The sequence below is a fragment of the Lotus japonicus genome, chromosome 2 (assembly GCF_012489685.1).
Source record: "Lotus japonicus ecotype B-129 chromosome 2, LjGifu_v1.2".
Classification (NCBI taxonomy): domain Eukaryota; kingdom Viridiplantae; phylum Streptophyta; class Magnoliopsida; order Fabales; family Fabaceae; genus Lotus; species Lotus japonicus.
In genome coordinates, this window is record NC_080042.1 from 44,062,560 (window position 1) to 44,134,648 (window position 72,089).

The following is a 72,089-nucleotide window of genomic DNA, read 5'->3' on the forward strand; positions in this document are numbered from 1 at the left end:
TAGGCTCAACCGGATTGCTTCTGCAGAAACATTCACCACCCGATAAGTGTTGCAATTCCGGATGAACTTCTCCATATGAGCATGAGGATCTTCCGTGGAACCTCCACCATATTGGCTTTGGCTCACCATGTTGATGAATGCAGGTCTTAATTCAAAGTTCCCCACTCCTTCGGGAATGACAATACTTCCGGGATAGTCAAAGCTCATGGACCCCGAAGTTAGTTCCCGAAGAGTTCGGTTGGCATTCTCAGCTTCTTGTTCACGCAAGCGGAGGGTGATACCCTCTTGGATCCTTGCCTCAATGTGGGCTCGCATCTCCTCCTCTGTCATGCGGCCACCCATGGTGGTGCCTCTCTTGAAAGCAACCTGCGTATGACACTCACAGAGAAAGATTAGTAGCACCAATTCTAGACAAGTTAAAACTTAAAACTTAAACCAAAAATCGCAAAACAATTCCCCGGAAACGGCGCCAAAAACTTGTTGGTCAATTCGCAAGTGTACGAATACCTCCGGGTTTTAAATTATCGAACCACAGGGAATTAGATTGCAAATTCAGTTTAAGATTCAAGTTCAAAGTTGAAAAGCAAGTAAAATTCAGTTTTATAAGCTGGTTGTTTCTTGAGTTTGTAAAAGACAAGTAATCACGTAATAAGGCGATTTAAAAAAACAGAGATGAAATTGCCTTGGGTTCTTGTTCAACTAATTCAGTTTTAGCAAACCTTTCTATTCAATCAATCCGGAGTCTCTCCTTGATGTTCTAGCCTAGATAGTCATCTATCGATGCCTCGTAAAGAAAACCCTTCCTAACCAATAGATAGGTTCAATTCCTTGATAACCTAAACAATTGCTAGGAGCACTAAGCATACAAATCAGGCCAACAAACCCCAACCCTTCCTCTATCCCTAGCAGCAAGTATAGAAGGAGTAATCTCACCACAAGTCCCAATTCTATAACAAACTATCGTTATGTTTATAGAAAAGTAAGAAGCTAGCATGCATTCAAGCTTGAAAGATAAAGCATAGAAGTGAGATTCAAGGGTTTACTCAGAACATCATGAATAGAAATGGATTGAAAGCTAAAACATCCAAAGTCTTACAAAGAACCCAAAGCAAAAGGGTTTTAGCCAAACATGGCTATGGAATCCATGCTAGAAAGTAAAGATAAAACCTGGATCATAAGGCCTAGGGAAAGCTCCCAAAGCTTCAGAACTCAAGCTCCCTCTTCTAACTTATGTAAAAAGTTGATAAAAATGACAAAAGGTACAAAAGAAATGGCAAAAAGCCTATTTAAAGGCTAACAGGTCGAGTCTGGGCGCTCAGGCGCCAATTCAGAGTGCCTGAGCGCCAATTGCACTTAAAAAACATGCTCTCTGGACCAATTGGCGCCTAGGCGCCCATCCCCCAGCGCCTAGGCGCTTGAGCTCGCTTGAAAAGGGCTTTTTGGCTTCTGAAACTCCTCTTTTCAATCCTCATTAAGTTTTCCATCAATTCCATGCTTATTGGCCTTCTTCCTTCTTCAGTTCCTGATCTGAAACTTAACCAACAAGCCAAGGAAAATTCTAGAAGCTCAAAGAGCTTATTAGCACATGAGATCCTTCAATTAACACACAAAACCATGCAAGTCCTAAAATTTACCTAAAATGCAAGAAAACTCCCTATAAAACTACTGAATTACCAAAACAAAATAAAGACTAAAGAAAAGATAAAAATGCATGAGAATGCATGAAACACTACATGAGACTCAATAAAAAGACTCAAAACTAACAAAGAAATGACCCTAAAAACACTACTAAAATAGGGTCATCAGGTTTCATTCAACATCTTCTTCCAATTTGACTCACATTTCGATTTTGCAAGATGTCCACTCCAATGGTTCCCTAAAAACTGGTATCTATTCATTTTACTATGATTTAAATGATTAATGATTGACAATGAATGTTATAGTTTGAAATGATTTTATGTTCAATATGTGCAGCTGAAGACATTATTATAACCCAGCAGAGTGCAGCTGCAAGGTTAAGGAGATTACAACATGTCAAAATCAAAAGAAGCTGCTTGGTCATGGACAAAGAAAATTTTCCACAACGTGATTCCAACACAGGTATGTCGTCCCGAATTGCTAATGATTAATTTATTTTCTTCATAGTTAATAACATGTGTAAATGTTGTTAAGTAGGAACACGTTATTCCCCCAGACTGAAGGTCAAGAAAAGAAATATTGGTAAAAGACCGAATATAGCACAGCCTAGAGAAAGTTCCTCAAAGAGTTCTGTTGTTAAGACTAAGCCTGGGGAAGGTGTATCTCTGTGTCGGCAACTGGTTTCTGAGTTCAATGCAGCTGCTAATTCTCCACTTAATGTTCCAAACATATACGACGATGCTGAGTTAATAGGTAATTGTTTAGTTTTTGTTATCTGATAGAGGTTCCATGCGTAACTTCAACCGGGCTGTAATGTAACGTTTCATTTGTGTGTTTACAGACGAGGTAGACCTTGGAGATGCATCTTTTCTGTGCAGAATTTGCCATGCTCAGATGTGGTATGAAGAACGAATAGACAAAAGTAAGCAGTCTAATAATCCCGAATTCTCTCGGTATTGTGGTCTTACCATTTATATCTAAGCCGCCACTGTTGTTGTATAATTTTCTTCATGGTATAGATTCCTGATCAAAACACTTTAAGGATAATATTAGAGCATTTAATAGTATGTTCGCCTTTACTTCAATTGGTGGGAAGGTTGAATCCTCTTTGAACAATGGTGGAGGCCCCCCTCAATTTGTGTTGAGTGGCCAAAATTATCACAGAATTGGTACTCTATTACCTCAAGCCGGTCAATCACCGAAATTTGCTCAACTTTATATCTATGACACACAGAATGAAAATTCCAATAGAATGAAGCCGTTTAAGTAAGTTTTTTTATTCTATATAGTAATTTATCTTTTTTATCATTTTTACATGTAATATGTTGGCATGAAATTTAACAAGTGTTTTGGCCCATGTGCAGTTCAATGAACACAGCGGAAAATTTGGATATATCATTAGTTGAGGATCTAAAGCAAATGATTGACGAGAACAATGTTTTTGCAAAATCATTTCGCAAAGTGCGAGATTATATCAATGAGAAAGAATCTTTGTCATTTTCTTTGAGACTTTTTCGGAAGCGAGGTAAGAACCCCCGAACATATAACCTTCCTACGTTTGACGAGATTGCAGCACTTATTGTAGGAGATTTTGATACAGTTGAAGTTGGTCGTGATATTATTGTAAAAAAAGATGGTGTCCTTTCTAGGATTCACGAAACTCATACTTCGTTTATTCCTTTACAATATCCTTTGATATTTCCTTATGGCGAAGATGGTTGGCAAGAAGATATTCCTTATCTGGTATTTCTGCTACTACTAGCTCTCGATTGAAACCTCGCGTCACATTGAGAGAATTCATAACATTCATAATTCAAGAAAGGAATAATGAGTATGGGAATGTGGTTTTATGCATAAGGCTTTTTCAACAATTTGTGGTTGATTGCTTTACCATGATTGAATCACAAAGGCTTTCATTTATTAGAAATAATCAAAAACTGATTCGAGCAGATTTGTGCTCCCAGCATCCTTTATTGGTGGAAAACGCTATATGTTTGATTGTTGTCAGGATGCAATGGCTATATGCAAGCGTTATGGTTATCCTGACCTTTTCATTACTGTCACCTGCAATTCTGCATGGAAAGAAATTGATAGATTTGTGCGACCATGAAATGTTCGTGCTGACGAACGCCCTAATGTTTGTTGTCGAGTGTTTAGAAATCAAACTTGACCATTTAATAGCAACCTTGAAGAGTGGCATCATCTTCAGACCTCTGGATGCAGGTATGTTCCATTTATTTACTATTTTCAAATTATAACTTATTGTATATATAGTTATTTGTATGTTTTTTTTCAGGCATGTATACAATTGAATTCCAAAAAAGAGGATTACCCTATGCTCATATTTTGTTATGGCTTTCTAAAGAGAACAAATTAGTAACAACGTCTGACATTTATAAATGCATTTCTGCTGAGATTCCTAACACAATATTATATCCTAAATTAAACAAAGTTGTGTCAACTTACATGTTGCATGGGCCTTGTGGTTCGGGACATTACAAATCTCTTTGCATGACTGATGGAAAGTGCAGTAAATTTTTTCCGAAAAAATTCCAAGAAAGCACTATAATTGATGATGATGGTTGTTCTATCCTAAGAACATTGAATGGGGGTAGAGTACCCAAAGTGTGAGGAAATTGATAAGAGTGTTTTAGAGAGAGAATTTCTAAGCGCTAGAGAGAGAGAATAACTGAATTTCAATCCGAATATTTCTCAAATGAGCCAAGAGTCCTTTACAATTGGTAACCGTCCCCTATTTATAGGTGTGGCGTTGGGCTTGACGCCTCTATTGTACCTTAATGGGCCAGTTGGGCTTTGGGGAGAGAGGCCCAAACCCCTGGCGCGCTCCCTGCCTAAGGCCGATGCCCCTGGGCGAGGCACCCTGGGGTCTCGCCCAATCCACAAGACACCAAGCTCGAAGCATGAGAGCTAACTGTGTCTTTAAGCAAAAAGACTTAAGGCGAAAGCCACAAGAGACTAATCAATGCTAAAACCTAGGGCGTTTAACAAAATGAGCAACAGTAGCCAACATGACCTGGTGAGTAAAGCTTTTAAAATCTATATTTTAGACTTTTTGCTGCGTTCCCCCTTTCCCGGGCAAGCAGAGTCCACAAGCAGTCTTGTGTCAATGGCATTTGGTCCGCTCACCCCATCACTGCTACGCACGTGCTTTGAATCGTGACACTTTTGACATGCGTCGAGCCTTGGCCACGCGTCGCGCCTTGAAGTAGCGCTAAGGTCAGCAAATCCATCGAATCCCCACTGCTATCTCTGAGACATCCCTTCAAATCGTGGTAAAGCCTGACAATTTGAATTCAAACCAATCAACCTCAACTGTTGTAACTTTTCATTTAATGCACTGCCCTCGTTTCCCGAAAATCGCTCCACACTTCCTCGAGTAATCATTCCACCTTTGTCATGATGAGGCACGATTCCCCAACCGTTTCTTATATCAATTTTTAAATTCCTCTTTCTTCTCTCATTCACCGCTTCTGGAACTCTAACAGTTTGTTGACAACTTTGCATCCTCTACCCTTTCGTCCTTAACCTTCTTTGTTAGCGAAAAATGACCCCCCAACGTCGCACCAAAGGATCTTCACGACCCCGCAACGCCGCTCAAGCGTCCCCTGCTACGGTCATCCTTCCCCCCGCCGGGGGGTTTTCCCTTAATGAAAATGAGAAAAACGCTTTCTGGCACCAAATCTTCTCCACCTTCCCCCGTCTACCACTCGGGAACCCACTCAAGGGGCCATCTGTCAACCCTCTGAGTTGTCCACTGACAAGTCCATCGCCGAGTTGGCCCGCCAGGCCGAAGGGTTCTGCCACGAGAAGTCCCTTGAGGATGCCCTCATCACCGGCCGGGGCTTGGTCATCCGCCGTCCCTAGAAGTGTCGTGCAATCGAGCAAGGCGCGGAACAACCCCACTTCTTCTATGTTTATGAGTATTTCTTCCTTGATCTGGGAATCAAACTACCCTTCTCTTCCTTCCTCTGCCAGGTTATGAGGGAGATCAACGTAGCCCCGTGCCAACTTCATTTGAATGCCTGGGCCTTCATTCGATGCTTCGAGATTTTCTGTAACGCCATTGGTCTTGAAGCGAAAACCTACTATTTCTTCTATTTCTACGGCGTGGAGCCGCAATCCTTGAAGACCGAAAATCCTGAGTGGATTTCTCTGAAATCTCGTACGGGCCGACAGCGCCTCCATCCTTTCAAGAGTAATGTCAAGAGGGGGCCTGGGCGCCGATACTTTCGCATTAATCGTGCACCCCACCTATCCTGAAGCTTTCACCCGCCGAGACGGGACTGCTCTGTTCCCTTTCGACTGGACTGAGAGTCCTCGCGACGTTCCACCGCCGTTAGATGCGTCACTGAGCAACGAAGACAAAGCCATCCTTGGCTTTTTTGTCGGGTTCCCCATCCTTTAATGCTCACAGTTGCTTGAGGCTGCCTGCGAGAACACCCTCCGCTCATTCCTAGAAGAAATAAACTTTACTGAAGCCGCGTTTCAGCGCACCCTGGCTTCTGATTCACCTGAGTTCCCTCCTGTTTTTAATACCAAGGTGATCAAGAGGAAACGCGCTGTCGCTGATCCTGAGTCCGAGGATGTCGTTCCTCCATTGAAGAAGGTCATAGGATCCTCTTTGACTGACCCCGCCTCAGACGCCACTAGGTCTGGAGAAGCTATACCGGGCCCAGCCCCACCGCCAGCAACTGATGATCTGGTTCCCAGATCCAACGATAATACCACTCAGCCTTCTCCCTCAAAAAAGTCCCGGAAATCCAAAAAGGTTGATCCTGGCCCAGATGGAAAGTCTGGGGCCGAGACTTCCTCGCCTCAGAAGTTGAAGAAGAAAAAGAAGAAAACCAAGAGGCCCAAGGTTGGTGAAGCATCTGCCCTTCGCCAAGACCTGGGGGGCAAAGAAGAAACGGTCCCCATGGGCGACGCGGGGCCCTCGCCTCGTCTCAAGGGAGTTCTCGCTGATCAACAGGCTTCTGATGGCATGCCCCTAGTGATCCTTTCTTCTGACCGCTCAAGTCCTCAGATCGAGGCGAGCCCACCTCGGGTCTCCCTCGTTCATCCAGTGAGTCCTAACAGTGGAGGTCCAATTCTCAGCGCCTCGCCCACTCCTCACCACTCTTCTCCTGACGCTAATCATCCCATTGCCGATGGTCAGATGGGTTGTGCTCCAAACCAGCAGCCTTCTCCTATCGACTTCATGCTAACCGAATCTTTCCTCGAAAGTGTGAGGAGGTTTGAGAATCCTGACCTCGACGATGTGGCGCAGGAAGCCATCCGCAACCTTCTGCGCGCGGGGTGTCTCTTTGCCAAGCTATCCCAGGATTCCGCCTCGCCTGCGGAGGTGGAAGAGCTTCATCAGAAGGCTGGCGGTTATCGCGTGGCCACGCAGAAAGCGTACGACGAGTGCGACAAGGTTCTGACCCAAGTTGTGACTTAAACGGCAAAGCTGAACAACTTGGGTATTGAGATGAGCCAGCGCGAGGATGACTTCTCTGCTTGCAAAGAAAGAACATAGGAAATGGAGATGGAGCGGGACGAGCTGCAACAGGAGGTGAAGGCGAAGACGGAGGTGATCAACGCGAACAGAGCCGCTTGTATTGTCAAGGACAGGGAAATCGCGTTCCTTCGCAGCGAATTGGGGGTGAAGAATGAGTCTCTCGCCGACGTGAGGTCATATCTCGCATCAATGGCCCAGGCCCTTGCGGATATGGACTCCAGAATCAGGACCTCTCAGGCAAGGTTGGTGGCTGGAGTTGCTGCCGAGGTTGTGGAAGAACGTGGCTGCGGCTTCTTTCTCGCCAAGGCTTAGGTTCAACATCTCTACAAGGGAATTAACCTCGACGGAATGGGAGCTTTCAAGAGGGTTACTCCACATGGGCTTGTTGGCCTTGACGATCCCCCAGGCTTCACTGCTGAGCGTTTTGCTGCTGCTGAAATTGAAAGAGAAAAGATGTCAATGTAATATAATTAGTTTGCACTGATTGTCCTTTTCCCTTTTTGTAATTGAATATTGTTCCCATTTTTTGTTTAGTTTAATTTACGCATGGTTTCGTTGTAAATTTCCGCCTTGTGATCGCCTCCTCGCCTTTTAGGCCTCGTTTAAATTTTCCTCCGCCGTTTAGGCTTTGTTTATACTTTTGCGCTTGTGTAGCGATTTTGAAGGTGTGCCAAAGAAACTAGGACTTTCGCTCAGTTTTGAACTGAGGCTCTTCTCCACACCAATATTTCCCGTAAGAGCAGGTGCGGCCTTGGCGGTTTTGTCCTGTCAAGGACTTACATTGCTAGGGGCCCAATGGCCATATGGGTTTACCCAGACTTACGCCTAATTTGTGTTCTCGCCCATATTTCGGGGAAGCCTCGTATTCCCAGATTTCGGGGGGACTAAGGGGATAAGAGACCCACCCCATTTTGGGGATAAGTCGCTTTCCCGCACACATCGCCAACGAGAGGTCAGCGCTTCGCGCCGGACTTTCCCGGACATCAAGGTCGTGTTGGGATTGCCACCTTCGGGGAATTTTTCCCACCGAGCGAACGTGACATGTTAGTTGAGTTGCTATTTGGATAGCACCGGTTCACGCCGGACATTCCCGGAGCAATCCCCGGACATCAAGGTCGTGTTGGGATTGCCACCTTCGGGGAATTTTTCCCACTGGGCGACCGTTTCTTTGCAGTTTGAGTTAGGAGTATTGCTGGTGAATATCCTTTTGTATTTCATTCGTAAAATATTTTTGTACATTGAGGGATGCCTCATTAAAAAACTCCCGAGATGGAGAAAAAGAGTGCATCTTTATTTTTGGTCCTATTCCTTCCGATCTTGTTCCTCGGCTGCATCCTCGCCCCTGCTGCCAAGCCTCCAAGCTCCCAAGTCAAAGTATTATGCCCAGCACCTCACCCTTCGTGCCTGACGTACTCGCCACCCACTCACTGCTGTTGCGGAGTTGCCTTTCTCGCCAGCTTGCCTCTAATTCACTCTCTCGTTCATTCCACCTGGCTTTTTTGTTCTCGAGGGTCATTATTCTCGCCGTCTTCCACTATTTTTCCTTAGCCCTTCCCTTACTCTTGCTGCGGTATGTCGGGCCCCTCTTCCCCGCCTTTTGCGTTTCCTGAGCTCGCCCGAGCACGTCATTTCCTTTTTGCTTGCAACCTTGGCGCTGGAGAATTCCCGAGTCAGTTTCTCGGCTCGTCGCCGTTTTCTCCTTCTGCTCGTTCGGTCCCTTGCTCGAAAGAGCTGGTGTCCTGAACCGCGGAAGTTCCCATAGTGTCGCATCCTTTGGGCTCCAGCTGAAGAGGTCGAAATTGTCCTCTACCAACTTCTCCAATCGTCGTTCCTGTCCGGGCGTGAGCCTAGGCTCGATCGCCAGCACTTCCCTACTAAACTTATATCTTTCCAAGTCGCCAACAATTCCTGCCCAGCGTTCCTCTGCCCTGATATCTGTGAACTGCTCATTTCGCCCTGCCTTACCATCCTGCTTACCCTGGCTCTGACTGTCCCGTTGCCTCTTTACCTTCCTGTCAAGGATCTGTTCTGTCTCCTGCTTCTGCCCGCTCAACCTGTCTTGTTTGTCTCCTAAAATCTCAACCTCGTGGCACCTGTGTCCCTCGCCAGCTCCTTTCTTTCCGTACATGCTAAGGTAGTTGTTGTAGCATTCTCTTGCCCTTCTCTGGTCCACCACGATCTTCCCCACTCTTCCGCACATCAACGAGTATTTCACCGCTAAGTGAGCTGTCGAAATTACCGCGCAAAGGCGGTTGAGTGTGTTTCTCCCAATGATGACGTTGTATGAAGCCACAACCTGCAACACTAGGTACCTCACACGAAGAAGTTTGGCATTCTCATCGACACCAAAGATTGTGTCCAAATCGATATACCCTCGAAACCATACCTGCTCGCCCGAGAAACCTACCAACGTCCCAGTGTAAGGTATCAGATCTTTATCCGTCAATCCCAGCTGATCAAACGCATCCCCATAAATGATGTCAGCAGAGCTTCCCTGATCTAGAAGAACTCGTCGCACATTGAAGTTGTTTATCCTTATCATGACAACTACCGGATCATCCTTGTGCGTCTTTATTCCTTCGAAATCCGCCGACGATATCACGATATCTGGATGTTGGAAACCGAAAGGGATCTCATATTGTTGTCCCGACGTTACTGCCCTGACGTGCCTTCTCCTCGCCGAAGCTGTTTCCCCGCCTCCACCGAAACCTCCTGCAATCGTATTTATCGTTCCAACCGGCGGCTCAAGGTCCTTATTGAAGGTTTCCTCCGCCCCCTTTTTCCGTGTGGCCAGTGTTTCCTTTTTGTCAGCGCTTGGGGTACGGTGGCGATCTTCCCGTCTACGATCATCCTACTCGCGGGACCCATTATACCGGTTTCCTCGTTGTCGCTCCCCGCTCCAGCGATCACCACGGTCACCCAGTTGTGATCGCCCTGCTCGGATGAGCCTCTCAATTTCAGTCTTCAGAGTAAAGCAGTCTCCAGTGTCATGTCCTGCCGAGCGGTGGTACTCGCACCATTTTGTCTTATCTAACGTTGCCCGGGGCGAGCCTACCTCCTTCTTGCCTTCCTCAACTGCGTGTATCGCCTTAACCTCACGCAGCAGCTCCGTTAGATGCGCACTCAAACTTTTCCCTGACTCCTCTCGCCGACGAGAGTCGGTTTGATGCCAGGGTCGGCGACGCTCAAAACTCTCCTTTTTGGGATACAATGGTTCTCTCAGCACTTTTTCACTCGTACGCACCTTTCTGTCTCGTCTCTTGCTCCCTTCCGCTTTCCCCTTGCTCGGCTTGTCCTCTGGCGATGCATCCCTCTGGTCGCCATCTTTCTCTACCTTCGTGCGCCTTCGCTTAAAAGCATCCTCCTCCCCATCGAGTATGTAGGTGTTTGCTCTCGCCCAAATCTCAGCCATTGATTGGGCCGGCTTGCGACTCAACTTGCTATTTAGCTTCCCAGGTTGCAAACCGTACTTGAAGGCACGGGCACAGGCATTTGGCTCTGACTCCTCAATTTTTACCGACGCGACGCTAAACCGTTTCACATACTGCTTCAGAGTCTCGCCCTCGGACTGGCGCACATTGTATAAATCCTCGATCGTCACTTGTTTGGTCTTGCTTGCCAAGAACTGGACTAGGAACTTAGATGAGAAATCGCGGAAATTCGTGATTGATCCTCGGGGCAATGTTGTGAACCATGCCATGGCAGTGCCTTTAAACGTAGCCAGAAACATCCTGCACTTTACAGCATCGAAAGCGGCACTGATCACCATCTTCCTGTTAAAGTATAGCAGGTGTTCCTTAGGATCAGCCTTCCCGCTGTACGTCTCAAGGACAATATTCTTCATATCATCTGGAATTGCGACTTCCCTTACTGCCGCCGAGAACGGCTCGAACTCAGCCACAGCCTCTGCCTCGCGCTCCCCCTCGTCCTGCTGTTCGAAACGATAGTACTCCAGTTGCTCTTGTAAATAATCGTTCCGCTGGCGGATGTCATCAACACTACGAATCAACCGTCTCCAATCTTGACTGGAGATCGGTGCCTGTGGTGCCTGAGTCTTCTCTTCCGAAACCGGAGGTGAACGTACCAGTGTTCTCTGCTGCTCCGGCGAGGAAAGTGGAGAAGCAAACAGAGGCGTCGGAGAAGGAGGAGGCAGAGGTGGAGGTGGTGGCGGAGGAGTTATCGATCTGTCTCCTCACGGTGAACTTGCTAGCATCGCGGCCTACCTCTCACTTGACGCGGTGGCGAAACACGCCGCCGCTCTTGATCCTCATCACGTCGTCTACGACGCGTTTCCATCTGCTTCGCTAGTGAGCCAAAGAATGCAAATAAAAATTTCTAAAAACTGAAGAAAATTGCACAGAAAATCGAGCTTCTCTCAACTGAATCACGATCCACGTAGTCCGGGAATCGAAATCTACCGATCCCCACAGACGGCGCCAAATGTTCTATCCTAAGAACATTGAATGGGGGTAGAGTACCCAAAGTGTAAGGAAAGTGATATGAGTGTTTTAGAGAGAGAAGTTCTAACCGCTAGAGAGAGAGAGAATAACTGAATTTCAATATGAATATTTCTCAAATGAGCCAAGAGCCTTTACAATTGGTAACCGTCCCCTATTTATAGATGTGGAGTTGGGCTTGGCGCCTCTATTGTACCTTAATGGGCCAGTTGGGCTTTGGGGAGAGAGGCCCAAACCCCTGGCGCGCTCCCTGCCTAAGGCCGATGCCCCTGGGCGAGGGACCCTGGGGTCTCGCCCAATCCAATGGTTATCCTGATTATAAAAGAAGAGACACTAGAGTTTATGTGGACAAGAAAGGTATTCGCATGGATAATAGTTTTGTTGTCCCTTATAATCCTTAACTACTCATGTTATACAATGGTCATATCAATGTTGAATATTGCAACAAGTCAAATGCAATCAAATATCTCTTCAAATATGTTAGCAAAGGGCCTGATAGAGTAAATGTTGACATATCCAATCAGAACAAAGATTACACGGAGTCTGAGGTCAAAGATGAAATTAAACAATATTATGATTGTAGATACCTTACTCCGTGTGAAGAAGTTTGGAGGACATTGAAATTTTTTATTCATGTCGAATGGCCTTCAGTTAAAAATGTGACATTTCATCTTCCAAATAAACAAAGTGTGTGTTTTAAAGATCATGATGATTTAAAGCGCGTGGTAGACAAGGCTACTGAAAAAGACACTATGTTTATAGCTTGGATGAAAGCCAATTGTAAGTATGGTGAAGGAAAAGCCTTTACATATGCAGAGTTCCCATCCCATTTTGTATATGATGAAGACGCTCATTCATGGCATCCAAGGAAAAAAGGGACATCTATTGGAAGACTCCAATATATTCCTCATGGAGTTGGTGAATTTTATTACTTGAGAATTTTATTAACTCTACAGAAAGGTTGCACAAGTTGGGAGAGCATTCGCACTGTGGATGATGTTGAATATCCTACATTTCGTGACGCATGTTACGCCTTAGGATTATTAGCTGATGATAAGGAATTCTTAGATGCAATTACAGAAGCAAATGAATTAGCATCAGGTGTGTAACATCGAATTAGTGTCTTTTATTTGTCATAAAATACAGCACGAAATTTATATCAACTTCCTCCGTTGTTCATATATATTTTTGTAGGTACCCAGCTGCGAAATTTCTTTGTAATGTTGCTTACAACAAACACAATGAGAAAACCTGAATTTGTGTGAGAAAAGTCTTGGAGAATTTTGTCTGACGGTATAGTTTATGAAAGGAGGAAAAAGCTGCGCAATCCAGGTTTGGAAATTTTTTTTATAGAAATTATGTTAATGTATATATTTGCATGAGATAATTATTGGGCTTTTTTTTGTTGATCTTCATATAAATGATGATGATTTAAAGAATATTTGTTTAATAGAATTGGAGAAACTACTGCATATGAATGGAAGATCTTTAAAAGGTTATCCATGCCTACCATTTCCACACTTATTTGATGACTCCCAATTTGAGAACAAATTTGTAGCGGATGAATTGAATTATGATAAAGCTGAAATGGAAGATTTGCACAAATCATTACTCAATTCATTAACTGTTGAACAACATAAGATATACAAATCCATAATGGATGTAGTTATGAATAGAGCTGGAGGTCTCTTTTTCTTATATGGTTTTGGAGGTACTGGTAAGACCTATCTGTGGAATACATTATCAGCTGTTGTTAGGGCACAAGGGTTGATTGTATTAAATGTTATTTCAAGTTGTATTGCTTCTTTGCTTTTACCTGGTGGCAGAACTGCACATTCTATGTTTTCTATTCCAATTTCTATAAAAGAGAGTTCAACTTGCAATGTATCACAAGGTTCTTTAAAGGCAGAGTTGTTACAAAAAACAAGTTTGATCATATGGGTTGAAGCACCCATGCTCAATAAATGGTGTTTTGAAGCATTGGACCGGACTTTAAATGATATAATGAAGTCGCATCAAAGTGTTGATAGTGGCATGCCTTTGGGGGTAAAGTGGTGGTTTTGGGCGGAGATTTTAGGCAAATTTTGCCAGTTATTCAGAAAGGAAGTCGTTCTGAAATTGTTAGTGCCACAATCAATTCGTCTTATCTTCAGAAGCAATGTCGTGTGCTAAAACTTACCAAAAACATGAGGCTTATTAGCTCAAAATGTCATGACGAAAAGATTGAAATTGATGTATTAATACACGATCAGACCTAATAGGATTTCTATGTTTTGCTGAAGTGGTATTGTTTTCATGTAGTGAAATGAAGGATGAACTGTGTTCACAAATGAATGAATGGCCCATATTTTCTAATCAATAATATGTAATATATGGGTAGAGTATTGTTTGTGTTACATAATTTATCATGGAAAACTAACCGTGCAGAGCACGGGCAGATATACTAGTATAGAAACAACTTTATATATCAACTTTAGGGAGCGTTGGTTGGCGGGTGTAATCAGATAACTTCGTTTATGTGCTTTCTTAAGTCATAATTCGAAGGTGATATATTGTCGGTAACATGATGGTTGATTAGTACAATTCAACTTGCGTCCTTAAGCCACAAGTTGGTGTTCATGGGACGTTGGGAGTGTGATGGACAAGTTGTACAGTCCAAATGATTGCATTGATGGTAACTTAGCCTAGGTATATGATGTTACCATACATAGAAGCAATATCCCCTAGCTCTAGTTTTCATGTTCACACATGACCGAAGAATAATGAAACTCGGCCCCCGTCAAGTGGTATTGAAACATACGTCGGGATAGTAGTCCCCCGACCCCCAACTTTGGCTTTTACATTGAGTGATGGTTAAGGTACATGTTATTAAGTCGTGGAGTGTGTAGGCTAGTTTATGTCCTAAAATGACATAAGTACATGGTTATAAATCATATTTTAGAATATTAGTCCCCTAGATATATTCTTCATGTGGAGTGATGGTTGAGGTACAATGAAACTCGACGTTATCGAATTGTGTCGAAACATGTGCCTCCAACCATTGTGTTGGGCGGTGACAGAGCTGTGTAGTAGGCACGCTACTATTATGAACCATCCCAAGAGCTTCAAATCCTCATTCTATAGTTTGGTATACTTCGTGGTGACTTGAGTAGGTATGTGATTGACCTACATCGGCGAGGATAGTTGATACGCTATCCACAAGTATACGGTACGCTCGAAGTAATATAAAAGATTTTTGAACCACAGGGATTGAGGAAGCACCAATTCACACAAGCTAGAGTTGTTTAGAACAAGAAAAGTAAATGAAAAATATAAGTTTGATTTGGTAGAGAACTTAGTTTTCAGAATCAAAGAAGAATTTATGTTAAGAAGCTAGAACTTGGGTTTAGCTTCACTAAAACAAGTCATGCTTTAGATAAAAGAAAGTATATGAAATTACATGGAGTTCATTCTATTGTCAATCTAGCCTAGTTCTCTAAGTGTTGATTCCTCAAGTCAAATAAAGCTTCTAATTAGATTTCATTAGTCTGGTTCCTCGAGTACCTATGAGTATCATAATTGAAGATGAAGTTCTCAGTTCATACCATCAATTACTAGTCCCCACCCTCATTCCAAAGGCGGAGGTGCACTAATAAATCTCAGCCCTGGTTCCCTATTCTAAACCAAACTTCCATTTGGGCAAAGAATAAGTAAAACAACTTGCATGCATTCAAGCTAATATTGAAACAGGGAACATGAACTCATAGAAGAAAACCTTATTCCATATAAACTTAGAAAAACTAAAACATAAACAAGTTAGGGATCCACATCCTAAATGCTAAAGGAAACTTAGCCAAGCATGGCTAATGAAAACATAACTTCTAGCCTGAGAAGAAGTCTTAGAGAAGCTCCAAAACACCTTACACAAGCTATTGTTCAGAAAAACTAAGATATGAAACAAAAATACAAAAGTTATAGGCAAAATTTGTCAACCAAGCACGCATGTACGTGCCACTTCTGCACGTACATGCGTTCAAATGTTTAAAGCTACTGACTAGGCACGCATGTGCGTGCCTACTTCTTCAGGGTGCCAAGCCACTGGCCTGGCACGCATGTGTGTGCTATATGTGCACGCACATGCGGTCAGTCCTCGCTGGCAGCATCTTCTCTTAATAATCAAAGTATTATTTACATTAAATGAAATTCATCACACAAAGCCACACACCCAAAGATCACATAAACAAGCATCAAAGCACTAAACCGAGAAATTAACCGAGTTTATTTCCCTTTCTAATTACGGGTCTTACATTGAGAAATTTTATACAGATGATTTTTCCGAGCTAGAAAAAAGGAATTTGTTGTTCCAACTGAGACATTATCATTCAGATGTTTCCCGAGATCATAATTTAGGAAAAAATTCCAGTTTATCCGAGTTTTATCAGAATTTAGTTCAAACTGGAAAAATAACAATATTTAAAGTTTATATAATATTCAAAGTAGATTTTTTTTGTCTTATATTTCGCCCCCCAACAAGAAAATCCTGGATACGCCCCTGGAACTACTCACCTCTCCCCCCAACAAGAAAATCCAGGATACTCCCCTGGAACTACTCACCCCTTTTCAGCTTCTCAAGCTTTTCAACACAAAAGATACCCCACTAAAATGACATGAGGTCAATGTACAAAACTCAAAGTGAAAGGTTAGGACAATTGAGCAAAATTTATAAACAAGAGTTCACCAAACTCTTCACATATTAAGAACTCATCTCACATTTTGGGTGCTTTAACACACAAGACAGAACTCTAGCGCTGGTAATTAATCAATTCAAAGTCAGTTGCATAGTTACAAGAATCACAGAGACTTCAAAAAAGTTATAACTTTGGCTGAGGAATAGGTACGGAAACGAAGAAAAGGATAGCACAAGGTGTCACGTCCCCCTTCCATAAGTGACGACTTCACCCTACTCCATCACTTAGGAGTGAGCACGCGACGTAAACTAGTGTACTTTTTTTTTCTCTACTTACTGTTATCTCATTAGGTCGGGATTGCAAGAGTAAAGTGTACTCGAGCATTCCCTTTTCATCCTCGGGTAATCGACCCCTCTATCCTAAGAGTGCAAGGAATAATGATGCAAACCACACGAAACATAAATAACGTGCATAGTTGGTGGACGGATCCACCGCAGAAGTCTACAGTCAAACAAACAACACATAAGGAGGAAAAAGAGCCCTCAAGCACACAATCTGGTACAGATAATCAAAATACAGAAGTAGAAACACAAATCATCATCATCATGAGAAACTCGGACCATACGGCTTCATCCCCTCGGATCTTCCTCCTCTGGATCCTCCTCACTGACTCCCCCACCGGCTGCTGGCACTGACACTGGCTCTCACATAGGATCCTGCTCTGACTCTCTGTCTCCGGACGCCTCACCTCTCAGGAATCTGCGACGGTAAACTCTGGCATCTGGGGAGAATCTAGGGGATCTCACCCGCTTGCGGGCCGTGACCCGAAAGCAAGACAAGTTCCTCCGGGGCAGAGGAAATCCCATAGACTCGTGGGTCTGCGGAACTCTCTGATCAGGAGATCCCTGTGGTCTCACCACGGTGACTGGTACGGCTGGGACAGGCTCTCCGGTCTCCATAGGCTCGCCTCCCTGTGGGTGTGGCACCTGTGGGCTGCCGGGACTCTGTGGACCAACATGCTGAGCATGGGTCGGCAGAAAGAATGAGAACACCATAGGGAGTGTCACGGGAAAACCGATATGCTCTGATCCTGGATCCCTGCACCACAAAATCGTGAGTCCCTGATAAAAGCAGTATCCTACGACAGGGTCGACATGCCAGCCAGCACGGGACGGGAAATCAGCGTGGATCGCGAGGAATGGAGAGATGCTCATTGTCACACCTGTTATCTTCTTTTTATAAAAATAAGTACAAGGGTGAGTCACACGCAACTTTGCACAATAATACACCTCAGATAAGATAAGCATTAAAACTCAAGCCAACATACCATTAATTACACACATGTTAGCAAACACAAGTAATAATGCACTATGGTTAAGTCCACCTTATATCTTCGTCCTTCGAATTGACTTCTCTCACTACTTCGAAGGAAATGGTGAGTTCATCGCCAACCTTTTTGTTTATTTTCTTTATCATGTAATGAGTATGATTTAAGGACCCGAAGGTATCGCTTTGTTATCTTCGGAAAGTCATCTCGGGAACATGGACACTCCTTACATTCCACTCTTTACCGGACAATGATCGCTCAGTAGTTCATAGACAGAAGTACACGACTATGCGGTCCCTGTTACATCACATCAGGCCGGCTTTTCCGGGACCCTGCCGGTAGCTGATTGAGAGGTGGGGCCATCGCGTAAATCCCGGGTCAATTCATCTCTGAACATGACCACCTTTGGCATCTCTGTATTCCCACTCTCTCAGTGGTAGTGACAGTATTTTCCTACTCCTTATTGCTCCTTAAGTGTGTTTTCAAGTATCAATCGTCTCCCCCTTATACTTCCATTAAGTTTCTAATAAGTTAGAAACGAGCATCTGCTGCCTTACATTGAGTAAGTACTCCATAATTATTATAGAGGTGGGATCTTTAATAAGATCAAGTAGTTTTAGGAATACAAGCGGGAACTCTAATCCGCCATTTAATGGTTATGTACTTTTAATTGCTTAGAGAAAAGGGCTCACTTGCCTATCCCATTATTATTATTTATTCATTTACTCTATCTATCCTATGGGTAACCCTAAGGCATTATAGGTGGGTCAATTTTTCAAACGCGAGTACCAATAACTCATTAAGTTAGGGATTATCCTTTCCCTCTTCCCACTACCTCAGATGCTTAAATGTATCAGAGACAATCCTGATACCATGCCATTTAAGCTCATTACTCCTAAGTACCACTATATCCCATAGCGTATTGTCATCCCTTTCTAATGTGCATCACTTCAAGCACGAATCACAATCATAGAAATTCAGCACAACAATTCATCCAACGTTCAATCTTCAAGCACAACATCCAATCATGCATCCAATAACACATAAGTAAGTAATAATATGCTTTCTATCGTAATAACGATTAACTTATGAGTTGTGTACCGAGACAAGGTCTTGTATAACCCCCCTTACCTTTAACATTTACCAATTGAGGATCTTGTAGGTCTGAGATTGCTCCCTCTGCATCATTGTTTATGATTGGGTTATGATAGGCTAATCAAGACATTAAGGGCCCGTTTGGTGACCAGAACAGGATAGGATAGGACAGGATAATAATCATATCATGTTGTTATCTGTTGTTTGTTGCGCCAGCAGGATATGATAACATTATCCTGTCTCCTATCTTATCCTGTCAATCATGTGTAAAAGTTATCCTGAGGGGGGAGTTAGGATAGAGCAGGATAAGATACCAATTATATATTTTCTTTCAGTATCCTAACTCCAAATTAATTTATTTTATTATTATGTAATTTATAATAATATTAATTAATAAATATAAAATATTAACTTAACTAAAATAAAAAATAAATAAAATTATTATTCATAAATAGTAAAATAGACTACTCACTTACAAATATTGATTTATTAATAATAATAGACTAATTTAATATTTTCATCTCCTATTATTTAAAAATTATTTTATCTACTTATACAATAATTTAAATATAAAGTATTTGTGAAATAATAATATTTTTAATTTAGTTAATTTTTATTGTTTATCACGTGTCACAACTAAGTGAAAAACATTGATTATAAATATTATTTTTTTAATAGTAATATATTAATTTTTTATTTTCATCTCCTATTATTTAAAACTACTTATCTACTTATATAATAATTTATAATTCAAATATAAAGTACTTTTGAAATAATAATATTCTTAATTTAGTTAACTTTTATTGTTAATTATTACGTGTCACAACTAAGTGAAAACCAATCGATTAACTGCATAATTTTATTAATTTTAAAATATAGACTCATTCATGAAAATGTAAAGAAATTAAATTTAATAGAATGATCAATTTTAAATGTATTTTTTATTCAAATATAAATCTGATACATTTTTCCTTATCATATCTTGTTCTTATCATGTGCACCTCAAACACAGGATATGATAAGAGTCTATCATGCTCTTATCCTATCCTGTTGATATCCTGTTCACATATCATATCCTATCATATCCTATCCTGACCACCAAACGGGCCCTAAATTGTTTGTTATTATTGTTAGTGCTACCATTATTATTATTATTATTTATTTCTGCTATTATTATTACTATTGTTATTATTATTACTATTACCTAGACCATTAATCTATTAAACTAGTACCATCCTAACTTAACCTTGGTCTCAACTAACTAGGGTGTGACCTTATATCCTCATGTCCACTAATCTGACCTAATCATTTTTGAGTCATTAGACCATCCACTTAGCTTAATTACTAATCCAAAATACCACAACTTAATTATTTAGTCATATTATGCAAACTAATTTTATTTTTAATAGCTAAATTCCATAACTCTTTCCACGTCATCATCTCTGACCTCAGGTCCAATACTATCATCAATCTCCTGACCTTGTTATTCCTAAGTCATTAGTCTACTAATCTCACTTAAGTTTAAAATATTACTATTTAATTATTTCAATTATCTAAACCATATTGTGTAAATTAAATTAATAACTAGGCTATAACTTCTAAGTCCTACCTATTTTTCCAATGGTCTCAGGTTCTGTTAGTCACAAGTTTCCATTCTCAGCTTATAATCAGATTCAGAATCACTTATTTTAAAGCACTTAATTCAAAGTCTACTTGCAAGCTAAGAAATCTATAAACTGAACCTAAAACTAACATCTAAGAGTCCATTCCTATAGTTTTCTACCTCCTGAGTTCAACTAAACCATCAATTTTAGCTTCTGGGCACTCTAACAGTGCCAATTAACGATTTCAAAAACTGCCCACAAGGTGAAATTGGGGCTTTCCTTCTCAGAGCATAATTGCTACGATTAGCTATCCTAAAAGCTCCTACGACCTTCCAGTAGTGTAGGATGATCAATTTGGCGCACCAATTTGTGGTCAAATGCTCAACTCGATAGCTCAGTTTGAGCTTCGAAGACCATGATTCGTTTCCATCGATTCTCAAAGATTCAGGGCTTAAAACTAGTCTAAAGCTTCCTAATTATGTCCTAGCATGCTTAAGGGATCAAATTGGATCGAAATCGAGCTAAAACGAGCAAGTTTCAGAAGCTTACTCGCCGGAGCAAGTTGTCATCCCTTTCTAATGTGCATCACTTGAATGGTGATCGTGGGTGTCGCTGAAGTGCTCGGAGATGAGAGAAATGGCGAGTTGGAGGTTGGGGTCTCGCCGGAGCTTCGCCGGAGATGGTGAATCTCTTGTTCCTCGACCAAAGCTTGACCAAGACTACTCGATTCTCTCCCTCTCCTCTCCAGGAACTCAATGGAACAAGAATGGGGACCTAACTCTCTCTGGTTTGAGAGATTCGAAGAGGTGAAGTTCAAGAACTTCCTCTCGTCCTCTCTCTCTTTCTGGGCTCTCTGGGCACTCTCTAAAGGTTCTAGGGCACTCTGTGGGTAGCTAGGGTCGCGTGGAGTCGAGTGGTAAGCTTTAAATAGGCTGTAGGGTGATTAATTTGCTAAATCCAGCTTAACCCTAATTCAAGTTGCACCACCAATGGCTTTTCATGCATGGGGATTATTCTAGGGCTTGGGGTTTTGTAGGGAAAGCTTGGGAAGGTTCAGAAGCAATCAGAGGTGAGGTTGGCATGGTGTAATGGCTGATTGCATGCCTAGGTCATTTGCACACAAATCCTAGGGCTCTGATTGGTCGATTTCTTTATCATTTTCCATGTCGGGACAAAACTGATGCAATATTATACTGGTTCAGGTCTGTTAGTGCTGAATTAGAGTGTATTTCCCCTCTCAAGGTTCAATATCATCTCTTTTGAGTGATTAAGGTATCACTCTTTTAACTTGATTCGGGTTTCGATCACTCTGATACAATGCATCTATCATTGCCAGGAGATGTGACCAGATCATCTATTTAGCCCTATCCTACCTTTATCTCGAGTTCATCCTCCTTTTGGGGTTATTATGACCATGTCTTTGGTACTTCTATTACCGGGTCGATTCAAAGTCGATTGACCGACGTCTCAATTTACGTGCAAACAAGTACTACAATAAAACATCACACATACACGCACACACACACACACACACACACACACACACACACACACACACATATATATATATATCATATGTATATAGTATAGTTATACTATTAGCTCATATTCACCTATTCCGACTTTCTAGGGTTTCGCGTCGCCTATGAGGTCTTTATCTGGTTGGTGGGATGTTACACAAGGGTTCTCAAAAATATTGTGGGGTAATTGACTCTTTTTTTTTCCAACAAGACCTAAGCAGAATGTTAACACTATGAGACTCATTCCTTCTTTTTCTTTTCAACTGTTTGTTTTCTTTTTCTTCAATTGTCAAGGCACTTGCCTTTCTTTTGACAATTGAACATGCTTTTTCTTTTCTTTTTTCTTTTTGTTAGGAAGGAGATCATTTTTATATTTTCTCTGCTCAATCAAAACCATAAATCACTCACCAAACACAATTCTCCAAAGTTCAGGGACCAATAAAAAGTATTCAATTATAAGGCTCAACTTGGGCAACTAGAGAAACGTGATATTCAACCTAAAGCTGAGACCATAAAGAATTCCTATCAAGTCTTTTCAAAGTTTAAACACTAAGTAACAACCAATATGCATTTCAAAATAGAGTTAAGCATGTGCAAGCATATGTTAGGAATAAATTTTCAGACACTCAGCAGTCAGAACTCAACAAAAACATTAGGGTGTTGAAGTGAAACACCTTCTTTAAAGAACTCAAGTAAAGATCATCCACTGACTTCACTTCCCAAACACATTGGCATGCACAAGACCACAAGAAAAACATGTAAGAATATCATCAACTTTAGATAAAAGAGCAGCCAAATAAAAGTGAAACCACTTGAGCAAGTTGATCATGAGGACATGAAACCAAGAATCTATTACTGACTCAGAAAATCATGTCGAAGTCTGTATGCAAAAGCTATCCTAAAAATAAAAAGAACAACAAAACTAAAAGGAACCTGGTCTAGGGCCCCTACATGGGCTCATAAAAACTTTCATTGTCATCCTCTTCATCATTGTTACCTCTTTCTGCTGCTCCACTTCCTCCTGCATCATAATCATTCATGCTCAGTCCAATCATCCTCCTCTCCAAATCATTCAACATCATAGGCCCTTTGAAACCTGACTTGCTGTATCCACCCTCCTACCATCGCATCTGAACATCATGGTAAAGATCATACATCCTAGCAAACTGCCTCCCATGAGCTTTTTCATTGATTCTCATGAACTTCTGCATGTAGGATGGAATCTCCATGGTTTTGGCAACATCAACAGGGACCTCACTGGACAGGGAAGTTGCCTTCAACCAAGACACAAGGATCTGGAATGTCTCTCAATCTTGCCTCATGCTCAAGATAGAGTTTCAGGCGAGCAAGCAGACTAAGACTAGGACTAAGTCTTACTTCAGCTTCTATCAACTTCTCTCCCCACCTCATCTGAGTATGCAATATGTTGGTGATGAGGTTAGTGTAAGGTACCCGAACGCCATTCTTCTTCTTCATGATTTTGACTGTATCATGGATCCTCCAATTAATAATCCTTGCAACATCAATAAGGTACTTCTTAATCAAGCAGTATATACATAGTGCAGCTTCAGGGTGCACCTCTGTAAGACCCAAGTTTTTAAGCTTATGCTTAGTGAATAAAATCTTATTCACGATTAGGGTTGATGTATTGTGAAAGGAAACCTGAACAAGAGTTTGTCAAATGAAATAGATTTATGAAGGAGAAAGTTCAGGAAAAGTCAAAGGATTGTATCGAAGTCGATAAAAGTTATAGCACGATCGTTATACACTTAAACCTAGGTCAGAAACCCTAGTATATAGCTAGTTTTCACTTTTAGGCACGATGGAAGTTAATTCCAAAAATCTTCAGAGAAATGTTAGAACTTCTCTTTTTCCATATATCACAACCATTTCGAGGCGAAACTCTAGGATCTACGAACGTCCGATTCCAATCATCGGAAGTTTGCCGAAACCGAAACCCTGGTATTTCAAAACCCTAGAATTTCCCGACAATGAAGACTTTTTCTATTCAGAGCTTCAAATGAAGATTCTACACGCGTACACCCATTTCTCTTGATGATTTCAATCTTTCTTCCGAAGGAAGTTTTCTATTCCGACATTCGATGCAAAAAGCAACTTATCGGGTAAAATAGTTTTATACCGACTATGCATTAGTTGCCAAAAATACAAGGAGACCTCTTTATAGTTTTGGAATTCTTTTGCAAAACATATCTATTAATTTACGGAGAATGACGCCGGAAAAATCAGATTCGCGAAACTTTCATTTTCCAGCGAATTTCCAACCTTTATATATAGCAAAGAAAGGAAGAAAAACTCAAATTTTCCTCCATTTTCTCTCCTCAAACCCGCGGCCAAGAACAAGGAAGAAGGAAGAAGAATTTTTTTCATCGCTTGCTTGATCGTCGATCAATCAGTTGCTACTTCAAGGCTTCGAGGTATAGTCGCTAATCCTTACCTCTGATCGCTTTTTCCATAGCTTTTCTGTAGAGTTTTCTGAGCGGATAGTTTATGGGTTTTTGCAAAACTATCCTGAATCTTTCATTTCTGATTCTAAACCTCTTCCTTATGCGCCCAAGATCACTTCTGCCGGATTAGATTTTCCGTTATGTCGCCGGAATTCCGCCGGAATCAATTTTAGCCTTAAATACCCATTTTTGGAGTTTTTGAGGTAAAGCTTCAACCTTTAGGCTAAAAACTATCGCCTTAGCTTAGTGTTAGTAGGATTAGTTATCATAAACGTCGTTGGTGACGTCCCTGCAAAATTTTATTTTTGGGATTTCAGTTTTGAAATTTCTAAGTTAAAAATCATGACCAAAATACCCCTACGACAGTTTTTGATCCGATAATTTTTCCGAGTTCAAAATACCCTTAGTTACGACTTATGATAGCATAGGAACCAAGTTTGATCGAAGAAAAATCGAGCCCCACAATTACCAAAAGTGGCCGAGCCCTATAGGGGAGGAGGAGGAAAATTTCCTTTTCCGAAAACTTGTCTTTCGCGCTAGATTATCGTACCTTAGAGTATAGATTACTTCGAGTAACCTTAGTAAGTATCGATAGCTTAGTTTTCGATAGATTCTGATAGTATTTCTGTGGTTTTGCTCTAAAGGTGATTTTGAGGAATTCCCAGAGGAGCAAGCCTTTGATTGTGAACAAGTGTTAGGAGATCGTCCTGGAGAATCTACAGGTGAGGGCTTCTCACTGAATCTCTAGTTAATGCTTAGGGTCGATGTTTCGACATTGTTTACTGTTTATGCACTGGAATTGTGTGTGATTGGAAAATGTTTTCTGAGGCTTCGGCTGACAATGTAGATGATTCATCTACTGAATGTTTTTGGAGATTGTCTTACATGCTATGTGCTATGTGGGTAATCTAGGATGTGTGGTGCATGCTTTATATGCTAAGTGCTATGTGATTATTCTAGAATATGTTGATATATGACATGTTGGTTGATTGTGCTGATTTAATTATGCTTTTGCAAGGATATCTGTGTTTCTGAAAAGTGAGAATAGCGGGCAGGTCATATCGATTTTATTTTGAGAGTTTTGAGAAAGTTTGATAGGACGAATGAGATTCGGGCCTTGTTATGGTGTTTTATGGATCGAGACATTCTCTGGAGTCATTTGGGGATTTGGAGATCCCGAGAACTTATAGGAATTTCGATAAGACTAAAAAGGATATTATTTTGAAAAGAAAACTCATAAGACATTAAACAACCTCTAAATCTTTAAATAAAGATAATAAACTCGAAAGGAAGCTTCGGATGCAAACCTTAGTTTTTGGAAAACGAGAAGTGTCGTCGGATCCAAGTGTTGAGGAGTTTGGTAAGTTCTGAGTATGTTGGTACTCCTTCGCTCGTTGAGCAGTTTGTTAGTCATCCAAGGGATGAGCCGAGAAGCTTCACTGAGGCGTGAGACCTTGTGAATGCGTGATACTCCACTGAGGCGTGAGACCTTGTGGAAAGCATGGATCTTCACAGAGGCGTGAGACCTCGTGAACAGCATGAAGCTTCACTGAGGCGTGAGACCTTGTGAATGCGGGATACTCCACTGAGGCGTGAGACCTTGTGGAAAGCATGGAACTCCACTGAGGCGTGAGACCTTGTGAGAGCATGAAACTTCACTGAAGCGTGAGACTTCGTGAGAGCATTGATGACCCGAAGAGTCATCGTGAGTGGTTGCACTCATTTTATGATTATTGTATTTTGTCGCAGAATCGACTTTTACCTTAGGGTAAGCTTTTAGAGACATTAATTTACCTAGAACACGTGGCGACGTGTCGAGTGAGGTCGGAGACGTTGTTTGGTTAATCATATTGCATTCATGCATACATAGGAGGTTAATACACGGCGTGATACCGGACCTCAGAGAATTCCAAATGTTGTCGGTTTCCAAAATGGTCATAAGACCCGGAATGCCGTGTAAGAGCGTTTATAGACGTCTCTTGTAGCAGACCGAAATGGCAGACCTACGGGTTTACTGCTGATCTGGCTACCTTTGTGTGGTGTAAGAGGCACGCGGGCCGAAATGGTCCCACCGTGGCTGGTGTTAGGGCTGATCCGTTTGATGTCCATCCGTTCCGGATTGCATATTGGTTGACAGGGTTAACCTGCATATCATTTCTTGCCACATGCATACTGACTTAGTGATGAGTGTGTTTGATACTTGTTAGTTCTACTTGATGCATGTTAACTGTGTTTTACTGTCGTTATATTCTTTGTGGAATAATGCAACCCTAGGATGTTATCCCTAGTTATAAGCCTAAGTGGCTAATCCTTTAATGGTATCTATTGGTGGTATTATTTATATAATTCTTTGGAGTTGACCCTCACGTCTTCTGTGTGTGCTTTGGCGAACAAACGCCCTTTGTCAGATGTCTTTGGCGGGCTGATTCATGATGGTTCATCCTTCGGGAGGAACTAGGGTTGAGATGCAGGAACTGGAGCGTATCGCGGTTGCGAGAGGAGGACGGATGGTGTATGTAGACTAGGTCGTTCTGGATTTCGAATTCGGACGACGATCATGCTAGCATGTAGGATTGAGTGTTAGTGTGAGCTCCTCGAGATGGGATTAGTGTAGGAGTAGAGTCCTAGCTCTGAACATCATTTGTTCCTTTGGGAACAGGGTAGTTTCCCACCTATAGCTTTTTGTGTGGTTTCTTTACGGGAATCACAGGGAGTTGGTTGGACTTAGGAGGTCTTGTTTTAGGCCATCTGGGCTGACTTATTCTCAGTTTTGAGGGGTGGTGTTGCGGACACTTCACCTTTTTATTTGGTTTGTACATATTGCCTACGGGCGTTACAGTTTTCTTTCCGTCACTGGAGGTTACTCGTGACGAGGTTGTTGCTCACAGCGGGGGCTGTTTATATATTGTATATTAGTTTTATTACTTTTCGCATTTGGGTTGTATTTAATTCAGTCTTGTCTTAGTTATTATTATAAAAAAAATATTCACGTTTTTTCCCGCATTAAGTTTATTTTGGTTACTAAAGTGACGCCACCGAAATCGGGGTGTCACAACCTCTGTTTTGTTGGAAGAAGGAACTATGGTGTCTAACACAAACTGACACCACACTCTCACCTCAGGCTTAACAATCTGCCTGAGAATATATCTTGAAGTGATTCTCCCCTCCACTTCTCCATCAACTTTCCTATCCTTCCAAATGGTTGTTATAACCTCCTCCTTTGGGTATTGATTCAGAAGGGAATAAAAGTTGGGCTTATCTAATCCAAAGATTCTGGGCTCTGTTGCTGGAGATGGCAACTTCAAGAACCTCCTGATTGTGCCAAGACTATAGTCAACCACTACTCCCCTATAGTAGGATTTGTACGTTGGCTCGGAAGGAGTAGGCATGGAAGAATCAAACTGAGCATTGGCATAAAACTCAGTGACGGGGTTTGCACATCCCAAAGTAATGGGTTTTCACAACACCTCGTTCCATTTCCTCTGTGCTATTATTGTACCAATCCCCTAAGGGTTTTTTCCAGATGGAATTAAGATCAGCCTCTCATTAATCATTTGAGCATTTGTAACAGTTTAATTGTAATATTTCTCATTTGATGCTGAAGCAAAGTCATGCTCATTGTCGTTGGAGGGGATAGGTGACTCTTGCTCCTCTTCCTGCTCTATAGGTTGCTTAGAAGGATTCTTGAGTAGATCTTTGCCACTTCTTGGTACCAGAGCTAGAACTTGCTACTTTTGGTGGCATCTGAAATCAAAACAAATAAAGTATAACCACAAACTCACTTTGTTAGCACCGAAGGACACAACACATCACACTTGTTCAAGTACACTAGCTCACTTCTCACATTTTATTTTATTTATTTATTCAAATAAACCAAGACACACCAAGTTATTTTCATAAAAAATAAGCTTACAAGTTCACCACAAAACTATTTATCAAAAACTACTCAACAAACTTTAAACTCTTTCCATTGAAGCATTTTATCAAACACTTGATGGGCAAGGTTTTTCAAAACTCAAAACCTAACAATTTCTACCAAAATCAACATCCCAAAATATTTTCCCCCATATTACATGTTAATCAAACTCACAACAATCATCCAATTCAATCCCAAACAAAATTTCTAGCATGCAATAGAAAAGATGAATTGAAGAAGAAATGGAGAGAAATGAAGAAAAGAGCCCACTTACTTTGAAGATATTTTGAATGAATTAAAGAGTGGAAATGACATGATGAAAAGTGATTATGGAGTGATGGGTGTTGATCGACATGATGAAAACTTGAAGAAATTTAAGTGAGAAGAGCTGAAGGTATGAAAAACATTAGAAGGGGGGTTTGAATATGGTTTTACGTTTAAAAACTTTCCCTTTAAGATTTTAGCAAATCTTCTCGGTTTCTAAGAACACAACGTGCAAGAGATTAAGAGAGGAGAAAAGCATACAAGTGTTTTATTCTAGTTCACTTGATAAATCCCTCAAGCTAATCGAGTTCACCCGTTAAGGTGATTTCTTCCTTCGTAGAATGAAGGTAATCCACTAATCAAAGATTGTTACAACTGCACTAGTACACCTTGCTCAAGGACTAACAAATCTAAGAACTACCAACACTAAGACACACAAGTCTCAGTCTTCTCAAGGAATCTGACCTACCCGATCCCTTAAGGAAATACAAACAGATTTGTAAAAGGTTTGGGTTTACAAAGAGTTGCTTCTTAACAAGCAGGAGTAAACACAATAAGAACAATGCAAAAATATTGCTAATGTATTCGCTAGTAAGTTTCACTTGGATTGCACAATAGTTTCTTTGCAATTTCTTCCCTCTTTAGCCTATAAATACTCCAAGGTGAAGGTGTTGTACACGTTAAAAGAATCTAATCGTTGGAGGGAAATTCTGGAAATTCCAGAACCTGCTGTGGCTGAACCTCGTTAGGTAAGGCGCCAAAATAGTACACTGCTTTTGTACTATTGACAATGACCTTTTCCTAATCCTTGTTGACTTCTGATCTTTGGAGACGCTTCATGTTGGAACTTGTGAAGCAACTTGATCAGAGTCAAGAGGAAGCTTGGATCCTCTAACCTTCATAACTTCTGCATCTGGACCGTTCACTCAGAACTTCTGGTCTTCAGAATTAGAAGCACTTTGGTCTTGAGAGCCAGCTTTCTCTTGGATTTCAGAATCTTCAAGTCTTCAGCTTCTGGACCGTTCGCTCAGAACTTCTGGTCTTCAGAATCTTCAGCACTTGAATCTTCAAAGCCCACATTAGAGCTTTAATCTTCAGAACATCTGAAGCATTTACTACCGTTCAGAAGAACATAGTGATTGCAGAAGCGTTTTACTAGTTACTCTTTGGTCTTTAACTTCTGATGAATATGTCTTTGAATCAGAATCAGAACATGTTTGTCAACATCTTAAAAGACAAACGTTAGAGTACCATAATTATTCATACACAAATATAAACTTGCTATCATCAAAACATAGAGTTGTACAACCTGACCAAATATTGGTCTTACAATCTCCCCCTTTTTTATGATGACAAAACCATGTATTTTGATGAACAATTCTTAAACAATAAACTGAATACACTCAGAGTTTAAGGTATCAGAGTTAAACTTATCTTGATATGTATAGTTTATCTAGCTCCTTCTGAATCCAAGTCTAGAGCTTGATTCTGAGCTAAGCCCCCCCTGAATCTAAGACTTAATGAAACCGTTAGAGTAGTCTAGATTCTGAGCTAAATTTGAGATATGTGATTATTGAAGGTATGAAAAACGATAGAAAGGGGGGGTTTGAATAACGTTTTCAGTATAAAACTTCCACCTTAAAGATTTTGACAAATCTTTCGAGAACTTAAGTGCTAAAGATAAGAGATAGAAAAGCACACAAGGATTTTATCCTGGTTCACTTGATAAATCACTCAAGCTACTCCAGTCCACCCGTTAAGGTGATTTCTTCCTTCTTAGAATGAAGGCAATCCACTAATCAGGTAAGAGTTACAACTGCACTTGAAACCTACAAGTGACTAACAATTACACTGACTTAGCTCACACTAAGATTCACTCTCTTAGTCTTCTCTAGGATCCGATCAACCTTGATCTCCTAAAGGAACTAAACAAACTGTTTATCAAAGAATTGTTTACAAGAGATTTGCTTCTAAAAAGCTAATAGTAAACTCAATGAATTTCAGATGAAAGAAAACTTAGAAGAATTTAAGTTTGTCTTGCGCGTATGTGAATGCTTCTAGCCGTTTCTTTCAGTCTTCAGTCTCTTTATATACTCCAAGGATTAGGGTTGAGCGTTGCATGAGAAATGCTACCGTTGGAGGGCAGTTCTGGAAAATCCAGCTTCTGCTGTGTCTGAGACTGTTAGGTAGGTCGTCAGGAAGGTACAGTTGCTTTTGTACTTGGATAGCGACTTGACCTTTAAACCTATGAGACTTCTGATCAGGGGATGCTTCATATTGGAACTAGTGAAGCCGGTTGATCAGAGTCAGAGGGAAAGCACAGATCCTCTGACCATTGTATCTTCTGATTCTGAACTCAGAGGGAAGAACATGGCCTTCAGAGTTTCTTGCTTCCGGACTTCAGAGTTTCCACTATTCAGCTTCTGTATCTTCAGAGTCTTCTACACCATCAGAACATCTGAGCCTTCAGTGTTTCTTGGTTATCAGACCTTCTGGATCTTCAGAGCTTCTAGTGACTGAGTCCACATCAGAGTTTGTATAACTTCAGAACTTCTGAAGCTTTTCCACTGTTCATACTGAACATGGTGAATGCGAAAGCGTTGCTTGGGTTGCTCTTTATACACAGTGCTTCTGATTTGTGTGAGATTGAGTTGAGGTCAGAGCCTGTAAATAGCACACTCAGAAAAACACGTTAGAGTACCACAATTGTTCATATCAAAAGGTTAACTTGTAATCATCAAAACATAGAGTTGTACTACTAGATCAAAACTTGATCTTACAATCTCCCCCTTTTTGATGATGACAAAACTAAGATTTTTGATGAACAATTCTTAAACATTAAACTGAATTCACTCAGAGTTTAGAGATATAGAATAAGACTTATCCTGATGTGAATAGTTTATCTTGCTCATTCTGAATTCAAGTCACTGCTTGATTCTGAGCTTAGCTCCCCCTGAATCTAATACTTGATGAAAACGTTAGTAAAGTCTAGATTCTGAGCTAAATGATATAAGAGTTCAGAGTGAAAAACTTATGACATAGATGAAAATCGAGTAATCAGAGCGCATAAGTGATCAGAGTCACGGACAAGGTATCAGAGTCTTGGGTATCAGAGTCAACTTGGAATCACTTCAGAAGAAGTGAAATGTATTCCTTGTATTTTCCCAGTGACACATCTATGGTCATGAAGGTGGAACTCTTAAATTCTCCAAAAGAAAAAAATAAATCACACTAACACATCTTACACATCAAAAACTGGGTTTACTCCCCCTTTTTGTCATAAGCAAAAAGCTTGGGGTGTGAAAAACTTAGCTTGAAGTACAAGGTACTCCCCCTTAGAGAAGGTCTAAGTTTAAAGAAAAGGAAAACGATGCAAGAATCAGAGTTAGGCGAAATAAATAGAAGAGTTAATGCAAGAGAAGAACGTTTACCACCGGTCAAGGGAGTAAAGAGAAGGGTCAGTTACCAAGAACTTAACCTCGAGAAACTGTAGGAGCATTAACTTTCAGAGAGAAAGTGAAGCCTATATAAAGCGTTGGAGAGAAAGGTAAGCTTCACACCTCGAACAATTTTCAGTAAGGAAAAAAAATGGCATCATACATCGTAGCACTAGAAGAGCTGAGGAAGAAGGCCTTCGAGGAGGACTTGTTCCTGAACATCAGGCATCCAGAGGGTACAACGACCATCTCGGAGCTGACACGGACACTGCTGGAGGAGGACCTGCGTCCAGAGTTGAAGAGAGACCTGAGGGAATTTCTTGCCTTCGTGGAGGAGGTGCAAGAACTCAGCCGGCTTGAACTCAAGCTGCTGGAAGAAAAAGAGAGTTTGGAGGAGAAGCTCAAGACTGCAGAAGAGATTCTGGAGAGGGATGAGCTAAAGGACAGGCTCAACAACATCCAGCATGCACTGGAGCGTCTGGAGAAGGATAGGTCAGAGCAGCGCCAGGAGTGCAGAAGAATGAGGAGGGATCCTCCATTCTAGACTTTAGGGAAAGAATGTATGATGTAAACATAAAGATATTATGAATAAAAAGATTTTTGCAAACATATGTGACACAAATATATATAGATATGCATAGATAATCACAAACGAACAAAGTAGAATAAATAAATAAAAAGAAACAGAGTTTAACAAAAAATAAAACAACGTTAAAGAAAAGGAAAAGCGAAGAGATCCTAAGACTAGGGTTTATCAGTTCGACGCAGAAGTTCCATCATCATGTGCTTCATTTCAATTAGCATGGATTCATGAGTGTCAAGACGCTGTTCCATGATGTCGAGTCTGGATGAGCTTGACTGAGTAGAACCGGAAGGAACATTCTGAGCAGCTTGAGGATCTGGAATGGAAGCAGAAGCAGCAGGAGTAAACACTACTGGTGCAAGTGCTTGGCATCTAAGGGCTTCAGCCTCAGCTTCAAGTCGTTCTGCCTCTAATCTGGCTTGTTCAGCTTGAGCTGCTGCTTGACGTGCAGCTTCTTCTGCTTGAGCTTTCTTTCTCTTGGCTTCTTCAATAGCTTCAAGAAGCTTATGTCTCTGTTCTTGTTCATGAAGAGCCACCCTTCGAGCAAACCTTTGCTTTGCAGCCTCAATCCTCTGACTTCCCTCCGCATGCAGGAGCTGCAGCATAATTGGAACTTGAGCCACTAGCCAAGTGCCCAGATTGTTCCACTCATCAGCCACACGTTCAGCATTCTCACTTAGGTCAGTCTGACCGTGCACATTGCGTAGCATCAAAGAGGCTTCATGATAGAAAATATTGATGCACTCAGAGAGAGATGTGGGTCGGAGGTGAGTATAAGGAATTATGGAGAGGTTGGTTTCAGGAGAGGCTGGGTGATTGCTGCTGTGGGCTTCAGAGGCACCTTGTGGAGAACCAATGTTAAACATTTGAGCATTGGGTTCAGAGGTTCCAAGGTGAGGTTCTGAAGTTTCAACCAGAGGATGAGGTGATCTAACCGAGGATTGGTTAGACACAGATTGTTCTGGTTCAGGTTCTGGTTGAATAGGCTCTTGTTGGTCAGGGGCAGGGTGAGCTTGTTGAACCAAAGGGTCTGCCTCTTGTAAAGGATTGGCCAAGATAGGTTCATCTGGGTCAACTAGACGTTCAGGTCTAGGGCCAGGATATCTCCTAGGGCTTGGACAAGTGAGATAATACTCTTCTAAGGTAGACACATTTTCTTTTCTGACCTCCATGAATTTTCTAATGGATTCAGAGTTATTGGAGGGAGAAGAGTCAGCAACATTGGTTGGGAAGGATACAGGTGTAAAGGCTGTGGAAGAGTCTGTATCCGTGGGTCTGGGAGCCATTCGTTCTGATGCTCTTGGGACAGAGTGATCAGAGGTTCTGGGTCCAGGTTCTGTTTGGGTAGGCTCGAGTTGTTCATGAATGATGGGTTCAGAAGTTAATGGGTTGTACGGGATGGTAATGGGAGAGGTTGGTTCTTCTGACCTAGAGGGTTGGTTCTGGAGCAAATTCCAGAGAGGTGCTTCAGTAGGGGAAGGTTGAAAGAACGAAGACCTTGGGGAATGTGGTGGAGAGGTGGTTTGTGCAGCTGGTTGGGATTCAGGAATAGGAGTGAGGGGATTTGAAGAGTGTTTGAGCATGGCAGATATAGGGAGTGCATCAAATAAATTCAAATCATCATCAGAAGCAATTGCAGACTTACTTGAATGTGCTGATGATCTTGTCACTCTGGCAGGAGTTTCAATCCTTCTGACCACTTCAGCAGCTGGTTCCACCCGAGTAGGCTTCACCACGATTCTGACCTGCTTCTTCTTCTTCTTAGGAGGACCATCCTCATTATCACCATCATCACCATCATCAGGCTTGCTGGTTTCATCTTGCTTCCTCTTGGATTGACCAGCCTTCTTCTTTTTGATCAGAGGGACATCTGATTCCTCAGAAGATTCTTCTAGGATCATCTTCCTCTGAACTTTCTTCTTGGGAGGAGAAGGAAACTCTGGAGCTGGCGGCAGTCTGCTGAAGAAGTCATCGAGATCAATTTCGAATCCTTGAGCCCTTAGGTCTTCAACATAGCACCTAATGGCGTCAGGATTGTCTGCCTGTGTCCACAGAGGGTAGTCCTTCAGAGGCATCCTTCTACTTCTGATCTCAGAAGATGTGTCTTCATGGGAAGGAGCAATCTTCTTCTTGATTAGGCCCATCTTCTTTAGAGAGTTTGCCGTGAAGACATCACTGACAATGGTGGTCAGATCCTCTGTGCATTCAGCATTTATCAGATCTTGAATGAGGCCACTCTCAATGAGGAGATCAGACAAAAGTCTCCCGAAGGGAATATACTTGATCGCTGACTTGATGGAGGCAGTGGTACGAGACTTCCGGATACATTCCTTCAAGTAGGAAAACAACAGATCTTCTTCTGGTCTTGGATGAAGAACAACATCACCTTCTGGTTGAAGTTGATGTAGTCTGGGGAACTGCCCTTTGGTCTCTGGTTTATGCAGTGGAGCAAAATTTTGTGCCAGATCCTGAGCTTAGGATGAAGGTCCATCACCTTGTAATTCGTCTTGCCCGGTTTGTAATTGGTGTACAGGGCCTGGTTGATTGTATCCTTGGTGCTGGGTTTCAGCTTCGATTCCGTGAGTTGGAAACGATACCCAAAAGCAGTGTCTGCACCCAGCAAGTGCACGAAAGACTTCTCTGTGATGATGATCTTTCTTCCAAGAATGTGAGATACCACCTGAGTATCATCGCAGTCGGTGTGCTTCCAGAATTCCTTGATCAGTTTATCATACACCGGTCCTCGTAGTCTGTTGAAGTAATTTCCCCAACCTTGAACTTGGACTTCAGGACGAAGATCATACCCATTTGTAGCCAGGTTGTCGAGGTCGAATCTCCATTCTGCCAGGACTTGAAGTTCCTCAGGAACATATACGCAGTGAACGGCACAGCCCCGTTCTGCAATTGGAATAATCTGCTCTTGAGCTTGACCTTGATCTGGTGTCGGATTCTCAGGGCCCCTTTGACCCGTTGCTAGACCAACTACCATGTGAGGGAACTGGGTTGCATCTGCAGTAGTTCTTCTGGTTTGACTCACCATTTTTGAAGCGGTTGAAGGTTTGAGGTAGAAGATGAAGGTTGAAGGATGAAGAGAGATCGAGAGAGAAATCGAGGATAAGCGGTTTCGAAAAGCAGAGAGAGAGAGAGTAAAAACCGGAAGTGAAAGAGATCGTGTGTGTATAGTGGGTTTTGACAAATAACCGTTGTTGATTCAAAAAGCACTTTAAGATCAACGGTTGAAAATTAAAGATAGATAGTAACAGTAAATACACAAATCACACACAGGAGAGAAGCACATCTACACGCAATCATAACAGACTGTCACACGGGCACAAGGAACTATGCATCAGAAATACTGACACACGTGTTGCTGTCTCAGCTTCAGAGTCAGTACCAGTGGGTACACACACTCTGATTGAGTTACCTTCTGGACTAGACATCTTCTGATCAAGAAGTATCATAGTCAGAGGTTCTGATCCATCTTCACTCTGGACAAAAGTCCATGTTCAGATTTTTCAGAATAAAATTAAATCTATCCTCTGCTAAGGGCTTTGTAAAGATATCTGCCCATTGATGGTCAGTATCAACAAACTTCAGAAGAAGTACGCCCTTCTGTACATAATCTCTAATAAAGTGATACTTTACCTCAATATGCTTTGCCCTTGAATGCAAGATAGGATTCTTACTCAATGAGATTGCAGCAGTGTTATCCCAATAGATTGGGATATTGCTCTCAAGGATCTGATAATCCTCCAGCTGATGTTTCATCCAGAGCATCTGAGTGCTGCATATTGCTGCTGAGATATATTCTGCCTTTGCAGTTGATAGTGCAATGGTTGATTGCCTCTTGCTTGCCCATGAGACTAGATTGCTTCCCAGAAATTGACAATTTCCAGAAGTACTTTTTCTCTCTGTTCTATCTCCAGCATAATCAGCATCACAGTAACCTGAAAGCTTATACTCTGATGTTTTCTTATACATCAAGCCAAGGTTAGTGGTGCCTTTCAGATACCTTAGGATCCTCTTAACAGCAGTTAAGTGGGTTTCCCTTGGATCTGATTGGAAACGAGCACATAAATGAACACTAAATAGTATGTCTGGCCTAGATGCAGTTAAGTATAGAAGTGAACCTATCATTCCACGATAGAGCTTCTGACATACTTTACCACTTTTATCTTCTTTCTCCAGAATGCATGTAGGATGCATTGGAGTCTTGGCCACTGTAGATTCCAGCATATTGAACTTCTTCAGAAGTTCTTTAGTGTACTTGCTCTGATGGATATATGTTCCTTCTGGTGTTTGATCTTGTATTCCCAGAAAGTACTTTAATTCTCCCATCATACTCATCTCAAATTCAGCCTGCATCATCTCAGAAAATTCTTTGCATAGAGATTGATTAGCAGAACCAAATATAATATCATCAACATAAATTTGCACAATTAAGATATCATCTTTATAAGTCTTGCAAAAAAGAGTTGTATCTACTTTACCCCTTACAAACTCATTCTCCAGAAGGAATGAGCTAAGTCTCTCATACCATGCTCTGGGAGCTTGCTTCAGACCGTAGAGTGATTTCTTCAATTTTAACACATGGTCTGGTTTCTTCTCATCTTCAAAACCTGGGGGTTGATGAACATAGACTTCCTCTGAAATATAACCATTTAGGAAGGCACTCTTCACGTCCATCTGATGTAGAACTATGTTGTGATTTACTGAAAAAGAGATCAACAGTCTGATTGCCTCCAGTCTTGCTACTGGAGCAAATGTTTCAGTGTAGTCTATTCCTTCCTGCTGGCTGTAGCCTTGAGCAACTAGCCTTGCCTTGTTTCTGACTACATCTCCTTTCTCATTCAGCTTGTTTCTGAATACCCATTTCGTTCCAATAACATGGACACTCTCAGGCTTCTTCACTAAGCTCCAAACATCGCTCTTGGAGAATTGATTCAATTCTTCTTCCATGGCCAGAATCCAATCTTTGTCCTGAAGAGCTTCATCTATGGACTTGGGTTCAATTAAGGACACCAATCCTTTCAGACTGAGCAAGGTCTCTTCAGAGGGTCTGAAGGCTGATCTGGTTCTGACTGGTTCGTCTTTATTGCCCAGAATCAATTCCTTAGGGTGAGCTGCAGTGATTCTGCTCCTCTTCAGAGTTTGTGAGTTAGAGGGACCAGCTTCTTCCTCTGGTTCATCTTCCTCTGGCTCAGCTTCCTCTGGAGCTTTGCCTTTGTCAGAAACATTAATGCTTAAATCTGCAAACTTTTCAACTAGCTTTGACTGGTCAGAGTCAAGCTTATCGTCAAATCTAACATGAATAGATTCTTCAATAGTCTTAGCATCAGTATTATAAAATCTAAAACCTTTAGATCTCTCAGAGTAACCGAGTAATAGACACTTAGAAGACTTAGCATCAAATTTATGCAATCTATCCTTAGTATTGAGAACATAACAAACACAGCCAAAAGGATGAAAATAAGAAATGTTGGGTTTTATGTTCTTCCACAATTCATAAGGAGTCTTATTCAGAATTGGTCTCACCGAGATTCTGTTCTGAATGTAACATGCTGTATTTACTGCCTCTGCCCAAAAGTGCTTAGCCATGCCAGTTTCTTGGAGCATGGTTCTAGCCATCTCCTGAAGAGTTCTGTTCTTCCTCTCCACAACACCATTTTGTTGAGGAGTTCTGGGACAAGAGAAATCATGTGCAATTCCATAGGAATCAAACAGACTCTCAAATTTGTCATTCTCAAACTCTCCACCATGGTCACTTCTGACACGCACAATCCTACAAGCCTTCTCGTTTTGCACTTGAGCAATGAAGGTAGAGAACACAGCATGAGACTCATCCTTGCGGGTTAGAAACTTTACCCATGTCCAGCGGCTATAGTCATCAACGATAACCATCCCATATCTCTTGCCACCTATAGACTCAGTTTTCACTGGTCCAAAAAGGTCGATATGCAGAAGTTCTAACGGCCTTGAGGTTGAGACAACATTCTTTGCCTTAAAAGGGACTTTTGTGAATTTGCCTTTCTGACATGCTTCACAAAGAGCGTCTGAAGCGAACTTCAGATTGGGTAAGCCCCTGACAAGGTTTAGCTTGCTCAGCTGAGAAATCTTTCTCATACTGGCATGCCCTAACCGTCTATGCCATACCCACTGCTCTTCATTAACAGACAGAAGGCACTTCACATTCTGAGCCTCCAACTCAGATAATCTGATCTTATAAATGTTGTTCTTCCTCTTGCTGTTAAACAGAACAGAGCCATCGATTTGACTTACAGCCCGGCAGGACTTTTGATTGAATATAACATCATAACCCTTGTCAGCTAATTGACTTATAGACAATAAGTTATGTGTTAAGCCGTCTACCAATAACACATTATCAATGCATGGACTACTATCTACACATATAGTACCAGTACCAACAATTATACCCTTTTCATTTCCTCCAAAGCCAACTTCGCCTCCAGGCTTAAGTTTCAGCTCTCGGAACATACGCCTTTCTCCCGTCATGTGACGCGAGCATCCACTGTCCAGATACCATGATTGGTGTTTCAGTGGAGCTATCAAGGATATCTCATTTTCATCGTCTGAGTTAGGATTTCCTTCTGATTCTGAGTCAGAGTCAACAGCTCCCTTTGACTCTGCTTCCTTGTCTTTGACAATAGCCAAGAGTCCTTGGACTTCACCATCAGAGTCAACATCCTCTGACTCTGATTCATCAAATGTCACCATCAGACTCTTCTTTGTCTTGAAGTGCTTCTTTGGCTTCTTGTCCTTCTTCAATCTTGGACAGTCACTTTTGTAGTGCCCTGATTCTTTGCACTCAAAGCATGTGACTTCCTTAAGTGAGGACTTCTTCTGACCTGAGGATTCAGACTTTCCTTTTGCCTTTCCAGAGCCTTTGTATTTGCTCTGCTTGTGCTTCCAGATGCGATTGAGTCTCTTGGAGATCAGAGTCAGCTCATCTTCATCAGAATCTTCTGATGCTTCTTCAGATTCCTCTTCTTCAGCTTGAAGAGCTTTTGACTTCTCAACCTTAGCCTTTTCAGATTTAGATTTCAAGGCTATGGACTTTTTCCTCAGATCTTGCATCTCTGAGCGCTTCAGCTCATGGCATTTCAAAATGCTGATGAGTTCTTCTAAACTCATATTCTCAACGTCTCTCGTGAGCTCTATTGAAGTCACTAAAGGCATCCAACTTTCAGGAAGACACCTGATGACCCTTATGACATGATCTTTTGTTGTGTAGCTCTTGTTGAGAGGTCGTATGCCAGCTACAAGCAGCTGAAATCTGGAGAACATTTCTTCAATGGACTCATTTGGCTCCATGATGAAGGATTCATACTTTTGGATCAAATACAATGCCTTTGATTCTTTGACTTTCTTGTTTCCTTCATGAGACATCTTCAGAGATTCGAAAATGCCTTTCGCAAACTCACGACCTGTAATCTTCTGGTACTCTTCATAGGAAATAGCACTTAGAAGAATTGCTCTTGCTTTGTGATGTTGTGAGTACAGCTTCTTTTGATCTGCAGTCATCTCTGACCTTGGGATCTTCTTGCCATCTGCATCAACTGGACGCTCGTAGCCATCCACAATAATATCCCAGAGATCTGCATCGAAACCCAGAAAGAAACTTTCCAGTCTATCTTTCCAATATTCGAACCTTTGACCGTCGAACATAGGAGGCTTTGCATTGTAACCATCTCTTTGAGTTTCACTGGTGGTGGCAGCCATTGTTTTTCACACCGGCCCGGATCACTGAACACTGTTAGGTGTGGTAATCAGAACTTGCGCTCTGATACCAATTGAAGGTATGAAAAACGGTAGAAAGGGGGGGTTTGAATAACGTTTTCAGTATAAAACTTCCACCTTAAAGATTTTGACAAATCTTTCGAGAACTTAAGTGCTAAAGATAAGAGATAGAAAAGCACACAAGGATTTTATCCTGGTTCACTTGATAAATCACTCAAGCTACTCCAGTCCACCCGTTAAGGTGATTTCTTCCTTCTTAGAATGAAGGCAATCCACTAATCAGGTAAGAGTTACAACTGCACTTGAAACCTACAAGTGACTAACAATTACACTGACTTAGCTCACACTAAGATTCACTCTCTTAGTCTTCTCTAGGATCCGATCAACCTTGATCTCCTAAAGGAACTAAACAAACTGTTTATCAAAGAATTGTTTACAAGAGATTTGCTTCTAAAAAGCTAATAGTAAACTCAATGAATTTCAGATGAAAGAAAACTTAGAAGAATTTAAGTTTGTCTTGCGCGTATGTGAATGCTTCTAGCCGTTTCTTTCAGTCTTCAGTCTCTTTATATACTCCAAGGATTAGGGTTGAGCGTTGCATGAGAAATGCTACCGTTGGAGGGCAGTTCTGGAAAATCCAGCTTCTGCTGTGTCTGAGACTGTTAGGTAGGTCGTCAGGAAGGTACAGTTGCTTTTGTACTTGGATAGCGACTTGACCTTTAAACCTAGGAGACTTCTGATCAGGGGATGCTTCATATTGGAACTAGTGAAGCCGGTTGATCAGAGTCAGAGGGAAAGCACAGATCCTCTGACCATTGTATCTTCTGATTCTGAACTCAGAGGGAAGAACATGGCCTTCAGAGTTTCTTGCTTCCGGACTTCAGAGTTTCCACTATTCAGCTTCTGTATCTTCAGAGTCTTCTACACCATCAGAACATCTGAGCCTTCAGTGTTTCTTGGTTATCAGACCTTCTGGATCTTCAGAGCTTCTAGTGACTGAGTCCACATCAGAGTTTGTATAACTTCAGAACTTCTGAAGCTTTTCCACTGTTCATACTGAACATGGTGAATGCGAAAGCGTTGCTTGGGTTGCTCTTTATACACAGTGCTTCTGATTTGTGTGAGATTGAGTTGAGGTCAGAGCCTGTAAATAGCACACTCAGAAAAACACGTTAGAGTACCACAATTGTTCATATCAAAAGGTTAACTTGTAATCATCAAAACATAGAGTTGTACTACTAGATCAAAACTTGATCTTACAATTATATCGATATCAATCAGAGAAATATATCATAAGAAATAAGCAATGTAAAAGTATCAGAGCTTATAATCACTTCAGAAGAAGTGAAATGTATTTCTTGTTATTGTCTCATGAAAGATCTATAGTTATAACGATTGATCACTTAATCTCCAAAACTTTTAATTTATCTAAAACATAGGTTGTACTCCTTTTTTTGTCATAAGCAAAAAGAGTCTGAAAAACTTAGCTTTAAAAACAACAAGTACTAGGTACTCCCCCTGGTTAAGGTAAACAGAACAGAATAACTAAGTTCACAAGAGATAAGATTAACAAAAGAATAAGGAGGTCAGAAGTAAAAACTGATATATATATATATATATATATATATATATATATAAAGTAGAAATATAAAGACTTCAGAAACAAGAAGAAAAGAAAAAAAAAAATAGAAGTAGAATTCCTAAGAGACTAGGGCTTAGGATCTGAATCAGGGAGCTTCTTCATAATCAACTCCATCATCACAATAAGGCGTTGATTGGCCATTGCTTGTTCCTTAATTTGACTTTGAAAATTGTCGAGTCTGGAGACGATTGCAGAAAGTTCAGGTGTAACCGGAGCAGAAGGTGCGGCTTGAATAGAAGGTGTTGCCTGAGTAGAACTTGTATCAACTTCAGAACCAGAAGCAAGTGCTTGTGCTTTCAAGGCAGCAGCTTCAGCTTCCAACTTAGCATCCCTTTCCAGAGCTTCTAAGCGAGCAGCTTCTTTTATTGCAGATTCAACCTTTGAAGCTTCAATTCTTGCAGATGCAGCTCTTGCAAGTTCTTCAGCTTCTAATTTCTCAGCTTGTAATCTTTCAGCCTCACCTTTTGCTTTCAGAACATCTTCTTCTCTGTTTGTGGCTTCCATAGCAGTCTGTCTCAGATTCTCTCTAAGTTTCAATTCAACCAGTGCATGTCTTCTTCTATTCAAAACTTCTTGCTTTGCCCTTGCATCGCCAACTCTGTCATTCTTATCTAGATCTGAGAATTCAAAAATGTCTTGAATGCGAGTTTGCAGCCAACCATTGAACTCTTCCCAAAGTGCAGCAACAAGATTGGGCCTCTCACTTGAGTCAGTGGCAGCATATAGATTCCTCAGCCTTGTAGTTGCCTTGTCATTAAAAATATTGAATGATTCTAGAGGGTTGGTTGGTTCAGGATGTGCATAAGGAATGATCTGGAGGGAAGGTTGTGGTGAGGGGTGAGGAGCAAGGTTTGAGTTGGTTGCTTCAGAAATTGCTTGAGCAGAAGTATCTGCTTCAGAAGCTATTGGGATGGAAGCATTATCCAGAAGCATCTAATTAGAAGTGGTCTGATCAGGAATGGGTTCAGAAGGTTGAACTTCAGGATTTGAGGAAGCAAAATCCAGAGAGTTCACAGGGGAATATGCACAAAGAGAGACATTTGAGGTTTCTGACGATGTGGGATGAGGAAAAACAACAGAGAGAGGGGTTGGATTAAGTAAAATGGTGGAGGGTGTTTCAGAAGTTCTTTGACTTAGAACTTTGAAAAATGCTTGTTCAGAGGCAGAAGTGTTTGGGATAGAAGTAGGTTGAGAAGGTGGTGCAGCGGTGGTTGTAACTGTGGTAGTGGTAATTAGGTTAGAAGTTGTGGTTAAGGGAGTGTGAAGAGGGGCAAAGGGTGAAGTAAAATGAGGCAGGGTTAGAGGAGAAGCGGATGGAATGGCATCAACATCAATAACGACAGAAGTAGAAACAGTAATAGATGGCTTACTTGTTTCCTTGGCAGAAGCTCTTGTGGCTCTGCGGGCACGATTATGAGCCATATGGGAACCAACTGCCTTGGTTTCTGCTTTAGTCTTCTTCTTCTTCTTGTGTTTCTCATCAGATTAAGTTTCAGAATCATCCAGCTTCTGCTTCCTTGAAGGAACTTCTTCATCAGGAGGACCTTCTGGAAGGGTCCTGAAGAACTCGTCCACATCAACTTCATATCCTTCTTCGACCATCATGTTCAGGTAATGCAAGATTGCAGGTTTAGTCCACAAGGGATAGTCTTCAACAGGAATTCTCCGTTGGATGATATCCTCTGGAGACTCATCAGAAGGAGTTACCTTAATGGTCTTTACAATTTTCATCTTCTTCAGGTTCTTGGCATTGAGTGCATCTCTAGAAGTAGTGGTCAGATCTTTTGTGCACACAACATCAATCAAGTCTTTCACTAAGCCACTCTCCACGAAGATGTCAGAGGGAAGCTTCCCAAAAGGAATGTAGTAAATGACTGCTTTCTTCTCAGAAGTTGTGGTTCTTGACTTCCTCAAGCATTCTTTCAGATAAGTGAAGAGGAAGAAGGGAAGACACAACTTCTGCTTCTTTTTGATGAAGTAGAGCATCACCTTCTGAGTCGTTTTGATGTAGTCAGAAGAACTTGTTAAAGGCCTGGGGTTGATGAAAGTGAGAATTATCTTGTGCCACATTCTCAACTCTGCATACAGATCTCTCGTCTTGTACTCAGTCTTCTTCAACTGCCAATTAACAAACAGCTCTTTGTTGATGCTTTTCCTGATCCCAGAAAGTCTGTTGTCAATATTCTGAAATCTCTTTGCCTTAACCAGATCCATTCCCAGAAGTTGAGCTATTGACTTCTCAGTGATGATGATTTTTCTCCCCAAAACATGTGAGACTACTTGATAGTCATCACAATCAGCATGCTTCCAGAACTCTTTCACCAGTTTCTCATACACTGGTCTAGAGAGCCTATCAAAGTAGCTCTTCCATCCTTGAGCCATCATCTCAGGTCTGAGATCTACTCCATTTGCAGCCATTTTCTCAAAATCTACCCTCAACTCACTTAGAACGGTGAGTTCTTCCACCTTGAAGTTGCAGGTAACAACGGCTGTCCTTTCAGAAATGGGTCACTTGTTCTTCCTCTTGCATGTCGATTTCCTCTTGTTGTTGCTCTTGAACTCTGGGTTGAGCCTGAACTGATGGAGCGGATTTCAGCTCTTTCTTGGGCAATATGCTCTTGCAAATGCTCAAGTGCAGCTTGCTCTTGTGGATCCGCAGAAGGATTGTGAGACATGATGAAGAATTCTGAGGTTTTGGGTAAAGAGGGATGAAGAACAAGCGAGAGAACGGGGAGAATGAAAACACTTATGGTTTTTTGAGAAACTAAGCGAATGAATGAAGTGAGGAGAACGTGTGTGTGAACGTGGGTAAGTAGTGATTTGAAAGATAACCGTTGAGTAGTTGAAAACTCAAAAGCCAAAAGGCAAAAATCAACGGTCAGAAATTAATGTAGTAATAAAAAGCAATAAATATGGAAAAACATGCGGTGGAGAATTAAATGAATGTAATCATTATAACAAAAATTCTCAAGAAGCAAAAGGAACGAGGCATACCAATGGGTACTCAGCTTCTGATTAAGTTACCTTATGAACTAGATAACGTCTGATGAAACCAGAAGCATCATAGTCAGAGGTTCTGACAAATCTTCATATTGGACAAAAGTCCATATTCATATTTTTTAGGATACACTTAAATCTATCTTATGTTAAGGGCTTTGTGAAGATATCTGCCCACTGATCGTCAGTATCCACAAACTTCAGAAGAAGTACACCCTTCTAAACATAATCTCTAATAAAGTGATACTTTACCTCAATGTGCTTGGCCCTTGAATGTAAGATATGATTCTTACTTAGAGAAATAACGCAGTGTTGTCATAATAGATAGGGATATTGCTCTCAAAGATTTGATAATCTTCTAGCTGATGTTTCATCCAGAGCATCTGAGTGCTACAAATAGCTGCTGAGATATATTCTGCTTCTGCAGTAGATAGTGCAATTGTAGATTGTCTTTTGCTTGCCCAGGAGACTAGATTGGTTCCGAGAAATTGACAATTTCCAGAAGTACTTTTCCTTTCAGTTCTATCTCCGACATAGTCAGCATCACAATAACCTGAAAGCTTATACTCTGATGTCTTTTGATACATCAAGCCTAGGTTAGTGGTACCTTTCAAATATTTGAGAATTCTCTTAACAGTAGTTAAGTGAGTTTCTCTAGGATCTGATTGGAAGCGAGCACGTAAATGTATACTAAACAGAATATCTGGTTGGATGCAGTCATATAGAGAAGAGAGTCTATCATACCATGATAGACCTTCTGACAAACCTTTGAACTCGCATCTTCTTTCTCTAGAATGCATGTAGGATGCATTGGTTTCTTGGTTGGAGTACATTCTAACATGTTGAACTTCTTAAGAAGTTCTTTAGTGTATTTGCTTTGATGAATGTACGTTGTGTAAGACCCTAGACTTACTTATGTAATGCTTAAGTGATAGATTGAATAAAATAAGACTTTTGGCTAAGTTTGAGTTTTGACAGATTACAACTGTCAACTTGTGTGAATTTTTAGAGGGTCTTAACGACCTCATTTGGGAAAACTTTCTTCATGAGATTTGTAGCCTCTGTAGCTCGAGATATTCGAATTTTACCGAGCAGGGTTCTGGCTGTAAAGTGCCAGCGAATTTATTAATGTGTTTTTATTTTTATTCCGAATTTGGTTGGGTTTTTAATTAAAAATAGTTGGGTTTTAATTATGTTCAGACCTGATTAGAGTTAATTAGTGGGCCATAGGTTTAAGTGGTTTGGGCTTAAAAAGGAAAAAGCCAAACCCTAGCCCACATGTTGGTTTGCATGGGTTTTAGTCAAGAGGGGAAAACCCTATTTTCTAAGAATCAGAAAACAAAAGTTGCACCCACACTCTTTCACGTTAGAAACCAGAGGAAAAGAGAAGAGAGAACTTGAGAGAGAGGAGGAGAGAGCCGCCGCCCCTAGCCCTAGCCACCACCGCACGCACGCAAGGGAAAGGAGAGGAGATCGCGCGAGAGAGAGAGGGACCGAGAGCAAGGAGGAAGAGAGGACATTGGACAACAGCTTTTGATTCTTTCTTCATCACCCTACTTCTTATTTCATCACTCTTAATCAAGGTAAGGGCTGGTCCTAGGACTTGGGTAGTTTGTTAGGGACTTGTTGCTATATTTGGTTGTGAAAAATCTTGATTGTTGAGGGTTTGCATGAGGGTTTGGGTTGAAGGTTTGCTTGCTGTACTATTATGATATGAGACCTATGTGATTTGATATTTATTGCTGGAACATAGCTTAAAGCCTTGGGCTGAAATGGTTTATAGCTTAAACTAGAGGTGGGAGTTTCGCTGCCAGTTTCCTGTACTGGAAAGCGGCCTTCAGAGCCCCTTTTTACCTTTTTATGGTCGTCAAATGAAAAAGTGATTAAAATTAAAGTTGTAGATTTTCGAAATAGCTTTCCAGACATATAAAAATCATAATTTTTGGTTTAGTAATGTGATCTGGGGGTCGTTTTTAGTAACTGTTACACCTGCTGTCTTTCCTGTTCCGAATAGTAAGCTTTAAGGCCAAATATCACCTAATTATGGGACTTAAATGAACTAGTGTTTAACTAGAGAGTTGTAGATATTTAAAATAGCTTTCCAGAAAGGTATCATACGTGATTTTTGGTTGAAAGATACATTCTGTGGCTCTGTTTTTGTGAAAGTTGTTTCTGTTGTCAATATGTTGAGTTGCGAAAATGTTTTGAAGTTTTGTTTAGGAACATGTGTTTAGGAGATGTTGTGAGTTATATGTTGTTAAGCTTGATTTCATGAGCTTTGGTACTTGCCTTGTGGTGCTGTTATGACATAATATGCATGTTTTTATGTATATGGCTATTCTTAAATGATTTCACACTGTTTAATTGATTATTTATACAAAAGGGTCGCTCACCTAGTCGTAATTCCCTTTTGTGCACTGTGAATGTTGTGTTGCTATCTTTAGTGTTGTGAAGAGAATAAAAGACTCTAGGAAGACTTGACTTAGAGCCTCAATATAAGAGAAAGAGAAATAACTCGCTTGCAAGTAAAAAGTGAAAATGTGATTAATGGAACATAGGTCGGTGTAGACTATGGTCCATGAGAACGATGGGCTTGCACGCGAGGGTGTTTTTGTGGATGAGCCGGTTAGGTCTCCACGTGATAACCATGATTTAGTCATGGGATAGGGATTGACTGTGTGGGCCTCCCTAAGTGATTTGTGGATGAGCCGGTTAGGTCTCCACGTGATTGAGGGTTGTACTGCGGTCCCCTCCGAGAATTGTTCATCTGCGGATGATCGAGATTGGCCAAGGAAGGTTTGGTGGGTTGTGTGATGTGAGGATGCGCTAGTCTAACTGACTAATTGTCATAAAACTTAATTTCATAAGTGAATGATTATTGTGCTTTATGATATGTTTATGATTATCTTGTTTGCGACCTGACCCTTGCGCTACTTGTTTATGTGTTATCTGTGGGGGGTGTAAGACCCAAGTTTTTAAGCTTAGAATAAGTGGAAGAGATTTCCATTTACGATTAGGCTTGATGTATCGTGAAAGGAAACCTGAACAAGAGTTTACCAAATGAAATAAATTTATGAAGGAGAAAGTTCAGGAAAAGTCAAAGGATCGTATCGAAGTCGATAAAAGTTATAGCACGATCGTTATACGCTTAAACCTAGGTCAGAAACCCTAATATATAGCTAATTTTCATTTATAGGCACGATGGAAGTTAATTCCAAAAATCTTCAGAGAAATGTTAGAACTTCTCTTTTTCCATATATCAAAATCGTTTCGAGGCGAAACTCTAGGATCTACGAACGTCCGATTCCAATCATCGGAAGTTTGCCGAAACCGAATCCCTGGTATTTCAAAACCCTAGAATCACCCGACTATGGGGACTTTATCTATTCAGAGCTTCAAATGAATATTCTACACGCGTACACCCATTTCTCTTGATGATTTCAATCTTTCTTCCGAAGGAAGTTTTCCATTCCGACATTCGATGCAAAAAGCAACTTATCGGGTAAAATAGTTTTATACCGACTATGCTTTAGTTGCCAAAAATACAAAGAGACCTCATTTTAGTTTTGGAATTCTTTCGCCAAAACATATCTATTAATTCACGGAGAATGACGCCGGAAAAATCAGATTCGCGAAACTTTCATTTTTCCGCGAATTTCCAACCTTTATATATAGCAAAGAAAGGAAGAAAAACTCAAATTTTCCTCCATTTTCTCTCCTCAAACCCGCGGCCAAGAACAAGGTGAAATTCGTATTCACCTAGGACAGATGTGATACACAATGTTGCAACAATGTGTAGCACAACAAAACACAATCAGAGTATTAAAAATAAACAAACAGTTAAACAGACAAACACAAGGAGTTGTTAACCCAGTTCGGTGAACATCACCTACGTCTGGAGGATACCAATCCAGGAGTCAATTCACTATCAAATAATAGCTCTCAGGTCACATGAAAGTCCCTCCTATACCTAAGTACTCCCCCTTAGTATAGAGCCTCTTTTATGTCCACCACTATTACACAAGTGAATCTAGCTTAGCCCTTCTCCTCTAAGCTATGAGAAAACTTTCTCTAACCCCTAATGACCACTGCCACAGCGACCATATCATGTTTATCAACAAACAAGTTTGATGAGATTACAACTCACCTAAACAAATCAACTTAGTACTCTGATGAACGAAAGCACTAAGTTGGTACAAAACTCACAAGAGGACTCACAAATAAAAACCCTAAAATCAGTATGTATCACTCTGAATCCTTGTGCAGCTAGGGTTTTTAAGTTCCTTTATATAGACGTTCACTTGAGGCTTGGATCTTCAATGGGCTAAACGTCATAGAGTCCACTAACACACTTCTGGAAAGAATCTTCATGGAATCAAGTCTTACCAGAATAAAATAACAGAACCAAGTAAAACAGAATTCAACCTTTGAGATAGACTTGGTTCACACGTTATCAATCTTGTTACTTCAGCCAAGATTAAAACAAACACGCCTTCAGAAGATAAAACGCACAACATAGAATAAATCTTCTGAATCCCATACAATCAGCAACCTCACAACAAACTTGACTTTAACGACTTAACCAACAACATATGAAATTTCACCATGTTGCTCCAGATGTTGGCACATATGGTTGCACATCATGGTTTGAGCAAAATGCAGCCAATCAAAAGAACTACAATCTCCCCCTTTGGCAAATTTTTGCTAAAACATGATCAGAAGCCAAACAATGCAAAAACAAACAGCACACAGCATATGATGAACTGAACACACTACTGGTCTGAATAACAAAAACACTCAACAACCGCAACAGCAGCAACAACATCACAAGCAACAGTAACACAAGCAACAGTACCATTCTCCCCCTTATTAGCAGAATTTGTCAAAGGGTGCAGAGAGCCAGCAGAAGCCAACAAAATATTACAACCAGATTGAATGAAGAAGGAACAAATACACTAAGCACTAGCAGAAGTGTCATCATCAGAAGTACCAGCAGCATCTTGATCATCAGCAGCATTGTCTTCAAGAGGCCTCTTGCCTTTAGTCAACTGCAGAATGAGAGTGTCCACATTCTTCTTCCTCAATGTACAACTAGTAATTGTGTCCTGAAGCATCTTAGACACCGCAATAAGCGCAGCAATAGGAGTCTCAGGAGTCTTCTGAGAGGAAGTACCCTCCCCCTGAGTCATCTCAGCCAAACCAGCAACATCAGAAACATGGGCACCAGCTAGCAGCCTGTAATCAATAGTGAGAAGACTAGCCTTCTTGCTAGGAACCTCATCAACAAGGAGAATTTGAGGATGTTGACGCAAGATAATCCCACAAAGTAAACACGGAAACCCAATAGGGAGCTTGACAGCAAAGGTGTCAGCATGCTTCATAGTTTGAGCAAAGACATATTCACCAAAATCAAACTGAGCCTTAGTACCAATCAGATAAATTAATTTTGCCAAACCTGAAGAAATATCTGAGTTGTGGGTGGTAGGAGCCCAATTTGCAGCACCAATGCGATTCAAGATAGCATACTTTACACTCAAATGAGTAGAAGACAACAAGCCTTTGACAGGCCATTCCATAACCTGACCAGCCGTGAGTTCATTTGTGATAACACTCAAGGACAGCTCTTCATTTCCTGTGACAATAGTGCTCCTTCCCAAATACTGATTAATGATCTCAGGAGAAAAATGTACACACCTACCACGCACAAAAACTTTCCTGAAATCAGGATGCCCAGACACCGTGCAATTTGTAGTTATATTCACAATAAATTCTCTCACCAACTTGTCATAGCAGCCTCCAATCTCAATAACAGTTTTCAACAACCCAGCAGCCTCAATAAGTTCCATAATTTCTTGACAATGCAAAATCTCACCAGTCAATTCCCTCTCTTGAGCAATCCTGCGCTGATAAACATACTTCCACTTACCAACACTTTCTTCAGAGTGAAAGGAAATGTTATCCAAAGGAGCAGCAGGCACGTTTTCTGGAATTCGCTTCCCAATCTTGCGCTTTCGAGCAGCAGAACCAGTATCTGTCTTATCCAACTCCACAGTTGGAATCTCATCAACAACAGGAGTAGCATTATCTTTGTGAACCTTTCTTTTGAAATTCTGTACAACAGGAGTATCATCATCAAGAATAATGACCTTCTTGCGCTTCTTGTTCTCACTCAAACCCAAACCTAACTTCTTGCAAGAGGAACGCGTAGAGTACTTACGAACAACAGTCATCTTTTGCCTCTTTGAAGCAACAGAAGCAGAAGCACCAAGGGTGTTGAGCAACACCTCATCAGATTCTGAGTTCTCAATGACATTCTGAACATCCTCGACATGCATATCTTTATCAACAGAGGGAGTAGAGTTGGGAACAATTACCTCTTCCTCAAGATGATCAGAATCCTTGTTGCAATCAGAATCACCACCGTGGCTTGATTGATTATTGCTTGGTGATGGAACAATTGGATCTACATCTGCATGTAAAACTTCCTTGAGAGGAGTTTCCAACACTTCAGTGATACAAGGATCAGCAACATCATCACCTGTACTTGAGTTGATTTCAGCCTCGGAATTTACTCCCTGGGTTGCCTCAGAGCTTCTCATTACCATCTTCTTCTTTGCTTTGGACGCATCTGACTTGGATCGAGCCTTTTTCCCTTTCATCTTACTCGGATCAAACGATGGTTGAGGACTACCTTGAGCAATTGCGATTTCAGAGGTATGAGGAGAGGATTTTGAAACCCTTGACGATTTTGGGGTTTTGGATTTCAAACCCAATACCTTTACCCCGTAAGCATTCATCTCAGGAGTGAGTTTCTTGCTAGAATCTTGACTCATGGTGAAGAGGACACAAAGAAAGAAACACGGGTCTTCAAGAAAAGGATAGACGGTTTTGGAGTGAGTTGCAGAAATTTGAAGTTGTGCAGTGGAGGTTGCAGGAGAGGTTATCAAGAAACAATGGAAATTCTGGATTAAGCGTGCCTCAAACGTTATGACAAAAGAGCCGTTGGCACACCACAATCCCTTTGATTGCTATAATTCCTCAAATAGGCAGATACCCAATAACTGTCTCAATTTTTCAAACTGTGTGGCATCCAGAGCTTTGGTAAAAATATCTGCTAACTGTTTTTCAGTTGAGACATGTTCCAAAGTAACAGTACCATCTTCAACCAACTCCCTGATGAAATGATGACGAATATCAATATGTTTTGTTCTGCTGTGCTGAATTGGATTTTTGGATATGTTGATAGCACTTAGATTGTCACAAAACAATGTCATAACATCTTGTTGCACATTATACTCCTTTAACATTTGTTTCATCCACATCAACTGAGTGCAGCTGCTTCCAGCAACTATATATTCAGCTTCTGCCGTAGAGAGAGAGACACAATTTTGCTTTTTACTGAACCAAGAAATTAGATTGTTTCCAAGAAAGAAACATCCACCTGATGTGCTTTTCCTATCATCAGCACTTCCAGCCCAATCCGCATCACAGTAACCTGTTAACACTGAATTAGTGTTGTGAGAGTACAAAATGCCATAATCACTTGTACCACTGATATACTTAATGATCCTTTTCACTTGAATGAGATGACTAGTCTTTGGTTCTGCTTGATACCTAGCACAAACTCCAACTGCAAAAGTAATATCTGGTCTGCTGGCAGTGAGATACAAAAGACTTCCAATCATGCTTCTATATAAACTAGGATCCACATCAGTACCTTTCTCATCCTTTGTGAGCTTGATATGAGTTGCAGCAGGTGTTCTTTTGTGACCCGCATTCTCAAGACCAAACTTCTTAACAATCCCCTTAGCATACTTACTTTGTGTGATGAATAAGGTATCTTCCATCTGTTTTACCTGAAGTCCCAGAAAGTAAGTTAATTCACCTACAAGACTCATTTCAAACTCAGATTTCATTTGTTCAACAAATTGTTCCACCATCTGGTTCGACATGCCACCAAACACAATGTCATCAACATAAATTTGAGCTATCATAAGTTCACTGCCATTTTTCTTAACAAACAAGGTCTTGTCAATGCCACTTTTGTCATAACCATTGTTGGTCAGAAATTCTGTTAATCTTTCATACCATGCTCTAGGTGCTTGTTTTAAGCCATACAGAGCCTTTTTCAATCTGTATACATGATCTGGAAAACTTGGATCTACAAACCCTTTAGGCTGTTCCACATAGACTTCTTCATTCAAGTAACCATTCAAGAATGCACTCTTGACATCCATCTGATATAGTCTGAATTTTAGCAAACATGCTACTCCCAACAACAACCTGATAGATTCAAGACGAGCAACAGGAGCAAAAGTTTCATCAAAGTCTATTCCTTCTATTTGAGAGTATCCCTGAGCAACTAGACGAGATTTGTTCCTTGTCACATTACCACTTTCATCAGACTTGTTCCTGAATATCCACTTAGTTCCCACAACATTTGCATCATCAGGTCTTGGAACCAATTCCCACACTTCATTCCTCTTGAACTGTCCCAGTTCCTCTTGCATGGATTGAATCCAGAACTCATCAGTCAGAGCTTCTTTGACGTTCTTTGGTTCGATTTTTGATATGAAGCATGCATTAGAAACTAGATCCCTTGACCTAGTAATAACCCCATCATTCAGATCACCAATGATATTTTCCTTTGGATGTATCTTCTGAATTCTAATAGAGGGTTCTTTGGTAGCTACAGGCAGTTGAGAGACAGTGTTTTCTTGCTCATTTGGGAATTGAATTGCTGGCTCATCTGGTTCCACATTTGTACACTCATATGGTAGATCATCTTCATCATGAGCTTGTCCCGTTCTCTCATTGGCTGTATCATCAACAACTACATTAATGGATTCCATCATGACTTTAGTACGAATATTATAAACTCTGTATGCTCTGCTGTTTCCAGAATACCCCAGAAATATTCCAACTTCACTTTTAGGATCCAGTTTTCTCCTGTGTTCTCTATCAGACAGAATGTAACACTTGCTGCCAAAAACATGAAAATACTTCACTGTAGGTTTTTTCCCTTTCCATAGTTCATACTGAGTGACTGTATCTCCTTGACGAATAGTGACGCGATTGTGAATGTAGCAGGCAGTGTTAATAGCCTCAGCCCAAAAATGATATGGTAGATTTTTAGCATGCAACATAGCTCTGGCAGATTCTTGCAATGTTCTGTTCTTCCTTTCAACCACTCCGTTTTGTTGAGGAGTGATAGGAGCAGAGAATTCATGTTTGATTCCTTCAGAGGAGCAGAACTCAGAGAATTGACCATTCTCAAATTCTTTTCCATGATCACTTCTTATTTTAACAATCCCACTCCCTTTTTCCCTTTGCACTTGGAGACATAGTTCTTTGAACACTTCAAAGGTGTCTGACTTCTCCTTCAGAAATTCTACCCAAGTGAATCTGGAAAAATCATCTACGCATACAAAAACGTACCTTTTTCCTCCTAGACTTTCCACTTGCATTGGCCCCATCAAATCCATGTGTAGTAATTCAAGCACTTTTGATGTAGTCAGATGTTGTAGCTTCTGGTGGGACATTTTGACTTGCTTCCCAATCTGACATTCACCACAAACCTTTCCTTCTTGAATTTTCAACTTTGGTATTCCTTTAACTGCTTCCTCAGCGACAATTCTTTTCATACTCTTAAGATTCAGATGACCTAACTTTTGGTGCCAGATTCTAACTTCATCTTCCTTAGACATCAAACATCGAGCAGACAAGGATGTTGTTTCAGAGGTCCACATGTAGCAGTTGTCCTTTGATCTGGCTCCTCTCATTAGCACATCCTTGTTCTTATTTTTGACAACACACCCAGATTGTTTGAACACCACCTTCAAGCCTTGGTCACAAAGTTGACTTATGCTGATCAAGTTTGCAGTTAAACCTTCAACTAACAGAACATCATCAAGGTTTGGAGATCCTGTGTCAGACAATTTTCCAATTCCTCTGATCTTTCCTTTGGCTCCATCACCGAAAGTAACAAAGCTCTTAGCATGTGGTTTCATTTTCTCCAGATAGCTCTTCACTCCTGTCATGTGTCTGGAACATCCACTATCAAAGTACCAGTCTTCTTTTGATGATGCACGCAGAGAGGTGTGAGCAATGAGAGCAGTAGCATTAACCTTGGGCTTCCACATGCTTTTGCCTGGACTTTTCTTTTCATACTCTCGTGATACATCTTGAAGTATAGGATATCCATAAAGCTTGAAGCAATATGGTCTAATGTGACCAAATCTCCCACAAAAATGACATCTCCAAGTTGAATTTTGATAGTTCCTGACTTGAGCATACGAATGTGTAACTGATTGCTGGGGCCTGCGGTTCCACATTTTAACATTTGATTGCCTTCCAATCTGCACATGTTCCTTAGTCATGTTCTGGCTCGCCTTGTTAACAGCACGAAAATCAAATCCTATCCCAGTCTTATCACCTGCATTTTTTCCAACATCAAGAATTTCATCCAGAATATCAGTGCTTTTACTCATCATGCGAATGGACTTGGTCATTCCTTCCATTTTTGAGTTCAATAAGGCCACTTCTTCAGTTAGCTTCTTCTTCTCAGCTTGAAGCTCAAAAACTTGCTTCTTCTGTTGCTGACCGTAGATACATGCTTCTTTCCACTTAGTGTAGAGAAGCTTATAAGCTTCAGCAAGTTCCTCATCAGAGATCTCCTTGTCACTGTCCCCATCATCTGAATCACATCTAACCATGAATGAAGTTACTCTGTTTGCTGTTACATCTTCACCTTCTGTATCAGATTCATCATCAGACCAAGTGGTGACCATCCCTTTCTTTTGTTTCTTCAAATAGGTGGCACATTCAGTCCTGATGTGGCCAAAACCTTCACATTCATGACATTGAACCCCTCGGCCATTTCCTATCTTGTCTTCATCTTTCACTCTTCTTTGAAATTGCTGATTCTTGAAATTGTCAAGCCGTTTGTCTTGCACATTTGGCCTCGATCGCTTATCCAGCCTTTTCAAAACCTTGTTGAATTTTCTTCCCAGAAGAGCTATGGCTTCTGATATGCTTTCACCAGTTTCATTATCAGACATATCTTCATCTAAATCTGTGCTTGAGACAAGAGCAATGCTTTTATTTCTTTTCTCAGGTCTATCATTTTGAGTCATTTCAAAAGTCATCAAGGATCCAATAAGCTCATCCACCTTGATACTGCTTATGTCTTGAGCTTCTTCAATAGCAGTTACTTTCATGTCAAACTTCTTAGGAAGAGATCTGAGAATCTTTCTCACAAGCTTCTCCTCTGACATTTGTTCTCCCAAAGCGAAAAAGGAGTTTGCCATATCACGCAGTCTCATATGAAAATCAGAGATGGTCTCATCTTCCTTCATCTTTAAGTTCTCAAACTGAGTTGTTAGAATCTGAAGCCTTGACATTCTAACTCTGGAAGTCCCCTCATGAGCAGTCTTGAGAATCTCCCAAGCATCCTTTGCCACAGTGCAAGTGTTGATCAATCGGAACATGTTTTTATCCACTCCATTGAATATAGCATTTAGCGCTTTAGAGTTACCCAACGCCTCCTCATCCTCTTCTTTGTTCCATTCATCCTCAGGTTTCAACTCACCAACAGATGACCCTTCCTTGGGTATGTTCACCGGATGTTTCCAACCTTTGACAATAGCCTTCCAGGTCTTGCTGTCAATTGATTTGAGAAACGCAATCATGCGAGCCTTCCAGTAGTCGTAGTTGGTGCCATCCAGAATAGGTGGTCTATTCACAGAGCCACCTTCCTTTGAGTTGTCCATTGGAACCGAATCTGTCTTCCCTGGAGCTCACCCAACCAGAACAGGGTGCCTGCTCTGATGCCAATTGAAATTCGTATTCACCTAGGACAGATGTGATACACAATGTTGCAACAATGTGTAGCACAACAAAACACAATCAGAGTATTAAAAATAAACAAACAGTTAAACAGACAAACACAAGGAGTTGTTAACCCAGTTCGGTGAACATCACCTACGTCTGGAGGATACCAATCCAGGAGTCAATTCACTATCAAATAATAGCTCTCAGGTCACATGAAAGTCCCTCCTATACCTAAGTACTCCCCCTTAGTATAGAGCCTCTTTTATGTCCACCACTATTACACAAGTGAATCTAGCTTAGCCCTTCTCCTCTAAGCTATGAGAAAACTTTCTCTAACCCCTAATGACCACTGCCACAGCGACCATATCATGTTTATCAACAAACAAGTTTGATGAGATTACAACTCACCTAAACAAATCAACTTAGTACTCTGATGAACGAAAGCACTAAGTTGGTACAAAACTCACAAGAGGACTCACAAATAAAAACCCTAAAATCAGTATGTATCACTCTGAATCCTTGTGCAGCTAGGGTTTTTAAGTTCCTTTATATAGACGTTCACTTGAGGCTTGGATCTTCAATGGGCTAAACGTCATAGAGTCCACTAACACACTTCTGGAAAGAATCTTAATGGAATCAAGTCTTACCAGAATAAAATAACAGAACCAAGTAAAACAGAATTCAACCTTTGAGATAGACTTGGTTCACACGTTATCAATCTTGTTACTTCAGCCAAGATTAAAACAAACACGCCTTCAGAAGATAAAACGCACAACATAGAATAAATCTTCTGAATCCCATACAATCAGCAACCTCACAACAAACTTGACTTTAACGACTTAACCAACAACATATGAAATTTCACCATGTTGCTCCAGATGTTGGCACATATGGTTGCACATCATGGTTTGAGCAAAATGCAGCCAATCAAAAGAACTACACAAGGAAGAAGGAAGAAGAATTTTGTTCATCGCTTGCTTGATCGTTGATCCGTTAGTTGCTACTTCAAGGCTTCGAGGTATAGTCGCTAATCCTTACCTCTGATCGCTTTTTCCATAGCTTTTCTGTAGAGTTTTCTGAGCGGATAGTTTATGGGTTTTTGCAAAACTATCCTGAATCTTTCATTTCTGATTCTAAACCTCTTCCTTATGCGCCCAAGATCACTTCTGCCGGGTTAGATTTTCCGTTATGTCGCCGGAATCATTTTGAGCCTAAAATACCCATTTTTGGAGTTTTTGGTGTAAAGCTTCAACCTTTAGGCTGAAAACTATCGCCTTAGCTTAGTGCTAGTAGGATTAGTTGTCATAAACGTCGTTGGTGACGTCCCTGCAAAATTTTATTTTTGGGATTTCAGTTTTGAAAAATCCTAAGTTAAAAATCATGACCAAAATACCCCTGCGACAGTTTTTGATCCGATAATTTTTCCGAGTTCAGAATACCCTTAGTTACGGCTTATGATAGCATAGGAACCAAGTTTGATAGAAGAAAAACCGAACCTTACAATTACCAAAAGTGGCCGTGAGCTTTTAGGGGGGAGGAGGAAAATTTCCTTTTCCGAAAACTTGTTCTTTCGCGCTAGATTATCGTACCTCGGAGTATATATTACTTCATGTAACCTTAGTGCGTATTGATAGCTTAGTTCCGATAGATTCTGATAGTATTTCTGTGGTTTTGCTCTAAAGGTGATTTTGAGGAATTCCCAGCGGAGAAAGCCTTTGATTGTGAACAAGTGTTAGGAGATCGTCCTAGAGAATCTACAGGTGAGGGCTTCTCACTGAATCTCTAGTTAATGCTTAGGGTCGATGTTTCGACATTGTTTACTGTTTATGCACTGGAATTGTGTGTGATTGGAAAATGTTTTCTGAGGCTTCGGCTGACAATGTAGATGATTCATCTACTGAATGTTTTTGAGATTGTCTTACATGCTATGTGCTATGTGGGTAATCTAGGATGTGTGGTGCATGCTTTATATGCTAAGTGCTAAGTGTTTATGATGCGATTTATTGATATATGACATGTTGTTGATTGTGATGATTTAAATATGCTCTGTACTGGAATCTGAGATTCTGAATAGTGAGAATAGCGGGCAGGTCATGCCGATTTTTATTTGAGAGTTTTGATAAAGTTTGATAGGACGAATGAGATTCGGGCCTTGTTATGATGTGTATGGATCGAGACATTCTCTGGAGTCATTTGGGAATTAGGAGATCCCGAGAACTTATAGGAATTTCGATAAGACTAAAAAGGATATTATTTTGAAAAGAAAACTCATAAGACATTAAACAACCTCTAAATCTTTAAATAAAGATAATAAACTCGAAAGGAAGCTTCGGATGCAAACCTTAGTTTTTGGAAAACGAGAAGTGTCGTCGGATCCAAGTGTTGAGGAGTTTGGTAAGTTCTGAGTATGTTGGTACTCCTTCGCTCGTTGAGCAGTTTGTTAGCCATCCAAGGGATGAGCCGAGAAGCTTCACTGAGGCGTGAGACCTTGTGAATGCGTGATACTCCACTGAGGCGTGAGACCTTGTGGAAAGCATGGATCTTCACTGAGGCGTGAGACCTCGTGAACAGCATGAAGCTTCACTGAGGCGTGAGACCTTGTGAATGCGGGATACTCCACTGAGGCGTGAGACCTTGTGGAAAGCATGGAACTCCACTGAGGCGTGAGACCTTGTGAGAGCATGAAACTTCACTGAAGCGTGAGACTTCGTGAGAGCATTGATGACCCGAAGAGTCATCGTGAGTGGTTGCACTCATTTTATGATTATTGTATTTTGTCGCAGAATCGACTTTACCTTAGGGTAAGCTTTTAGAGACATTAATTTAGCTAGAACACGTGGCGACGTGTCGAGTGAGGTCGGAGACGTTGTTTGGCTAATCACTGCATTGCATGCACTCATTAAGTGGTTTAAACACGGCGAGATACCGGACCACGGCGGATTCCAAAATTGGTTATAAGACCAGGATTTCCGCGTAAGAGCGCTGCTAGGTGACTCTTAGTAGCAGACCGAAATGGCAGACCTACGGGTTTACTGTTGATCTGACTACCTTTGTGTGGTGTAAGAGGCACGCGGGCCGAAATGGTCCCACCGTGGCTGGTGTTAGGGCTGATCCGTTTGATGTCCATCCGTTCCGGATTGCATATTGGTTGACTGGGTTAACCTGCATATCATTTCATGCGACATGCATACTGACTTAGTTGATGAGTGTGTTTGATACTTGTTAGTTCTACTTGATGCATGTTAACTGTGTTTTACTGTCGTTATATTCTTTGTGGAATAATGCAACCCTAGGATGTTATCCCTAGTTATAAGCCTAAGTGGCTAATCTTTTAATGGTATCTATTGGTGGTATTATTTATATAATTCTTTGGAGTTGACCCTCGCGTCTTCTGTGTGTGCTTTGGCGAACAAACGCCCTTTGTCAGATGTCTTTGGCGGGCTGATTCATGATGGTTCATCCTTCGGGAGGAACTAGGGTTGAGATGCAGGAACTGGAGCGTATCGCGGTTGCGAGAGGAGGACGGATGGTGTATGTAGACTAGGTCGTTCTGGATTTCGAATTCGGACGACGATCATGCTAGCATGTAGGATTGAGTGTTCGTGTGAGCTCCTCGAGATGGGATTAGTGTAGGAGTAGAGTCCTAGCTCTGAACATCATTTGTTCCTTTGGGAACAGGGTAGTTTCCCACCTATAGCTTTTTGTGTGGTTTCTTTACGGGAATCACAGGGAGTTGGTTGGACTTAGGAGGTCTTGTTTTAGGCCATCTGGGCTGACTTATTCTCAGTTTTGAGGGATGGTGTTGCGGACACTTCACCTTTTTATTTGGTTTGTACTTATTGCCTACGGGCGTTACAGTTTTCTTTCCGTCACTGGAGGTTACTCGTGACGAGGTTGTTACTTACAGCGGGGGCTGTTTATATATTGTATATTAGTTTTATTACCTTTTAGCATTTGGGTTTTATTTAATTCAGTCTTGTCTTAGTTATTATAAAAAAAAAATATTCACGTTTTTCCGCATTAAGTTTATTTTGGTTACTAAAGTGACGCCACCGAAATCGGGGTGTTACAGGGGGGGTAGATGGTCGTGAAGATAACGGCGACGACCCATTCTTGGGAGCTGATACTCCGTGACTAGCCACTACCGGATGACGACTACACTCCTGATGAAGAGGAAGAAGATAAAGAGGAAGAGGCCAAGGAATAGGTTTGGGTTGAGAGACATCCATTTTCTCTTTGGGTTGAGAGTACCGAGTTCGGGAAGCATTGAACAATTATTTTGTTTTCATTTGGATAAATAAAGTTGATGTAATTTACTTTGGTTTTAGACGTATGTTTCATGCTTATTTTATTTAATTCAAAAGTTTTGAGATGATGTTTACTTCCGCGAGATTTGTAAAGGTTAATCCTTCAAGAGTTTCGCAATTAATGAATCTCTTATCATTAATTAAAGGTTAATTAATTAATCGGCGAAAATTCTTTGTAAAAATACACGTGATTAGTTACTGTGTGACACCCGAGAAATCGGGGCGTTACACGTTGCTTCTGGTTGTTGATCAATTTGGATACCCAGAAAATACTTGAGTTCTCCCATCATACTCATTTCAAATTCATCCTGCATTAACTTAGAAACTTCCTTGCAAAGAGAGGGATTAGCAGAGCCAAATATACTATCATCAACATAAATTTGAACAATCAGAATATCATCTCTGTAAGATTTGCAAAAGAGAGTTGTATCAACTTTACCCCTTACAAACTCATTGTCTAGGAGAAATGAGCTAAGTCTTTCATACCATGCTCTTGGAGCTTGCTTTAATCCATAGAGAGATTTCTTCAACTTGAAGACACGGTCAGGATGTTTAGCATCTTTGAACCCAGGGGGTTGATGAACATACACTTCTTCAGAAATGAATTCGTTGAGGAACGCGCTCTTGACATCCATTTGATGAAGAACAATGTTATGATTCACAAAGAATGAAATCAATAACCTTATAGCTTCTAACCTTGCTACAGGAGCAAATGTTTCTATGTAACCTATGCATTCTTGTTGACTGTAGTCTTGAGAAACAAGTCTCGCCTTATTTCTAACAACTTCTCCCTTCTCATTGAGTTTGTTTCTGAAGACCCACTTGGTTCCAATCACATGGACATCTTTGGGTTTCTGGACAAGATTCCAAACATCATTCTTGGTGAATTGATTCAGTTCTTCTTCCATAGCCAGAATCCAATCTTTGTCTTGAAGAACTTCATCAATAGAAGTCGATCCAATCAGAGAGACAAAACTCTTTAAGCTTAGAAGAATCTCTTCAGAAGGTCTGAAAGCTGATCTGGTTCTGACAGGTTCATCTTTATTGCCTAGAATCAATTCTTCAGGATGAGAAACTATCACTCTACTTTTCTTCTGACGAAGTGAGTCAGAAGTTGTAGCAACATCTTCTGATCTGGTTGTTTCTGGTTCATTAGCTTCTGGATCCTTGACTTCTGAATCTTGGTCCTTTTCTGAAATGGTTATGCTCATATCCGCAAACTTTTCAGCTAGCTTTGACTTCTCAGAGTCATGCTTATCGTCAAATCTAACATGAATAAATTCTTCTATAGTTCCATATTCAGTATTATAAATTATATAACCCTTAGAACGTTCAGAATATACTAGCATATAACATTTCAAAGACTTTGAATCAAATTTATGCAATTTATCCTTAGTTTTCAAGATATAACAAACACAACCAAAAGGATGAAAATAAGAAAGGTTGGGCTTTCTATTCTTCCACAATTCATAAGGAGTCTTACCCAGAATAGGTCTTATGGAGATTTTATTCTGAATGTAACACGTTGAGTTTACTGCTTCAGCCCAGAAGTGCTTTGCCATGTAAGTTTCTTGGATCATGGTTCTAGCTATCTCTTGAAGGGTCATATTCTTCCTTTCCACTACTCCATTCTGCTGAGGAGTTATGGGACAGGATAAATCATGTGATATTCCATAGGTATCAAAAAGATTCTCAAAATCTTCATTCTCAAATTCTCCACCATGATCACTTCTGACACTGACAATCCTACATCCCTTCTCGTTTTGCACTTGGGCAACAAAGGTAGAGAACACAGAATGCGACTCATCCTTGCGTCTTAGGAATTTTACCCATGTCCAACGGCTATAGTCGTCAACGATGAGAATCCCATATTTCTTGCCACCTATAGACTCAGTTTTCACCAGTCCAAATAGGTCAATATGCAGAAGTTCCAACGGCCTTGAGGTGGAAATAACATTCTTTGCCTTAAAGGGGACTTTTGTAAATTTGCCTTTCTGACATGCTTCACAAAGAGCATCTGAAGAATACTTCAGACTGGGCAAGCCCCTGACAAGGTCAAGCTAACTTAGCTGAGAAATCTTTCTCATGCTAGCATGCCCTAACCGTCTATGCCATACCCATTGCTCCTTGTTAACAGAAAGAAGACACTTTACTTTATGAGTTTCAAACTCAGATAATCTGATCTTATAGATGTTGTTCCGCCTCTTGCTGTTAAACATAACAGAGTCATCGATCAGACTTACAGCCTTGCAGGACTTTTGATTAAAAATATTGTCATAACCCTTGTCAGCTAATTGACTTATTGACAATAAATTATCATTAAACCATTAACTAACATAACATTATCAATGCATGGACTCTTACCAACACCGATTGTTCCAGAACCAACGATCTTACCCTTCTCGTTGTCTCCAAAACCAATTTCACCTCCAGATTTAAGTTTTAGGTCTTAGAACATACAATTTTCACCTGTCATGTGTCGCGAGCATCCACTGTCCAAATACCATGATTGGTGTTTCAGTGGAGCGATCAAGGATATATGCAACATATACAATATTTTCCTTAGGTACCCACTTTCTGGGTCCCCCAGAAGTTCTGAAAACTTTGGGTCTTTCAACAGGATAATATAACAGTACCAGAAGGTACAAAATGTTCATAAAGAGATTTTGGTTTAGGCATAGGAGGCTCTTTTCTACTAGGTCTAGAATAACCAATACCATTCATCCCATTTCTGCTAACGCCATAGATCGTTGAAGCCATTAAGCTTCTATCTACGCTTTTAGGTAGGAATCTTTGAAAAGTCTTTTAATATTTGGTTTCATTCTTATCATCAGAAGTACTAGATGCAATAACTTCTTCTAACTTGGAAATTTCATTTTTAAGAACAGAGTTAGAGTTGACTAAAGAGAAGTTGTTTTCATTTAGATCAGAAATGGTTTTCTCATTCTTAGCAGTGACTTCAGAAGCAGCAAGAAAATCCTTTTTCAAACGTTTGGGCTTAGTCAGAAGAGAATCATATTTACTCATAATTTCAGATAAAGCAGTTTTAAGTTCAGAATGTGAGAAAGATGCGAATACCTCATTTTCATCCTCAGAGTCTGACTCAACTTCTGATGCTGATTCATCTTTTGATTCTGCTTTTGACTCTGCTTCCTTGTCCTTTACAACTTCCATGAGTCCTTCAACTATTGCATCATCAGAATCTTCTTCTTCTGAATCTGAGGCATCAAAAGTCACCATGAGACCTTTCTTAGCCTTGAAATGCTTCTTAGAAATCTTTTCTATCTTCAGCTTAGGACGCTCGTTCTTGTAATGTCCTGGCTCTTGCACTCAAAACAAGTTACTTCTTTTGAAGAGGACTTGCGTTGACCGGATGAAGATTCTTGTCTTCCATTAGCTTTTGCTGATCCTTTGTACTTGCTTTGCCTGTTCTTCCATATACGGTTGACCCTTTTGGAAATCAATGAGAGCTCGTCTTCATCAGAATCTTTAGAAGATTCTTCTGATTCTTCTTCAACTTGAAGAGTTTTGGCCTTCTCAGGTCTGGACTTTAAAGCTATGGAATTTTTGCTTCTTCTGAGGTAGATGTTCAGAACGATTTATCTCATGACTTTTTAGAATGCTGATAAGTTCCTCTAAACTTATCTTGTTTAGATCCTTGGACAACTTCAAGGAAGTCACCAAGGGCATCCACTTCTCAGGAAGGCTTCTAATGATCTTCTTGGCATGATCAACAGTGGTGTAGCCTTTGTCAAGCACTCTAATCCCAGCAATAAGCATCTGGAATCTAGAGAACGTGACTTCTACAGATTCATCATGTTCCATCATGAAGGCTTCATACTCCTTTATTCGAGATAGAGCCTTTGTCTCCTTGACTTCCTCGATTCCTTCATGAGTCATCTTCAGAGAATCAAAGATAGACTTTGCAGATTCTCGATAAGTAATCTTCTCATATTCTTCATATGAGATGACATTGAGTACAATGGTTCTTGCTCTGTGATGATCTTTGTACTTCTTCTTCTAATTTGCATTCATCTTGTCTCTTGGAATCTTCACACCGTCTCCATCAACTTGACGTGTGTAGCCATCAACAACTAAAACCCAGTGATCAGCATCAAAGCCAAGAAAGAAACTTTCGATTCAATCTTTCCAGTAGTCAAACTTCTCACCATCAAAGACAGGGGATTTTGCACTGTAGTGGTCTTTCTGAATTTCATTTGTGGTGGTCGCCATTGAGTTTTTCACACCAGCACGGATCACTGAACACTGTTAAGTGTGGTCACCAGAACTTGCGCTCTGATACCAATTGAAGGTATGAAAAACACTAGAAATGGGGGGTTTGAATAAGGTTTTACGTTTCAAAACATTCCCTTTAAGATTTTAGCAAATCTTCTCGGTTTCTAAGAACACAACGTGCAAGAGATTAAGAGAGGAGAAAAGCACACAAGTGTTTTATCCTTGGTCACTTGATAAATCCCTCAAGCTAATCCAGTCCACCTGTTATAGTGATTTCTTCCATCGTAGAATGAAGGTAATCCACTAATCAAATATTGTTACAACTGCACTAGTACACCTTGCTCAATGACTAACAAATCTAAGAATTAGCAACACTAAGACACACAAGTCTCAGTCTTCTCAAGGAATCTAACCTACTCGGTCCCTTAAGGAAATACAAACAGATTTGTAAAAGGTTTGGGTTTAAAAAGAGTTGCTTCTTAACAAGCAGGAGTAAACATAATAAGAACAATGAAGAAATATTGCTAATGTATTCGCTGGTAAGTTTCACTTGGATTGCACAATAGTTTCTTTGCCAATTTCTTCTCTCTTCAGCCTATAAGTACTCCAAGGTGAAGGTTTTGTATCCGTTGAAAGAATCTAATCGTTGGAGGGCAATTCTAGAAATTCCAGAACCTGCTGTGGCTGAACCTCGTTAGGTAAGGCGCCAAAATAGTACACTGCTTTTGTACTATTGACAATGACCTTTGCCTTATCCTAGTAGCCTTCTGATCTTTGGAAACGCTTCATGTTGGAACTTGTGAAGCAACTTGATCAGAGTCACAAGGAAGCTTGGATCCTTTGACCTTCATAACTTCTGCATCTGGACCGTTCACTCAGAACTTATGGTCTTCAGAATCAGAAGCACTTTGGTCTTGAGAGCCAACTTTCTCTTCGATTTCAGAATCTTCAAGTCTTCAGCTTCTGGACTGTTCGCTCAGAACTTCTAGTCTTCAGAATCTTCAGCACTTGAATCTTCAGAGCCCACATCAGAGCTTTAATCATTAGAACATCTGAAGCATTTACTACCGTTCAGAAGAACATAGTGACTGTAGAAGTGTTTTACTGGTTACTCTTTGGTCTTTAACTTCTGATGAATATTTCTTTGAATCAGAATCAGAACCTGTTTGTCAACAACTTAAAAGACAAACGTTAGAGTACCATAATTGTTCATACACAAATATAAACTTGTTATCATCAAAACATATAGTTGTACAACCTGACCAAATCTTGGTCTTACAAGAGTGTTTTGGGTCGTGGGTGCTAATGGGTGAAGAGAAGTGAGTAGGATAAATGAGAGTGTGTATGTGTGTGTGTGCTTGATGGTTTATGTGCCAGCGTTAGTGCGGCACGCATGTGCGTGCATCATAGGCACTCACATGCGTGCAAGTACGATGCTTTGGCACTTAGCCACGCATGTACAGGCCCCCTGCTGCACGCACATGCGTGGAGCAATAGTAGGTTCACACTTTTTTTTGGAAGAAAAACTAAACTAAAAGAAATTCAAAATACAATAACCAAACCTAGATATAGGTTGTCTCCCAAGTAGCTCAATGTTATAGTCCTTGATAGACTTTTATTTCTCAAGAACTAGGAAGAACATGACTCTCCTTTACTCAAATTCTCACATGAGCAAGACATAAAATTTTCACTTAACCTTTGGAACAAGTCCTCCCATGAGAAGACATTCTTTTGAAATTAAACCAAATTCTGGCTTCACGCTTCAAAGAATAAGGGAAAAGTTTCAGCTTGAATGCATCACTAGACACACCATTCTTCCTTACATGGACCATGTGAGCATGGAAATTGTAATCATTCGACCCCCATACTTGTTTCTTCTCACTAGTTTGATAAGAGTTTGGTTAAGCTCAAAATCAGTCTCATTTACCTCTGAGGGGGTCTGTGACGACCCAAACCTCAGTCGTGACCGACGCATAAGCTATTACCATAGCCTAGCAAGCCTTCTTTCTCACAACTCATTTCTGCAATATCACTTATAAAAATAAACAAGTTCAAACGATAATTCGATAGAGTTTCCTTTGTATAACTTCATTTCTCAAAATAACAAGACCTGCCAATGATGTTTAAAATCCAACCAAGGATCCAAATATATACATATCCAACATCCAAGAAGCAACATCGTCAAATACATCATAGAGCTTTTACACTTTACAAAATATGACTATTACATATTCCTTATATCTGCAGAATACCAAAAAGATCGTCAAAAGACATTAACATGGCCACCAACCGTAGGAGGCCTGCCAAAAAGAAGTAACTATACAAGCTGCAACTGAAACAACCTCCTACTCAGCTGCCTGTGAATCAGAAATGGAAATAAGGAGGGGGTAAGTCACAAAGACTTAGTGAGGGCCTATTAACCACCATGAACTAGAAGGGGAACATCAAAAGCACAATTTGTTTCTCTTTAAAACTCAGGATAAATATGACAATTGATCAAGTCAAGTAATTCAAATCACTTTCATAAAACATATATATTATAGCAAAAGCTTTATGTTTTACCAACTCAAATCAACGTCACATTAACATAAGAAAAACTTCAAGGATTAAAGAATATATATAAATCATTTTCATTTATGAAAACCATTCAAATCTTATAATTCAATACAATAGGGTGTCTCACATGAGAGAACCAGAATTATGAGGCGGCTCCATCTCGTTTATAGACCGTTCCTCCTACGGCATGGCCTTTTCCCTAGGGGTGGCTCCATCTAACGAATAGCCCTTTCCTTTCTCAAGTCACATTGTATCATCGGTGGAAGCTACATCTCATTGATAGCCCTTTCCTCCTAAGGGTTCTATTACCCAAGGGGCGGCTCCATCTAACGGATAGCCCTCTCCACCCGGAATCATGTCATTTTCATCAATCTCATCGGGGGCAGCTACATCTCGTAGATACCCCTTTCTGTGCACTGGCGGCTCCATCTAACGGATAGCCCTCTCCTCCTGAATCAAACTAGCTAGGTGCACCTAGGTCGTTACCACCGCTAACGGTTACGGGGTTCTATCAAGGGTCCCCAAAAATTCAATTTTCAAAACCGTAATCAATTCATATCAAAGTTCCAAACATGATTGTTCTCAATAATCATCAAAGCTCATCAAAACGTCATTCTCAATATCACATGATTCAACATGCAAAGTTTGTAACCTCATATTTTGTGATAACTCATAAACCTTCTCAAAAATATCTATTCAAATGCATATCCTCGAATAAATCAATAAAAAGATAGTCAAGTTGATGAAAGGATGTTCCCCAATTTTTAAATAAATAGACAACTTCTAGTTGTACTAAAATAATCGAAATCATAAACATAGAGTAATTAAAAATATGCCACAATAGTCATAAACCACTCACAACTATGAAGGATCAAGAGAAGCGCTCCCAGCAACTTCAAGATGCTCGGATGAGTCCGTGGTCTGCAAATCTGAACACCAACAACAGATTTCAACTCTTTAGGAACTTAATTTAGCTATCTAATATCCAAAAGAAACCATGAAATCCCTAATTGTGAGCTCAAGTCCCTTAAATAAATTTACCCAAAACTAACATACACTAGAATACCATTATTTCTAAATTTTGGGTTGTGAATATACCTCATTGAGCTTAAGTGAATACTCTTTATAGGGTGGGTTATCTTCTCCTCTATTAGAGCAAAATCCCTAGCACCCAAAACACTGACCAAGAGCATACACACTTGAAAGATTCAGTTTCTTTTATTCTTCAATTAGAGCATTATACGATGGGAATTTTGGGGCTGTTTGAGTGAAGAGTTTTGGTGTTGATTTGGGTGAAGATTGAGAAGTAAAAAAAATGATGGAGAGAAAGTGGGAAATGTGCTTCTGTCGAAGGAGAAAGAAAATGGGAAAGTGAGTAGAGAAAGGTAAAGTGGGGTGGGGTAGGTGGATTCCAATTTTCTTTTATCTAATGTTGTTTTTTTTCCCTATTCTAATTGAAACGGTGTGTTTCATTCTTCCCCCCTTAAAGAAAATTTGCCCTCGAATTTTTTTAAAACATTAACTAACGTTGAGTCTCAAATGAGGAAGGGTACTTCTCACGTATGATATCTTCGGGTTCCCGTGTTGTCTCTTCGCCAGCTAGTCCTCGCCAAAGAACTTTCACTGACCCAACGTCCTTAGAGCGCAAATGTTTCACTCGTCTATCAGTTATAGCTACCGGGTGCTCTTCATAAGATAAGTTTTCATCTAGCTGCACATCCTCATGATTGATAACATGCGAAGGATCATATAGATATTTCCGAAGCATAGAGACATGAAAAACTGGATGAACTCCGGAAAGATCTGGCGGAAGTGCCAAACGGTCCAATGAATCTTGGACTCAACCTCCCTTTCTTACCAAACCGCAAGACGCCTTTCATTGGAGACACACGTAAGAACACATGATCTCGCACTGTAAACTCCAAAGGGCGTCGTCTCTTATCAGCATAAGACTTTTGCCGGCTCTGAGCTATAACCAAGCGGTCTCGAACTAGCTTAACTTTCTCAATTGCATCTTGAATAAGTTCTGGGCCTACAAGCTTGGCTTCGCCAACTTCAAACCAACCTATGGGTGACCTGCATCGCATCCCATTTCCCTCCAAGATCTAAAACACAAGAGCGAAGCATATCCTCCAATATCTGAATTGTTCTCTCAGACTGGCCATCGGTTTGAGGGTAGAAAGATGTACTTAAACTCAAGCGGGTCCCTAAAGAATTTTGGAAAGACTTCCAAAAGTGTGCAGTAAACTGAGCCCCTCGATCTGAAAAAATAGAAAATGGTACACCATGCAAAGAGACAATCTCATCCAAGTAAAGCTTAGCATATTGATCTGCAGTATAAGTAGTCTTCACTGGCAAGAAGTACGCATACTTAGTCAATCGATCAATGATCACGCACACAGAGTCATAACCTTTCAAAGTTCGAGGCAACCGGTCACAAAATCCATAGCAATGCCTTCCCATTTCCACACCGGTATCTCAATAGACTGAAGCAATCCTGCTGGCTTTTGGTGCTCCGCTTTCACCTGTTGACACACTAAACACTTAGAAACAAAATCTGCTACATCTTTCTTTATCCCTTCCCAGCAATAAAACTCATTTAGGTCTTGATACATTTTTGTAGAACCAGGATGGATAGTGTAAGAAGAATGATGAGCTTCTTCTAAAAATTTCCTCCTTAAGCCTTCTACATTAGGCACACACAACCGGCATCCAAAGCGCAAGACACCATCAGAATCTACTGAAAACTGTGAAACTTTGCCATTTTGAAAATCTTCCACCATCTTCACTATATATGGGTCTTACATCATCAACAAAGGTAGAACGAATTTGCATATTAGCCAAAAATGAGTTAGAATGTGCAAGTTCAAATTGAACTCCACTTTCAACAAGTTCCTGGAATTCTTTAACAATGAGTCTCTTAACCTCTGCTAAGTGAGCAAGACTACCCATAGATTTTCTACTTAGAGCATCAGCAACCACATTCGCCTTGCCAGGATGATACAAGATGGTGCAGTCATAATCCTTTAAAAGTTTCATCCACCTTCTCTGCCTCAAATTCAAGTCCCGCTGCTGAAAAATATACTTAAGACTCTTGTTGTAACGCCCCGATTTTCAGGGTCACCATAGTAACCTGATAAAATAGATATGCAATGTTTTCCAAAAGTATTCATAAATATGAGTATATATTTTTTTTCCTTCAAAGTATTTCCAAAACATGTCATGTCTAAACCCAACTGTAAATCAAATTACATCAAGCTTTGAACAAGGCAAGTACCCGAAGGTAAAAACGAAAGAACACATCCTACGAACCCTGACAAGTAGTAGCAGATTCAACTAGGAACCAATTATGCAATGACTACAGATGTCTGACATACTAACTACTTCTAAGTAGTAGCAGATTCAACTAGCAACCTGGACGTGTAAATCCAAGAAGGAAATCTTTCTTTGTCGTGCTCAATAAATTGGTAGTGAATCATGCACATTTGGACGTGGCATGATAAGAAGCAATCTAACAATTGCTTAGTCACCTAAATTGATGATGTACCACAAGCTGGAGGTGGAAAGTGAATCTGGACTGGTCAATGCAAGAAGAGAATATTGCATTGTCATGGTTTGATGATGCATGAAACAAAAATGGGTATGGATTGATTTAAGTAGTATAAGATTTAACTCATAGAGCTATAGAAAAGATATTAGGAAGATGAATCATTATCCTAAAAATTATAAGAAACTCTATAATATAATTTAAGATCACTTTGAGCAGGTTTAAGTGATCAAGGAACAAGTGTCAACTCAAATACTATTAGGAAAATGCCATAGTGCACGAGACAGATTTCTCGTGTAATGCACGAAGTCAATTTGTGGCGGTTATAAGCCGCTTGTAGTGTTAAAACCGTCAGAAATTTCGAGTTGGGTTTGTGGCACTTATGCGTTTCTGGCGGTTTGAAACCGCCAAAAAATGTATTTCGTACATGACACGACAAAAATCAGTCGTGTCATATAGCACTGCTGATACTATTATTAAGTTAAATCATATATGTATTCCAAATCACATAAACCTTTCAAGTTGTTACTTGCTTCTTCTTCTTCTTCTTTTTTTGTTTTCCTTCTATGTAAGTCACTTACGTGAATCTTCCTATATCTATTTTTTTTAACTTGAAATTTTCTTTTATCTTATTTACTTAAGATAATAATAATAACATATAAACACACAAGGCACAAAAACCACATCAATTTAAGCTTAATAGCGCTTATTGCTCTTAAGCTG

The 72,089-nt window shown here is 40.6% G+C and overlaps 4 protein-coding genes across 4 annotated transcripts; 1 reads left to right on the forward strand and 3 right to left on the reverse strand.

The window, feature by feature from the left end:
• Positions 1-10,007: 10,007 nt before the first annotated feature.
• On the reverse strand, positions 10,008-11,000 carry LOC130736469 (uncharacterized). Its single transcript, XM_057588300.1, has one exon. The coding sequence runs from the start codon at positions 10,998-11,000 to the stop codon at positions 10,008-10,010; it is 993 nt and encodes a 330-aa protein (XP_057444283.1).
• Positions 11,001-12,020: 1,020 nt separating this feature from the next.
• On the forward strand, positions 12,021-13,785 carry LOC130736470 (uncharacterized). The gene is made up of 2 exons (XM_057588301.1): positions 12,021-12,714; positions 13,067-13,785. The coding sequence occupies exons 1-2, from the start codon at positions 12,021-12,023 to the stop codon at positions 13,783-13,785; spliced, it is 1,413 nt and encodes a 470-aa protein (XP_057444284.1).
• Positions 13,786-49,843: 36,058 nt separating this feature from the next.
• Positions 49,844-51,721, reverse strand: LOC130736471 (uncharacterized). Its single transcript, XM_057588302.1, has one exon. It carries the CDS (start codon positions 51,719-51,721, stop codon positions 49,844-49,846), a length of 1,878 nt encoding a protein of 625 aa, XP_057444285.1.
• A 195-nt stretch (positions 51,722-51,916) lies between these two features.
• Positions 51,917-56,659, reverse strand: LOC130736472 (uncharacterized). The gene is made up of 5 exons (XM_057588303.1): positions 56,641-56,659; positions 56,163-56,523; positions 53,351-56,006; positions 52,384-53,065; positions 51,917-52,167 (listed from the first exon to the last, which is right to left on the reverse strand). The coding sequence occupies exons 1-5, from the start codon at positions 56,657-56,659 to the stop codon at positions 51,917-51,919; spliced, it is 3,969 nt and encodes a 1,322-aa protein (XP_057444286.1).
• Between the last annotated feature and the right edge of the window lie 15,430 nt (positions 56,660-72,089).

Excerpts from the sequence above, each read along its gene's own strand:
- LOC130736471 (XM_057588302.1), bottom strand. The coding sequence starts at position 51,721 with ATGAGTCAAGATTCTAGCAAGAAACTCACTCCTGAGATGAATGCTTAC.
- LOC130736470 (XM_057588301.1), top strand. The coding sequence starts at position 12,021 with ATGTTATACAATGGTCATATCAATGTTGAATATTGCAACAAGTCAAAT. Across the intron at positions 12,715-13,066 it reads AGCAAATGAATTAGCATCAG|AATTGGAGAAACTACTGCAT; the intron begins GTGTGTAACATC and ends TTTGTTTAATAG.
- LOC130736469 (XM_057588300.1), bottom strand. The coding sequence starts at position 11,000 with ATGAAGAATATTGTCCTTGAGACGTACAGCGGGAAGGCTGATCCTAAG.
- LOC130736472 (XM_057588303.1), bottom strand. Across the intron at positions 53,066-53,350 it reads GGAATGAAGTGTGGGAATTG|CCTAAAGGGTTTGTAGATCC; the intron begins GTTCCAAGACCT and ends TATGTGGAACAG. Across the intron at positions 52,168-52,383 it reads CACTAATTCAGTGTTAACAG|ATGTTATGACATTGTTTTGT; the intron begins GTTACTGTGATG and ends ATGTGCAACAAG.